A 60,948-nucleotide genomic window follows, 5' to 3' on the forward strand; every position below is an offset into this window, starting at 1 on the left:
TTGGCATAGTCAATGAAGCAGAAGTAGATGTTTTTCTGGAACTCTCTTGCTTTTTCGATGATCCAGCGAATGTTGGCAATTTGATCTCTGGCTCCTCTGCCTTTTCTAAATCCAATTTGAACACCTAGAAGTTCACAGTTCATTTGAAGCCTGGCTTGGAGATTTTTGAGCGTTATTTTGCTAGCATGTGAGATGAGTGCAGTTGTGTGGTATTTTGCACATTCTTTGGCATTGCCTTTCTTTGGGATTGGAATGAAAACTGACCTTTTCCAGTCCTGTGGCCACTGCTGAGTTTTCCAAATTTGCTGGCATATTGAATGCAACACTTTCACAGCATCACCTTTTAGGATTTGAAGTAGCTCATCTGGAATTCTATCACCTCCACTAGCTTTGTTCATAGTGATGTTTCCTAAGGCCCACTTGACTTCGCATTCCAGGATGTCTGACTCTAGGTGAGTGATCACACCATTGTGATTTTCTGATTTTTTTTGTATAGTTCTTCTGTGTATTCTTGCCACCTCTTCTTAATATCTTCTGCTTCTGTTAGGTCCATACCATTTCTGTCCTTTATTGTGCCCATCTTTGCATGAAATATTCCCTTGGTATCTCTAATTTTCTTAAAGAGATCTCTAGTCTTTCCCATTCTGTTGTTTTCTTCTATTTCTTTGCATTGATCCCTGAGGAAGGTTTTCTTATCTTTCCTTGCTATTCTTTGGAACTCTGCATTCAGATGGGTATATCTTTCCTTTTCTCCTTTGCCTTTCACTTCTGCTCTTTTCTCAGCTATTTGTAAGGCCTCCTCTGACAACCATTTTGCCTTCTTGCATTTCTTTTTCTTGGGGATGCTCTTGATCACTGCCTCCTGTACAATGTCATGAACCTCCATCCATAGTTCTTCACTCTGTCTATCAGATCTAATCCCTTTAATCTATTTGTCACTTCCCCTGTATAATCATAAGGGATTTGATTTAGGTCATACCTGAATGGTCTGGTGGTTTTCCCTACTTTTTTCAATTTAAGTCTGAGATTGGCAGTAAGGAGTTCATGATCTGAGCCACAATCAGCTCCTGGTCTTGTTTTTGCTAACTGTATAGAGCTTCTCCATCTTTGACTGCAAAGAATATAATCAGTCTGATTTCAGTATTGACCATCTGGTGATGTTTATGTGTAGAGTCTTCTCTTGTGTTGTTGGAAGAGGGTGTTTGCTATGACCAGTGCATTCTCTTGGCAAAACTCTTATTAGCCTTTGCCCTGCTTCATTCTGTACTCCAAGGCCAAATTTGCCTGTTACTCCAGGTATCTCTTGACTTCCTACTTTTGCATTCCAGTCCCCTATATTGAAAAGGACATCTGTTTTGGATGTTAGCTCTAGAAGGTCTTGTAGGTCTTTATTGAACCATTCAACTTCAGCTTTTTCATCATTACTGGTTAGGGGCATTAAGAGTATTTTAACAATAAGTGGTGTGGAGCAATGTTGCCTATAAGGGGGCAGGGTCCTGGTTATAGGAATTAGTAAGTGGCTTAAGAACAAATTGATAAAAGGCAACAGACCAAATATTCCATAAAAGTGGAGTGGAGTTTTGATCTGGGGAGTATGTTTGTAACTTTGGGAAAAGGGTGTCAACAATTTGGGCCCAAATGTCCTGTGGAGCTAACTCCCAAAGTGGCAACCATTACCCCCAGAAGCCCAACTGCCCTTGAAGGAATGCCACCAACAGATGGACTTCTAGCAGGCATTGTGTGCCTGTCACCCACTCTAGCAGGTTCACTGAGAGATGCTGTTGTTGCACATGTTGTAGGAAACATGGAAGATGAAAGCGTGAATATCTAGAGGGATTGGATATTATACGGCATTTCTCTCCCAAAGGCCACCTATTTTCTGCTTGTCCCTCCAGAAGATTGTAGAGGCAACACTGAGGGCCTGAATGAGGCTCAGGAAAAGAGCATGAAACAGGAGGGAGGTGGGCAGGGCACAACTTTTGAAAGAATGAGATGGCCAAAGGGCATAATATAAACATTAAATCAAATGGATCCAAGATGACAAGTCAAATTCAACTAAACCTTGATCCTCAATCTGCAAGCTAAAGGACACACCCAGAGGCCCCACACAGTTCCAAGGCACTATTAAAAGACCAAGGAGTGGGTGGTTCCCCAATTGTTGGAATGACCCTCCCACTCGTTAGCATATGAAGTCACCCAGATGGGGGGTTGGGGGGAATAACCACACCACATCCTCTGGCTGCTGCACTTGCCCTCTGCAATGGCCCACACCCTGTTGGCTGTGCTTCTCTCTAAATCCGAACAAATCCACCTCTTACCTATTGCTGTGTCTCTCACCGAATTTTTTGCAATGAGACATCAAGAGCCTGAGCTTCATTAGGTCCTAAAACCAGGCACTGTGGGTTTTGGCCAGGCTCAAGTCCCAGTTGTGTTAGGGGAAGCACACTGATTGAAACCGCCCACCCTGGCCAGGCACCATAGTAACCATTTGCATGAGTTGTTTTATGGCAGGAGATCCTGATAAGGAATACGGAACTAATAGGCCACCACCAGCCGGAAGAGTCCGGGAAAGATCGGAAGAGTTCGGGAAAGATCGAGAGGAGACACTACCTGTCCGTCCACTTCCCAGAATCCCTCTTGCTAGCATCCATCTTGGCTGAGCGATGCGTGCGCCACCAGGAAAGACTCTGAATTAGAATGATTGGCCAAAGACCACCCGGAAACTAATCCCATCACCATAAAACCCAAGACTGCGAGCCACGCGGCAGAGCAGTTCTCCTGGGTTCCCTTACCCTCCTGCTCTCCACCCGGGTGCCCTTTCCCAATAAAATCTCTTGCTTTGTCAGCATGTGTCTCCTCGGACAATTCATTTCCGAGTGTTAGACAAGAGCCCAGTTTCGGGCCCTGGAAGGGGTCCCCCTTCCTGCAACAGTTGGATATGACTGAGTGACTAAGCATAGTACAGAGTCCCGACCACGTGGGTTTGAGCCCCAATCTTAGGTAAACGGTTTCAAGCATGACTTTCAGAAATGGAAAGATGATGACCTGCCCAATACTTTGTAAGCAATAGCACAAATGGAGAGAGGAGCTGAGGATGGGAGGGAAAAACAGTGGGAAAAACGTGCCGAGGAATCCCCCTCATAACCTGCCAGAAAATCTGCTAAATACCTGACCTGTGCTCACAGTTTTCATTGGCCTGATCCTTGGCACAAAGGAGATTAAGGACAAAAGAACCCCCACCTGCTTGGGCAATAGCTACTAAGGCACAGCAGATAGTAGAGCCTTCAGGACATCCCGGGGCACCCACTGCCCCTCACCTGTTTGTAGGGGGTTTGAGGAAACAAGAAATGAGAGGTTGTAAAGGATTTAAGATTTTGTTAGCCATATATCCTTCCAGCCATAGGAGCAAGGACTTCCTACCCCAATAGGAGGTCTTCTGGAATCTGAGATTGAGCCGCGTGAGCTTTCTGCCAAGTTTGCTTTTGCTGTTCCGGTTTCCAGCACGCTGGGCGTCTTGTGACTTCCCCTGCTCTGGGTTTTCTTCACGTTCAGTTTCCACTGTGAGAGCTTTTGCGGAGTTGTACTTCTGCTGTGCTTGCGAGGGCCAAGCCGAGGTTGTTTCAGCCAAGTTAAATCCGAGAAATGGCACTGTAGATGTCAGGGGAATTTGTAATTTTCTCGGTTCTGTCTCATTGCAACAAAAATTTGAATGGATGGATGGACCAGTGTTACAGCCCTGTGAAATTTCCTCAGACAGACCAGTGTTACGGCTCTGTGTTACAGCTCAGTTTTATTATGAAAAACAAAGGATAGCACACCCTTGAGGAGTGAAGGCAGCCAATCCAAAAGATGGAGAGAAGAGAGGCCCCCTGCTCAATTTTGGCTCCTCTTTTTATCTGTTTTATCTCCTCCCCCTGAGCCTGCCCTATGTAAATTGGGCTAGCCAGGAGGGCTGTTTGTTTTATCTGAGGTCCTCACTCCAGGCCTCGGACCTTCCTTTGTTCTATTTTTGTGGGCTTTTCCCTTCTTTGTCTTTTAGCCACCACCATTCTGGACTCCTATTTCCTATTCTAACTACCTAACAGTAATAGCTGAGTTGAGGTGTTTCATCATGAAATTGCCTAGTAAAAGCAATTTTTCGGAGCACAGAGTAGAAACCCAGAGACAGAAATGAATAATCCAGATCGTAGTACAAATATACAGACAATACACAGTATGGAAGGATGTCAATCACCCCCACAGCAATGATCTTCCCATCAAGCCAGAACTGCTGGTGCAAGGAGCCATAACCACAGTCTGGTCCATTAGGGGAACTCTCTTTCTCCAAAGGAGAGCCGCTCTTGTACTCTATTGTATTGTCTTCAAAATCAGCATTCTTACAAGGCTTCCATATGGTGACAATGTGTGGGGAGGGATGTCTATGAAACATCGTTTGTGCTCCTCAAATCATGCTTGTAATGGTGGGAATACTGAGAGATCTGTTGAAATTTGAGCAATTGAGAACTGAAGGCAGAGTTAGCTAAATTGGTTAGCTCAAGGAGAGGATGAGTGACTGACTATTGCTTGCACGTTGCTGCCATCTGTTGGTTTTAAGACACATTGCCGACACCTACACACCTGAACAAACAGCTGCATCTTTTTAAAAAATTAATTTTAATTGGAGGCTAGTTACTTTCCAATATTGTAGTGGTTTTTGCCATACATCGACATGAATCAGCTATGGGTGTACATGTGTCTCCCATCCTGAACCCCCCTCCCACCTCCCTTCTCATCCCATCCCTCAGGGATGCACCCCCAGTGCACCGGCTTTGAGTGCCCTCTTTCATGCATCAAACTTGGACTGATGATCTACTTCATATATGGTAATAACATGTTTCAATGCTATTCTCTCAAATCATCCCACCCTCGCCTTCTCCCACAGAGTTCAAAAATCTGTTCTTTATATCTGTGTCTCTTTTACTGTCTCTCATATGGGGTCATCGTTACCATCTTTCTAAATTCTTATATATATGTGTTAATTAAAGTAGTACGTCAAGGCTGTATATTGTCACCCAACTTATTTAACTTATATGAAGAGTACATCATGAGAAACACTGTGCTGGATGAAGCACAAGCTAGAATCAAGATTGCCGGGAGAAATATCAATAACCTCAGATATGCAGATGACACCACACTTATGGCAGAAAGCAAAGAACTAAAGAGCCTCTTGATGAAAGTGAAGGAGAAGAGTGAAAAAGTTGGCTTAAAGCTCAACATTAAAAAAACTGAGATCATGGCATTGGGTCCCATCACTTCATGGCAAATAGATGGGGAAACAGTGGAAACAGTGACAGACTTTATTTTGGGGGGTTCCAAAATCACTCCAGATGATGACTGCAGCCATGAAATTAAAAGGTGCTTACTCCTTGAAAGGAAGGTTATGACCAACCTAGACAGCATATTTAACAGCAGAGACATTACTTTGCAAACAAAGGTCTGTCAAGTCAAGGCTATGGTTTTTCCAGTAGTCATGTATGGATGTTGGACTATAAAGAAAGAGTTGGACTATAAAGAATGCTGAGCGCTGAAGAATTTATGCTTTTGAACTGTGGTGTTGGAGAAGACTCTAGAGAGTCCCTTGGACTGCAAGGAGATCCAACCAGTCCATCCTAAAGGAGAGCAGTCCTGAGTGTTCATTGGAAGGACTGATGTTGAAGCTGAAACTCCAATACTTTGGCCACCTGATGCGAAGAGTTGACTTATTGGAAGAGACCCTGATGCTGGGAAAGATTGAGGGCAGGAGGAGGGGACAACAGAGGATGCGATGGTTCGATGGCATCACTGACTCATCACCTCAAATATGGGTTTGGGTGGACTCCGGGAGTTGGTGACGGACAGGAAGGCCTGGCGTGCTGCAGTTCATGGGGTTGCAAAGAGTCGGACACGACTGAGCAACTGAACTGAACTGAACTGAATACAAATTGTGCATCTTGAAATGACTTTGGAACATCCACTCGTACCAGAGCGTGGAAAGTCTTAATAGTTTGTATGATGGCTTCTCAGACCTGTGTTTACTAAGATGTGTTTTTCATTTGCTACAGCCCACATATTTTCTCCTCCTTTATACACTTATCTATCTTTATCAGTTGTAATGGGTCCTGCTTTCTGTTTCTGTACATTGTTTCTCTTGCTGTTCTTTCTTGTATGTCTTCTAAAGCCAATGGCCAGAACACATTTCTTGCCATCTCTAAGCCTTAGTTCCTCCAACTGTAAAATGTAGGATAATACTAGCTCCTACAGCGAGTCATGATGAAGATGAAATTGCGTACTCTTTGTAAAATGTTTGGCACAGTGACTGACATACAGGAAGTATTCTATAAACATTATTGTTCATAATGACAAGTCTTCACTTTTGAGATTGTACCCAAGTACTGCATTTTGGACTCATTTGTTGACTATGAGGGCTACTCCATTTCTCCTAAGGGATTCTCACCCACAGTAGTAGATAGATTTCAGTCATCTGAAGTAAATTTGCCTGTTCCAGTCCATTTTAGTTCATTGATTCCTAAAATGTAAATTTCACTCTTGCCATCTCCTGTTTGACCACTTCCAATTTACCTTGATTCATGGACCTAACATTCCAGGTTCCTAGGCAATATTGTTCTTTACAGCATCAGACTTTATTTCCATCACTGGTCACTCCCACAACTGGGTGTTGTTTTTGCTTTGGTTCCATTTCTTCATTGTTGCTGGAGTTATTTCTCCACTCTTCTCCAGTAGCATGTTGGGCACCTACCCACCTGGGGAGTTCATCTTTCAGTGTCATATTTTTTGCCTTTTCATAGTGTTCATGGGGTTCTCTAGGCAAGCATACTGAAGTGGTTTGCCATTCCCTTCTCCAGTGGACCACGTTTCATCAGAAGTCTCCACCATAGCTGACTTCAAAGGATGTGTTTGCTGCAGTCAGTGATTTGGGTAGACATAGATGTTTATATTGTCTTTTTGGGGAGCTATGCCCCTGTAGATAGTACACAGTGTCTAGTGGGGTTCCTTGGGCTATAGAGTAGGTCCTTACTGATGATCTGATCTTGTAAAATCAGTGTGGCTATATTAATCCCAACCTTCTGATTTATTCCTTTTCCCCATGTTTTACCTTTGGAAACACACAGTGGGTTCTCTAATGATTTGAGTCTGTTCTGTTTTCTCAATGAGTTCCTGTGTATCAATTTATAGCATCATTTGATAAGTGATAGCATAGGATATTTGCTTTCCTATGACTGCTCGCTTCCTATGATCCTGGCTAAGTCCACTTATGTTGCTGCAAATAGCATTCTTTCCTTCTTTTTTACGGCTGAGTAAAACTCCCTTGTATATGAGTACAACATCATCTTTGTCCATTTATCTGTCAATGGACATTACGGTTCCTTCCATGTCTTGGGTCTTATAAGTAGTGCTGAAATTAACATCAGGTGCACATGTCTTTTTTTTTTTTTTTATTTTTTTTATTTTTATTAGTTGGAGGCCAACCACTTCACAACATAGCAGTGGGTTTTGTCATACACTGACATGAATCAGCCATGGAGTTACATGTATTCCCCATCCCGATCCCCCCTCCCACCTCCCTCTCCACCCGATTCCTCTGGGTCTTCCCAGTGCACCAGGCCCGAGCACTTGTCTCATGCATCCCACCTGGGCTGGTGATCTGTTTCACTATAGATAATGTTCATGCTGTTCTTTCGAAACATCCCACCCTCGCCTTCTCCCACAGAGTCCAAAAGTCTGTTCTTTACATCTGCGTCTCTTTTTCTGTTTTGCATATAGGGTTATCATTACCATCTTTCTAAATTCCATATATATGTGTTAGTATGCTGTAATGTTCTTTATCTTTCTGGCTTACTTCACTCTGTATAATGGGCTCCAGTTTCATCCATCTCATTAGAACTGATTCAAATGAATTCTTTTTAACGGCTGAGTAATATTCCATGGTGCATATGTACCACAGCTTCCTTATCCATTCGTCTGCTGATGGGCATCTAGGTTGCTTCCATGTCCTGGCTATTATAACAGTACTGCGATGAACATTGTGCACATGTCTTTTTGAAGTGGAGTTTTCTCAGGAAATAAGCCCAAGGGTGGGAGTGTCTGATCATAGGCAATCTCTTTCTTTAGTTTTTTTAACAGACTTCCATAATGTTCTTAAGCATGGCTGTTAACCAATCTACATTCTTAGAGAAGGGATAGGAGGGTTTCTTTTTCTCTGGGCCTTCTCCAGCTTTTCTGACTTGCCAAATTGTTGATGATGACCATTCTGGTGGCAGAAAGATGATATTTAGTTGAAGCGTATTCTTTTTCTTCCTATTTTTATTTTATATTGGAAGAGAGCCAAATACCATGTTTTGACAGAATCAGGTAAACGAAAAGGAACTCAGCCATATACACATATCCGTTCTCCCCCAAACTCCCTACTCATCCAAGCTGCCACATAACATTGAGCCAGAGCTTCCTGTGCTATAACTAGGACCTGGTTGGTCATTCATTTTAAATAGACCCGAGTGGACTTGTCGATCGCCAGCTCTCTAACTTTCCCTTCCACCTATTATTCCCTGTGGCAACAGGAAGGTCAGTCTGTAATTCGGTGAGTCTGTTAGTGTTTGCTGAGTGTGTTCATTTCTAAGTTTCTTTTCTAGACTGCACTTAAAAGTCATACCACACGATATTTACCTTTCTCTGTCTGGCTTCTCTCACTATGACAATGTCTATCTACGTCAGTCTGTGTGCTGCAAGTGGCATTTATTCCTATTTTGTAAGGGCTGAGGAATGCTCCCTTTTATATATGTAGCCCATCTTCTCAGTCATTCTAGGTCAATGCACATCGTGGTTGCTTGCATGTCATGGCTGTCATAAGCAGAGCCGCAGTGAGCGGGCATCACCTCTGTCTTTCTCAGCTATTGTTTCCTCCTGTTGAAGCTTAAATGGCAGGATTGCCCGATCAGCAGCTCGCTCTATCTGTAGGATTTTAAGGAACCCCTATGCTGTTCTCCACGATGTCTGTGACCAACATATATTCCGAACAGAGGCAAAGGAGCTTTCCGTGTTCTGCAGGCTCTGTCTGTCTTTCACTGTATGCAAACTGTTGGATGATGACCATCAGGTCGGCTGCAAGGTGTTAATTCCTAACAGTTTTGATTTCAGTTCCTCTAATGAAGAGACACATGGAGCATTGTTTTATGTGCCGTTTTTTTTGTTTTGTTTTGTTTTTGTTTTTGTTTTTCCCGGACAGTGGTACTGGAGTCTGTGTAAAATTTAACTTTGAGATCTGCTTCTGAAAAGCCTGCCCTATTTGGAAATGTTATTCGGTTACCTAACACGGGTCATTTCTTGACGGCCGAAGTCATTTCCTACCTCACAGACCTTTGAAGTTGCATTCAACAGGGGTTTTGAAGTTGTAGTTACCAACAATGTCCACAAGGAGGCAGCACTTATCATTCCCAGTTGTGACGGCCGGGACACCAGGGCCTTAGGGAAAGTCGTGCTCCCCGTCACCCTTCACCCTCCCCTGCTCCCACTCCCCAGAAATCCCGAGCCCTGGATTTTGCCCTGCTCTGGATGCTGTATTGTGTAAGTGAGGTGACTCTTTAGCAGGAAGCTGGCAGAAGGAAACCCACCACGGGGAGACGTGGAGACCCTCCGACTCCGGAAGGCTCTTCCAGTTCCTAGGGACCACCATACTTTGCACTGGAGATGGTTTAGCTCTGCAGGGCCGGCGCCATCTGGAAATTGTGGTTTTATCCGGAAGGGGCACACCCGACAGGTCCAGCTGGGGCTCACTGGCTGGCACATCGTTCTCAGCTCCCTCGGCACCAGGATGGTGCAGCCCTGGGACAAAAGGCTGCTCGGGCTCCAGGGATGGGACTGCAGCCCGGGGCCCTGAGGCCTGAGGTCAATACAGAAGGCCTTCCATTTGACTTGCAGCATAGTCTGTGTTTTGTGTTAGAACATAGTTGATTTCCCATATTGTTTGTGTTGTAAGGAAACAGCAACTTGATTCCGGGAAACATGAAAGTGTATCTAGCCTTTGGCAAACAATTGTCACATCTAGGTTATTACAAGAGTGTTCAGTAGGGTTCCCTGTGTTATTCTGTAGGTCCTGTTGAGGATCTATTTTTATATCTATATTTGAACGTGTCTTTGATCATTCCAAGCTCCTGTTTCATTCTTCTCACTGATATTTCCACTTATGGAACACAGTGTGATTTGGCAAATTCTCTAAGACTTCGTGAGTATCAGTTAAGAGATTCCTCCTATTTGGGATACCGTATGAGATTCATCTTCCTCTCTGATTTACTTAGCTTACTGGGATCCTTGCTGGGTCCTTCCATGTTGCTGCAGATAGCATTCCTTCCTTCTATTCTGTGGCTGAGTAACATTCACTTGTATATAAATATTACCTCATTTTTGTGCATTGATCTGTTGATGGATGTTATTTTTGATTCTATGTCTTGGTTCCTGTAAGCTGTGCTGCAATGAACATTGGGGTGCGTGTGTATTTTTCAAGTAGAGGTTTCTCTGGAAATAGGCCAAGGGTAGGAGTGCCCGACGTAGCCAATTTTTCTTTCAGTGTGGAGGGAACATCTAAGCTTCTGTTTACAGTGGTAGGTAACCCGCTTCTTAGTACACTCCCAGGGTAAGGCACTGGAGGGCTCTGTGTTCTGAAGGCCCTCTCCAGCATTCCTGGCTTGCTGACTTGTTGATGATGACCATTCTGTCTGCCGGGTGGTAATACTCAGGTGCAGTGATCTTGTTTTTGTTTCAGTTCTTATTTTATATGGGAAGAGACCCAATTAAAATGTGTTAGAATCTCAAGGACAGCAAAGGGACTCAGCCACTAGTATACACATGTCTATCCTCCCCACACTTGCCTCACATTCAGGTCACCACAGAACATAGAGCAGAGTTCCCCTAGCGATACACTAGGGCCTTGTTGGTCAGTTTTAAATATAGCCGTGTGGACTGTCAGTCCCCTGCTCCATAGTTTCCCCTTCCACCAGATATTCCCCCATGGCAAGCACTGGTGCATTCTGTAAATCTGTGAGTCTGAGTGTTTTCTACATTGTGTTCATTGCTAAGATTCTTTTTATCGATTACACTTATAAGTGATGCCCCAGGATATTTTGCTTTCTCTGTCTGACTTTTCTCACACAGATAATCTCTAGATCCATCAGAGGTGCTGCAAGTGGCATTTATTCTTTGTAATGGCTGAGGAGCGTCTCCCAGTGTCCATGTACCACATCGTCTCGGTCCATTCATCTGGGGAGAGACATCACGGTTGCTTGCATGTCCTGGCTATTGTAAGCAATGCTGCAGTGATCGATTGGGTGTCTGTGTCTTTCTCAACTGTGGTTTTCCTGATGTAGCTAAAAGGCGTGACTGCCTGCTGGCCAACTCTCTGTGTCTTTCAGATTTTAAGGAACCTCTGTGTTCTCCAGGATGCCTGGGACTAATTTGCATTCCCAACAGAGGAAAGGAGGTTTGGTTTTCTCCGACTTTCATGGTTTGCGACATTTGGATGATGACCATCAGGCCTGCTGGGAAGTGTATGTCCTAGTAGTTTTCATTTCAGTTCCTCTAATAGAGAGCCACGATGAGCATCTTTTTATATGCCTGGTTTTTTTGCTTGTTTAACAGGGAGTGGTGGTAAAGAGTTTGTAAAATTAAGCTTTGGAGATTGGGTTCTGGAAAGCCTGCCCTCCTTGGAAATGTTATTCTGTTACCAAACCCAGGTCATTTCTGCAGTGCAGGAGTCCTTTAGAGCCCCACAGACTGTAGAGGAAGTTCGATTGAAGTTCGGTTCCACAGGGGATTTTAAGTTGTAGGTACCAAGGATGTCCACAAGGCGGCAGCACTTTCTCATTCCCAGCTGTGCCCAGAGGGCACCGGTGCAGTCAGTTCAGTTCAGCCGGTCAGTCCTGACCGACTCTGCGACCCCACGGACTGCAGCGCGCCAGGCCTCCCTGTCCATCACCAGCTCCTGGAGTTTACTCAAACTCATGTCCACTGAGTCGGTGTTGCCCTCCAACCATCTCATCCTCTGTCATCCCCTTTTCCTCCCGCCTTCAATCTTCCCCAGTATCAGGATCTTTTCAAATGAGTCAATTCTTTGCATCAGGTGGCCAAAGTATTGGAGTTTCAGCTTCAGCATCAGTCCTTTCAATGAATATTCAGGACTGATTTCCTTTAGGATGGACTGGTTGGATCTCCTTGCAGTCCAAGGGACTCTCAAGAGTCTTCTCCAACACCACAGTTCAAAAGCATCAATTCTCCGGCACTCAGTTTCCTTTATAGTCCAACTCTCACATCCATACATGACTACTGGGAAAACCATAGCTTTGACTAGATGGACCTTTGTTGGCAAAGTAACGTCTCTGCTTTTTAATATGCTGTCTAGGTTGGTCATAACTTTTCTTCCAAGGAACAAGTGTCTTTTAATTCCATGGCTGCAGTCACCATCTGCAGTGATTATGGAGCCCCCAAAAATAAAGTCTGTCCCTGTTTCCACTGTTTCCCCTTCTATTTGCCATGAAGTGATGGGACCAAATTCTATGATCTTAGTTTTCTGAATGTTGAGTTTTAAGCCAACTTTTTCACTCAACTCTTTCACTTTCATCAAGAGGCTCTTTAGTTCTTCGCTTTCTGCCATAAGGGCGGTGTCATCTGCATATCTGAGGTTATTGATATTTCTCCTGGCAATCTTGATTCCAGCTTGTGCTTCATCCAGCCCAGTGTTTCTCATAATGTACTCTGCATATAAGTTAAATAAGCAGGGTGACAATATACAGCCTTGATGCACTTCTTTCCCGATTTGGAACCAGTCTATTGTTCCATGTCCAGTTCTAACATTGCTTCTTGACCTGCATACAGGTTTCTCAGGAGGCAGGAGGCCTCCTGCCTGCCTCCTGAGGGCTCTAGGGCTTTAGCGAAAATCATGTGTCCTATTAACCTTCAGCCTCCCCAAACCGCTCCTCACAAAGCCCGAACCTGTGTTTTGTCCTGCTTTGAGTGTTGTGTTCTGTAAGCGAGGCCAATCTTTAGAAGGAAGTTGGCAGAAAGAACCCCACCCCTTGGAAACTTGGAGACACCCTGACTTTGGAAGGCTCTTCCAGTTCCCAGGGACCAGCATCTGTCTAGAATGCACTAGAGATGGCTTTAGTTCTGTAGGGCTGGCTCCGGTCTAGAAATCGTGGTTTTATGCAATAGAGACAAACACGACAGGTCTGGCTGGGGCTCATTGGCTGGCACATCCTTCTCAGCGCCTTCAGCCCCAGGATGGTGCAGCCCTGGGACCAAAGGCAGCTCAGGCTCCAGGGATGGGACCACAGCCCTGGTCACCGAGGCTGGAGGTGAATAAAGTTGGCCTTCCATTTAATGCACAAGATAGTGTGTATTTTCTAATATAGTGGATTTCCCAGGTGGTGTGAGTTGTGAAGAAACAACAGATTGATTCAGGTACCCCTGGGTGTGTATCTAGTCTTCTGTAGACAATTTGCATGTCTAGGTTAGTATGAGGATGTTCATTTGGGTTTCCTGTGCTATTCTGTAGGTCCTCCTTCAAGATCTATAGTTTATTTTTATATGTATGTGTCTATGATCATCCCAAGGTCCTATTAAATTCCTCTCCCTGATGTGTCCCCTTCGGGAACACCAAGTGGGTTGTTAAGTCTCTAAGCTGTGTGTGTTTTGAAACTGACATCCTGTGTGTCCATTTTGAGATTCCTCCTCTAAAAGATCCCAGATGTGATTCATCTTCCTCTGTCTGACTTACTTGGCTTCCCAGGGTCCTTGCTGGGTCCTTCCAAGTTGCTACAAATAACATTTTTTCCTTCTTTTCTGTGGCGGAGTGACATTCCCTTGAATATAGTATCAGCTCCTGTTTGTGCCCTGAGCCGTGGGTGGATGTTCCAGTTGCTTCCCTGTCTTGGCTCTTGGAAGTAGTGCTGCAGTAAAGTTTGGGGGGCCCTCTCCTTTTCAAGTAGAGGTTTGTGCTTGAAAGAGGCGGAGGGTGGGAGTGCCCTCTCAGAGCCCCTCTTTTTTTAGGTGTGGAAGAACCTCCAGGCTTTTAAATACAGTGGCTGGGAACCAGTTTTATTAATACCTTCCCAGGGTAGACATTGGAAGCTCCCTTTTCTGAAGGCCTTCAGCTTTCCTGTTTGCCGACTTGCTGATGATGCCCATTCTGTCAGCTGGGTGGTGATATTCAGTTGCAGTGTTTTTGTTTTTGTTTCAATTCTTATTTTACATGGGAAGAGACCCAGTTAAAATGTCCTGACAGGGACTTCCCTGGTGGTCTAGGGGTTAAGAGTCCACCTGGCAGTGCAGGGGACGTGAGTTCAATTCCTGGTCAGGGAACTAAGATCCCACATGCCTCATGGTAACTAAGCCTGCATGCTCTGAAGGTGCAAGTGGAGAGCCCGTGTCCCACAAACCAATGCAGCCAATAAATAAAAATAAATATTTAAAAATAAATAAATAAAATGTTGTGACAGAATCTCGGGACAGCAAAGGGACTCAGCCATTGGAATACACATATCTATTCTCCCCCACACTTGCCTGCCATTCAGGCCACCACCTAACATAGAACAGAGTTCCCCTTGCTATACGCTAGGGCATAGTTGGTCATTCATCTTAAATGTAGCTGTGTGGCCTTGCCGATTCCCAACTCCACAGCTGTCTTTTCTCCCCAACATTCCCCCGAGGCAAGCGCAAGTGCATTCTGTGATCCTGTGAGTCCATAGTGTTTGCTCAGCGTGTTCATTGCTAAGATTCTTTTTTCAATTGCACTTATAAGTGATGTCCCAGGATATTTAGCTTTCTCTCTCTGACTTTTCTCCCTCAGACAATCTCTAGATCCATCAGTGGTGCTGCAAGTCGCATGTATTCTGTTTGTGTAAAGGCTGAGGAGCATTCCCTTGTATCTATGTAGCGCACCTTGTCCGTCCACTCCTCCATGGATAGACATCACGGTCGCTTACGTGTCATGGCTATTGTACGCTATGCTGCAGTGAACCGTCTGGTGCCTGTCTTTCTCAGCTGTTGTTTCCTTGCATTGCAGCTTAAAAGGTGTGAATCCCTGTTGGGCAGCTTTCTGTGTCTTTCAGATTTTGAAAAACCTCTCTGCTGTTATCCACGATGCCTGTGACAGTTTGCGTTCTCAGCAGAGGCAAAGGAGGTTTTGGTCTTCTGAGGCCCTGTCTTCCATGTTTTGCAGACTCTGGATGATGACCATCAGGTCAACTGCGAGGTATTGCCTCCTAGTGATTTTGATTTCAGTTCATCTAATAAAAAGCCATGTTGAGCATCATTTTATGTGCTGGGTGTTTGGCGGGGAATGGTTTTAAAGAGTCTGTTAAATTGAACTTTGAAGATTGGGTCTTGAAAGCCTGCACTACTTGGAAAAGTTATGCTGTTACCGAACCCAGGCCATTTCTGCTGTGCAGGAGTCCTTTACCGCCCCACAGGCCTTCCGTTCAGTTCAGTTCAGTTCAGTCGCTCATTAGGAGTTTGAAATTCTCTGAGCAGGTGTTTTCAGGTTGTAGTTATGGCAAATGTCCACAAGGTAGCAGCACTTGCTCCTTCCGGCTGTGCCCAGCAGGCCCCAATGGCCTTGGTTAAAGTCGTATATCCCACTAACTTTTAACCTCCCCCAACCCCGCTTCTCACACACCCCTAGCCTGAATTTTGCCCTGCTCTAGGCTCTGTATTCTGTGAGTGAGGTCAGTCTTTAGGAGGAAGCTGGCAGAATGAACCACAGCACTGGGAGACTGAGAGACACTCTTGACTCTTGAAAGCTGTTCCAGTTTACAAGGAGCAGATTACTGAGGAAATCAAGAAGTAAATCAAAGTTTGCATGGACACAAATGACAATAAAAACACAACCACCCAAAGTATCAGTAAATGCAGTGGTAAGAGAGAGCTTCACACGAAAACAAGCCTACCTCAGGGAACAAGAGAAACAGCAAACAAACAGCTTGTTGTTCAGTCGCCTAGTTGTGTCTGACTCTTCGTGATTCCTTGAACTACAGCACACCAGCCTTCCTGTCCCTCACCACCTTTTGAAATTTCCCCATTTCCTGTCCACTGAATTTGTGATGCCTCCAACCATCTCATTTTCTCTCTCTTCTCTTGCTTTTGATTTCCCAGCATCAGGGTCTTTTCCAGTGCGTCAGCTATTCACATCAGGTGGCCAAAATATTAGAGCTTCGGCATCTGTCCTTCCAAAGGTTCAGTTCAGGTCAGTTCAGTGACTTAGTCCTGTCTGACTCTTTGCGACCCCATGGACTGCAGCATGCCAGGCTTCCCTGTCCATCACCAACTCCCGGACTTGCTCAAACTCATGTCCGTTGAGTCGGTGATGCCATCCAAACATCTCATCCTCTGTCGTCCCCTTCTCCTCCTGCCTTCAATCTTTCCCAGCATCAGGGTCTTTTCCAGTGAGTCAGTTCTTCGAATCTGGTGGCCAAAGTATTGAAGTTTCAGCTTCAGCATCAGTCCTTCCAATGAATGTTCAGGAATGATTTCCTTTCGGATGGACTGGTTGGATCTCTTTGCAGTCCAAGGGACTCTCAAGAGTCTTCTCCAACATCACAGTTCAAAAGCATCAATTCTTTGGTTCTCAGCTTTCTTTATAGTCCAACTCTCACATCCACACATGACTACTGGAAAAACCATAGTTTTGACTAGACGGATCTTTGTTGGCAAGGTAATGTCTCTGCTTTTTAATATGCTGTCTAGGTTGGTCATAGCTTTTCTTGCAAGGTGCAAGTGTCTATTAATTTCATGGCTGCAGTCACCATCTGCAGTGATTTTGGAGCCCCCAAAAATAAAGTCTGTCCCTGTTTCCATTGTTTCCCCATCTATTTGCCATGAAGTGATGGGACCAGACGCCATGATCTTAGTTTTCTGAATGTTGAGTTTTAAACCAACTTTTTCTTTCACTTTCATTAAGAGGCTTTTTAGTTCTTCTTTGCTTTCTGCCCTAAGGGTGGTGTCATCTGAGTATTTGAGGTTATTGATATTTCTCCCAGAAATCTTGATTCCAGCTTGTGTTTCATCCAGCCCAGCATTTCACATGATGTACTCTGCATATAAGGTAAATAAGCAGGGTGACAATATACAGCCTTGATGTACTCCTTTCCCAATTTGGAGCCAGTCCATTGTTCCATGTCCAATTCTAACTGTTGCTTCTTCATCTGCATATGGATTTCTCAGGAGGCTGGTCAGGTGGTCTGGTATTCCCATCTCTTGAAGAATTTTCCACAGTCTGTTGTGATCTACACAGTCAAAGGCTTTGGTGTAGTCAATAAAGCAGAAGTAGATGTTTTTCAAGAATTCTCTTGACTTTTTGATGATCCAGTGGATATTGGCAATTTGATTGCTGATGCCTCTGCCTTTTCTAAATCCAGCTTGAACGTCTAGAAGTTCATGGTTCATGTACTGTTGAGGCCTGGCTTGGAGAATTTTGAGCATTACTTTGCTGGCATGTGAGATGAGTGCAATTGTGCAGTAGTTTGAACATCCTTTGGCATCGCCTTTCTTTGGGATTGGAATGAAAACTGACCTTTTCCATTCCTGTGGCCACTGCTGAGTTTTCCAAATTTGCTGGCATATTGATGCAACACTTTAACAGCATCATCCTTTAGGATTTGAAGTAGCTCAACTGGAATTCTATCACCTCCACTAACTGTTCATAGTGATGTTTCCTAAGGCCCACTTGACTTCGCATTCTAGGATGTCTGGCTCTAGGTGAGTGATCACACCATTGTGGTTATCTGGGTCATGATGATTTTTTTGTTTGGTTCTTCTGTGTATTCTTGCCACCTCTTCTTAATATCTTCTGCTTCGTTAGGTCCATACCATTTCTGTCCTTTATTGCCCATTTTTGCATGAAATATTCCCTTGGTATCTCTAATTTTCTTAAAGAGATCTCTAGTCTTTCCCATTCTATTGTTTTCTTCTATTTCTTTGCATTGATCATTGAGGAAGACTTTCATATCTTTCCTTGGTATTCTTTGGAACTCTGCATTCAGATGGCTATACCTTTCCTTTTTTCCTTTGCCTTTAGCTTTTCTTCTTTTCTCAGCTATTTGTAAGGCCTCCTCAGACAACCATTTTGCCTTTTTACATTTCTTTTTCTTGGGAATGATCTTGATCATTGCCTCCTGTACAATGTCACGAACCTCTGTCCATAGTTCTTCAGGCACTCTGTCTATCAGATCCAATCCCTTGAATCTGTTTGTCACTCCCCCTGTATAATCGTGAGGGATTTGATTTAGGTCATACCTGAATGGTCTAGTGGCTTTCCCTACTTTCCTCAATTTAATTCCAATGATTATTCAGGGTTGATTTCCTTTTGGATTGACTGGTTTGATCTCCTTGCAGTCCAAGCAACTCTCAAGAGTCTTCTCCAGCACCACAGTTCAAAAGCATCAATTCTCTGATGCTCTGCCTTCTTTATTGTCCAGCTCTCACATTTGTATATGACTGCCAGAAGGACCACAGCCTTGACTAAAGGGACCTTTATCGACAAAGTGATGTCCTTGCCTTTTAACACACTGTCTCGTTTTGTCATAGCTTTCCTGCCAAGAAGCAATCATCTTCTAATTTCGTGTCGGCAGTCCCCTTCCCACCACCCACAGTAATTTTAGAGCCCATAGAGTCATTTCAGAGTGACAGAGGTAATCTGTCACTGCTTTAACCTTTTCACCTTCTATTTGCCATGAAGTGATGGGACCAGATGCCACGATCTTAGTTTTTTAATACTGAGTTTTTGCCCAGGTTTTTCTCTCTCCTCCTTCACCCTCTTCAAGAGGTTCTTTAGTTCCTCCTCCCATTCTGCCATTAGAGCGGTATCATCTGCATTTATGAGGTTGGTGATATTTCTCCTGGCAATCTTGATTCCAGCTTGTAACTCATCCAGCCTGGCATTTCACATAATGTGCTCTGCATATAAGTTAAATCAACAGGGAGATAGTAAACAGCCTTTTCGAACTTCTTTCTCGATCTTGAACCAGTCAATTGTTCCATCAGGGTTCTAACTGTTGCTTCTTGACCTGCATACAAGTTTCTCAGGAGACAGGTAAGATGGTCTGGTATTCCAATCTCTTTAAAAGCTTTCCACAGTTTGTTGTGATCTACAGTCAAAGGCTTTAGCATAGTCAATGAAACAGAGGTAGATGTTTTTCTGGAATTCTCTTGCTTTCTCTATGATCCAGCGAATGTTGGCAATTTGATCTCTGGTTCCTCTGTCTTTTCTAAACCCAGCTTGAACATCTGCAAGTTCTCGGTTCACGTAATACTGAAGCCCAGCTGCAGAATTTTGAGCATACCCTTACTAGCATGGGAGATGAGTGCATTGTCTGGTGGCTTGAACATTCTCTAGTACTGCCCTTCTTGGGGATCGGGATGAAGATCGACCTTTTCCAAACCTATGGCTACTGCTAGGCCTTTCAGATTTGCTGACATATTAAGTGCAGCAATTTAACTTCATCATCTTTTAGGATTTTAAATAGTTCTGCTGGAATTCCATCACCTCCACTAGCTTTATTGACAGCAGTGCTTCCTAAGGTCCACTTGACCTCACACTCCAGAATGTCTGGCTCTGAGTGACAGATTGCACCATTGTGGTTATCTGGGTCATTAATATCTTTATTGTATCGTTCTTCTGTGTATTCTTTCCATTTCTTCTTGATCTCCTCTGCTTCTATTAGGTCTTTATCATTTCTGTCCTTTATTGTGCCCATCTCTGGATGAAACACTCCTTTGATATTTCCAATTTTCTTGAAGAGATCTCTAGTCTTACCCTTTCTGTTGTTTTCCTCTATTTGTTTGCATTTTTCACTAAACAAAGCCTTCTTGGCTCTCCTTGCTATTCTCTGAAACTCTGCATTTAATGAGGTGTACCTTTCCCTTTCTGCCTTGCTTCTCACTTCTCTTCTTTCCTCCACCATTTGTAAGGCCTCCTCAGACAACCACTTGGCCTTCTTGCATTTCTTTTTCTTTGTGATGGTTTTGTTCGCTAACCTCCTATACAGTGTTACAGACCTCTGTGCATTGTTCTCCAGGCACTCTCACATTATGTCTAGAGAGGATCTATTTATAAGCATTTGTCTGTTTTTGTCTTCCTTTTTAAATTACAGTGTGAATTAAACGTACATATTAAAATTTGCCTCTTGAAACCCTGCCCTGTCTCGTACTCTCCTTTGATAAGGGCCTTCAGGCCAATTTTTCAGGGCAGGAGTCATTTACAGCCCTGCAGGCCTTGTAAGTTATAAGTTCCCACATTGCTAGGTTTAACCGTTCTTGTTATGAAAAATGAATGGTCACAAGGTGGCAGGATTTCTTCCTTCCCACCATCCTCTGGGTATTGTGGCACCAGAGCCTAGTGAACACCTCTTTGTGGCTCCTCAATGAGAGTTGATTGTGCTGGAAGAAACACCTAAGGGCAAGTATCTTTTTTTCCCTTAACTCTTCATACTTTGGATAAATCGCTTCTCCTGTGAAGGCTCTCCCTACAGGGTAGTGAATTTTGGTTAGCATGTGGATTAAACATACTTTTTGCATTCGTCATTAGCCAGTATGATGGCATAGAAGTTTGGCTTATTTAGGAGAGCTTTGTTATTGGTTTATTCTTGTTGGTTTTTAAATTCTATTTAAAAAGATGAATCTGAAAAAAAAAAAAAAGGAAAGATTCCTAAAGGATCAACAGTGCATACCTCCAGAAAACAGATATTCTTCATTTGAAGAAAAATATTAAAAGATAAATATTTTTGTTTAAACTATCTTAGATGCAAACATGTTTCAGTTTAACAACTAAGATTCCTTTTGCAGAAGAAATAATTATAAAGTATAATACCTTCAGCAGATGGAAATTGGCAGTTTCTTTAAGAGATGCAAAAATGTGAATTCTGGATATTACCTTTGGAGTATCTTTTTCTGTTGATTCTGTTAAAAATTTTTTTTTAAAAACATATCTTTCTTAGCCTGTAGACAGTAACAAAGAAATACCCATTTTTCACAGACAATGATTATATTCCTTAGCACAGTTACTCAGAGTAAATGCTTAATCTAGGTAGCATTGTGTTTCTCCAGTAATCACCCCTCTCCCAACTCTTCATCTAAGCCCATTTTATCAGGTTTGTGTACTGAGCTGTCCTGTGTCCCCCTTCATACCCTGTCATTCTCAGAAGTAGATCCAGGTGTTCTCTGCTTAAGTGATTTCCTAGCACCCTCCCACCATCTTCTCCCACAGTATTTCTTGCTCTATTAATCCCTGGATATGGCAAAAACCCTTTCACTTCACTGTGTATTTATTTACATATCTCAAGTGTTTTTGGTCATTTAACTTCTTTTTCTATCAATTTCTCAATGGCTAGTGTAAAATTTTTTTTAAACTGGAAACATCATTTTGTAAATGTGTGGAGTGAAATCAAGTAAAGGGTATTTCCAGCTCAGTTCCCCTTAAGTACTGTTTCCACCGGCAGAGGTTCAACTTCTTCAAGAAAAAACCATGTAGAGGACATCTTCAATAAGCTGCAGAAAGTGGTCTTGAGAGGTACACTCCAGAAGTTCACTTCTTCTTATCTTAGTCTCTTGATGAGAGAGAGAACTATCCAATGAAGTCTCTGCAATGACAGATTTCAGAAACATCAGGGGTTTTTCATTGATTGAATGGATCAGCAATATAAATGTGTGGCTCAAATCCATAAAAATGGTTAGAAATAGAGAATTTGTGGAAAAAAATAATAGACCTGGAATTAGAAGTCCTGTGTATGCGCGGTGCCAATTTCAATTCATAGATTTGCTCACTTAGAGAAATAATTGCATTTCACTGAGCAGGAATTTCTTATCTTATCATCCAAATTGATGACACTAATACAGGGTCACTCTGTAGACCACGGCTAGTGTGTGCGTGAGAGAGGCAAGTTTGCTCAGTCATGTCCGACTCTTTGCGACCCCATGGACTGTAGCCCACTAGGTTCCTCTATCCATGGGATTCTCCGGGCAAGAATACTGGAGTGGGTTGCCATCCCCTTCTCCACCAGACTGCTTGAGCACCACCCTAACCCATTTTATGGAAGATTCAATGGCATACATGTAGAGATTCAGCCCAGGTGACTCAAACTGTATTATTGTGACAGTGAATTCAACTGTATGTTTGATAAATGTCAGTGTGTTAGAGCAGTGTAATAATTTGTTTTTCTAAGGAATGACTATGTGCCAGGTGCATTATTTAAGTTTTTAAAAATCCTTTACACAGTCTTCAGTGATACTATCATTCTCTTCACTTTACAAATGAGGAAAAGATTTAGAGAGAATTAGCCAGTTTCTCTAAGCTGGTGACTACAAAGTCTATACCTTTTTCCCTCTGAAGTGAAATCGCTCAGTCATGTCCGACTTGTGTGACCCCATGGACTGTAGCCTACCAGGCTCCTTAGTCCATGGGATTTTCCAGACAAGAGTACTGGAGTTTTTGTCCTTTTATCCTCTTTGCCTAGAAGTCTTTATGACTCAGAAATTACATTTTCCTTTTTTTTTTTTTAACTCTTCTCTGTTAAAATCCTATCCACTTTTCAAAGATCAATTTATTATTTTTTTGTTTTGACTGTGTTGTGTGACCGTGTTGTGTGACTTTGGGGATCTTAGTTCCCCCAAAACCGAGCCCTCTGATGGGAAGCACAGGGAAAACACTAATGTAAATAATTGGGTTATTTTGTATAAAGATTTCCCTCTAGTTCCCAGCTCATTATAACCTCTCCCCATTAATATTCCTGCAGCATTTAGTATCTTTTCTGTCCACTTTCATAGATTTGTCCACTGAAAAAAAATGCAAGCAACCTAAAAGTTGAGGGTTACATTTTATTAGGTGAATACTTTTGAGACTTCAAGCCTGGAAGATAGCATCTCAAGTAACCTTGAGAGAACTGCTCTGGAGGAGGCAAGAGGAGGAGCCAGGTTACATGGAAGTTTTGCAACAAAGGGTAGGTAGTCTAAACATTGAAAGATTGTTGTTCATTGAAGAAAACCAGGTGACCCAAGTTAAGGAATCTAGCTAGCCCTTTTCTACATGTGGGAAGATGCAAGAGTCTGGGTTCACTGAAATCATTCCTTGGATATGCACCTCAGCCATCTGGGGACGGTGTCTTGTGTTTTTCAAATCCTGAGCTTCCTTGGGGCTCACTGTAGGGAGTGGCAGTAGTCTGATGGTTGCTAAATGTCAGGTATTCTTTGCCTTCCTGTGAACCGTCAGGACTCAAGGCTCACACTGAAGGGCTGTAATCATGGGTGACTGTGACATCCTTGTTTCTTGATATGGCAAGAAATATTCCACTTCTCAGGTTCAACAGTTTTTTATTTTTTCTTTTTGGAGTGTCTGTTATGTGCAAGACACTCTTCTAGGCTTTTGGGAACCATCAGTGAACAAAGCAGAAATCAGCCCTCATGGAGCTTAGATCCTGGCAGCAGAAAACTTTCTAAAATAAACACAACAGAGGAATTATAGCATATGTTAGAAGATGGTAAGTGCTGTGGACAAAAATAATGTGGAATCAGGGAGAATGAGAATGAAGGGCTTGGATGGTGTTTATTAGGGTCAGGACAAACCTCACTGAGAACATGACTTTTTTTTTTTTAATTGAAATTTAGCTAATTTACAATGTTGTTAATTTCTGCTGTACGGCAAATTTATTCACACACACACACATATATATGTACATTCTTTTTTAGAATGTTCTTTTCCATTTTGGTTCATCCTAGGATATTGAATAAAGCTCCCTGTCCTTCCTCACTGGCTCAGTGGTAAAGAATCTGCCTGCAATGCAGGAGATGCAGGTTCGGTCCCTGGGTCAGGAAGATCCCCTAGAGGAAAGCCTGGCAACACACTCCAGTATTCTTGCCTGGAAAATCCCCATGGAAAGAGGAGCCTGGTGGGCTACAGTTCACTGGGTTGCAAAGAGTCGGACATGACTGAAGCAGTTTAGCATGCACGCACATGCTATGTAGTAGTTCCTTGTTGTATATCCATTCTCTATATTAAAGCTTGTTGTTGTGGAGTCACTAACTTGTGTCCAACTCTTTGTGACTCCACAGACTGCAGCACTCCAGGCTTCCTTGTCCTGAGCTGATGTCATCATGAAGGAATTTAGTGTTTTTTAAGATATGAAGAGATACCGGGATTGGGATCATGAAATCAGTTCCTGAAAATACCTAACTATCTGAAGACCTGCTTCACTAGATTCCCTGGAGCACAGCGTGCCTCACTCCACCCTGAACCCCCTCAGGGGGTGTTGAAAGTCAGCAGGGGCAGCAGCGCAGTGTTCAACGTCTGTAGAAGTGAAGTGAAGTAAAAGTCGCTTAGTCAGTGTCTGACTCTCCGACCCCACGGACAATCAGTTCAGTTCAGACACTCAGTCCTGTCTGACTCTTTGTGACCCCATGGACTGCAGCACACCAGGCCTCCCTGTCCATCACCAACTCCTGGAGTTTGCTCAAACTCATGTCCATTGAGTCGGTGATGCCATCCAACCATCTCATCCTCTGCCATCCCCTTCTCCTCCTGCTTTCAATCTTGCCCAGTCAGGGTCTTTTCCAATGAGTCAATTCTTCACATCAGGTGGCCAAAGTGTTGGCGCTTCAGCTCCCTGGAATTCTCTATACAGTCCAGGGGATCTTCCCAACCCAGGGACGGAACCCAGGTCTCCTACATTGCAGGCAGATTCTTTACCAGCTAAGCTACCAGGGAAGCCCAGTCTCTGCAAAGGGAGATGGCAAATGCCCTGGTTGTTCAGTTATTGGCAATGCTCTTGGCAAGCGCCAATTTGTAGTTGAAGTGAAGTGAAAGTCGCTCAGTCATGTCCAACTCTTTGAGACCCCACTGACTATACAGTCCATGGAATTCTCCAGGCCAGAATACTGGAGTGGGTAGCCTTTCCCTTCTCCAGGGGATCTTCCCAACCCAGGGATTGAACCCAGGTCTCCTGCAATGCAGGTGGTTTCTTTACCAACTGAGCTATCAGGGAAGCCCAATTTGTAGTTGACATTGCTGCAATGGCATCATCTCATTCTTTTTTATGGATGAGTAATAATTCATTATATCTTCTTTTCATACTGTCCATGGGGTTCTCAAGGCAAGAATACTGAAGTTTGCCATTCCCTTCTCCAGTGGACCACATTTTGTCAGAACTCTCCACCATGACCTGTCTGTCTTGGGTGGCTCTACACACCATGGCTCATAGTCTCATTTTTTTAGACAAGGCTGTGGTCCATGTGGTTAGATTGGTTAGTTTTCTGTGACTGTGGTTTTCAGTCTGTCTGCCCTCTGATGGCGAAGGATAAGAGGCTTATGGAAGCTTCCTGATGGGAGAGACTGACAAAGGGGGAAAGTAGGTCTTGTTCTGATGGGCGGGGCCATGCTCAGTAAATCTTTAATCCAATTTTCTGTTGGTGGGTGGAGCTGTTCCCTCCCTGCTATTTGAAGTGAAGTGAAGTGAAGTCACTCAGTCCTGTCCGACTCTTTGGACCCCATGGACTGTAGCCTACCAGGCTTCTCCCATGGGATTTTCCAGGCAAGAGTACTGGAGTGGGTTGCCATTTTCTTCTCCAGAGGATCTTCCCCACCCAGGGATCGAACCCGGGTCTCCTGCATTGTAGGCAGACGCTTTACCGTCTGAGCCACCAGGGAAGTTGGTAATGAAGATAATGGTGACCTCCCTCAAAGGATCCCATGCATGGACTGCTACACTCAGTGCCCTCAACCCTGCAACAGGCCACCACCGATCCATGCCTCCACTGTGTACTCCCAGACACCCACAGGCAAGTCAAGTCTGGGACAGTCTCCTGTGGGGTCACTGCTATTTTCTCCTGGGTCCTGGTGCACAAGGTTCTGTTGTGCCCTCCAAGAGTCTATTTCCCAGTCCTGTGTAAGTTCTGGCAGCTCTATGGTGGGGTTAATGGTGACCTCCTCCAAGAGGGCTTATGCCATACCCAGGTGTGCTGCACCCAGAGCCCCTGTCCCTGTGACAGACGGAGAAACAGTGGAAACAGTGTCAGACTTTATTTTTCTGGGCTCTGAAATCACTGCAGATGGTGACTGCAGCCATGAAATTAAAAGATGCATACTCCTTGGAAGAAAAGTTATGACCAACCTAGACAGCATATTAGAAAGCAGAGACATTACTTTGCCAACAAAAGTCTGTCTAGTCAAGGCTATGGTTTTTCCAGTGGTCATGCATGGATGTGAGAGTTGGACTGTGAAGAAAGCTGAGCATCAAAGAATTGATGCTTTTGAACTGTTGGAGAAGTTGGAGAAGACTCTTGAGAGTCCCTTGTACTGCAAGGAGATCCGACCAGTCCATCCTAAAGGAAATCATTCCTGAATATTCATTGGAAGGACTGATGTTGAAGCTGAAACTCCAATACTTTGGCCACCTGATGTGAAGAGCTGACTCATTTGAAAAGACTCTGATGCTGGGAAAGATTGAAGGTGGGAGAAGGGGACGACAGAGGATGAGATGGTTGGATGGCATCACCAACTCAATGGGCATGAGTTTGAGTAAGTCCAGGAGTTGGTAATGGACAGGGAAGCCTGGCATGCTGCAGTCCATGGGGTCACAAAGAGTCGGACATGACTGAGTGACTGAATTGAACTGACATCTTCTTTATCCTCTTATCTGTCAATGGACATTACGTTTTGGCTGTTGTAAGTAATGCTGCTATGAACATTGGTGTGCATGTATCTTCTAGAACTATACTTTTGTCTGGATGTAAACCCTGAAATGGAATTGATGGATCATATGGTAATTTTATTTTTAGTTGAGAAAGTGACTTTCGATGGAAGGCTCAGAGGAGGCAAGGGTGTGAGTTTGATTAATTGTGGTGGGGGTGAAAAAGTATGAACAGAGGGCCCAGCCTGAGCTGGCCTGTTGTCACATATTCTTCACTGTTTGCCTTATTTCATCAATTAAATAGCTTTTGAGATCACGGAGATTTGCTGACAACATTTTTGCATTCCTTTCAATATCCTGCACAACATTTCAACAAAGACCATTTGGTAACTGTTGATTTATTGATTCTGCACACCAGTGATCTACCTTTGTGTTTAGAGTCATTTTGAAGCAGAGGATGGTGTATCCCATCATCTCTACCCCAACACATAACATTACTTTTCTGGAGTTTCCTTCTTTTTCAAAAGGTATCTCAGAGTGAACTGTGGAGACAAGGGAGGCGCAGTCAAGAAACAATAGTGAAGCCTGGGGGCAGGGTCCTGGTTCCCCCTCAAGGGGTTGTTGTTCTTTAGTCTTTAGTCCTTAAGTCATGCCAGACTCTTGGTCTGTAGTCCTCCAGGCTCCTCTGTCCTGGGAATTGCCCAGGCAAGAATACTGGTGTGGGTTGCTATTTCCTTCTCTAGAGAATCTTCCTGACCTAGGGCCTGAACCTGCATTTCCTGCATTGGCAGACACATTCTTTACCACTGAGCCACCAGGGAAGTCCCCCCACCCCCACCTCAAGTGGTATACAGAACATTAGTTTTAAGCCGTTCTGCAGATACTCAAACCCCTACTGGATAAAAGAAGGTAACTACATGCTGCCCAGAAATATGTCAACCCTAGACCAAAGGTCTACATGCTGATGATGCTGCCTCCCAAGTATCTCACCTCTAACCAGTCAGAAGAATGTCCGGGAGCTCTGTGAACCATTGCTATGAAACTCTTCACTACCCATTTCAGCTGGGAAACACACTTTTGAGGACATTGTCCTGCTGTGGCCCCCTTGCCTGGCAAAGCAATAAAGCTATTCTTTGCTACTTCCCCCAAACTCTGTCTCTGAGATTCAATTCGATACTGTGCACAGAGGCTGAATTTTGGCTACAGTAAACCCACAAAATACCCAGGCGAAAGGGCTCTATGGGCACGTTTGGTGGTTTAGTTGCTAAGTCGTGTCTGACTCTTGTGACCCCATGGACTGTAGCTTGTCAGGCTCCTCTGTCCATGGGATTCTCCAGGCAAGAATACTGGAGTGCATTGCCATTTCCTTCTCCAGGAGATCTTCCCGACCCAGGAATTGAACCTGGGTCTCCTGCATTGCAGGCAAATGATTTACCAACTGAGCTACAAGGAAAGCATTGTGTTCTAACTGATGGAGACATTCAACCCCAGAAAACAATCGAGGCCAGCCAACACCAGAAATGAGGTGTTCCCTGCAAGAGAACGAGGTGGGACAAAGAAAGAGCCGAGGAGCTCCCTTCCTTCCTGGCTGGTGTTGTGTCCACCACGAACAGATGTAGCACAGAATCGTGCTAAGGGGAGGGACTCACTGTGGTTTACCGCTGATTGATTGCTTGACCTTAGGTATGGTATTTAAGCTCTCTGAGCTAGTTTCCTTTCCTTAAAAAAAAAAAAAAAAAAAGCAACTGGGTTTATGATACCTTTCATGTAATGTTATAAGACTCCTGGGTTCATATAAGGTGTGTGGTGCACCTCAACTTTCTGGATTGAAAGTAACCTCTGAGAAATAATCTCTGGTTCACTTTTGGGAAAAAGAAATTATAGGCAGGTTATCTGATAGTGAAACAAGCAATGTGGTTTTGAGAAGCCGGCAAGAAGCTAGGTGGCCCCAGCTGAGATTTTCCCCAGGAAGGGTCTGGACGGAGCAGAGCCACCGTCACCAGCTGCCAGTGGGGTGGGGTCTGAGCCGCCAGTGTTTCTGTGCCACCCCTTTGGATGGTGGTCCTGGCAGGAACGTCTGCTTGGCTTAGGTTCTGTGCCTATTCTACCCACGTGGCTCAGAAGAGCCAGGGCTGGCCACACGGGCTTCCTAGGGCCATGTGATCTCACACTGTGATAGATCTCTCAGCCATGGAATGAGCGTTCCACCAGACAACAGTCCCCAGAGTAATGAACTTCTGTTACAGATGCAGCTGTTCTGTGGTTCTCTGGAAGCAAACTCTTTGCAACTCAGTGGAATAGCTATACATCTGGAAAGGAGCTTGTAGCCCCTCATTTGAAAATCTGGACAACCAAGGTCCCAAGACATGACTTATGCTAGATTAAAGAGCATTCAGGTTTAGGACTTTGGTCTCCTGATTGTTATTCCAGTTCTCCTCACTACTTTCTTTCCCATGTGTAAAATGGGCATGGGGATGATGCTTACTGCCTGGAGCACTCCTTTAAATGGTTTGGATTTCAGGTTAATTAAGCATCACTTTTTTTAAAAATCGCAGTATAGTTGCTTTACAACTGTGCTTTACTTTCTGCTGTACAATGAAGTGAATTAGCTATATGTATACATATATCCCCTTCCTTTAAAACCTCCCTCCCATCCCACCCCCTGCCCCACCCATCTAGGTCACCACAGAGTACTGAGCTGAGCTTCCTGTGCTAAGCAACAGGGTCCCACTTGCTATCTGGTTTACACATGTAGTATGTCACGGTTAGTCGCTCAGTCATGTCCAAGTCGTTGCAACCCCATGGGCTTCAGCCTGCCAGGCTCCTCCGTCCATGAAATTCTCCAGGCAAGAATACTGGAGTGGGTAGCCATTCCCTTCTTCAGGGGCTCTTCCTGACCCCAGGACTGAACCCAGGTCTCCCACTTTGTAGGCAAATTCTTTACTGCCTAAGCCACCAGGGAAGCCTGTATATACATCAATCCTAATCTCCCAATTTGTCCCACCCTCCCCTTCCTATCTGTGTTCCTGTGTCTGTTCTCTACATCTGTGTCTCTATTCCTGCTCTACAAATAGGTTCATTTGTACTATTCTTCTAGATTCCACATTTATGCATTAATATTCAATACTTGTTTTTCTTAGGGGAGCCGTCTGTCTCCAGTTTCTCCCCAGAGCTGTACTTCCTTTTATTTCTGTACTGTTTCACTAAACACCCACTATCTACGGTAAAAGTTTGGAGTCTGTGTTGGTGTTCCCTTCACACTTATTCTCACGTTCAGAATTGATAGAACTTGGTGATTATAGCCAACCTTATTAGTGTCTCACCTGTATACGTTTAGCATTCACTTTTTCTTTTCATGCTCACCCAACGCTGCCTTTTTGGCAGCACCAGGGACGTTTTGCCTGAGAGATTTCTCTGTTAGTGCTCACACAGCCCCCTTACAGGGCTAGCCAGATGTGCCATGTAGTTAAAAACCCCTGGGATCAGTCCTCAGCCAAAGCCTAATGGAAGTTGATGGATACATCTTGGGTAGAACAACTCTGAAGCATGCTCTATGCTGCTCTCCAGAGGTCTCCATGTGTCTGAGACCCAGTCGCCCACATGTGTAATCTACTCATTGTTGCTGTTCAGTCACTCAATCAAAGTCACTCACTCTTTGCCACCCCAGGGACTGCAGCACGCCAAGCTTCCCTGTCCTTCCCTATCTCCCGGAGTTTGCTCAAATTCATGTCCACTGAGTGGGTGATGCCATCCAACAATCTCATTAATGTAACTGAAATCACTCCCATCTCTTTTCCATCCCCCACTGATGTTTTCTTGGATAATCTCTCCAACAAACTTGCTGTCCTCAAATGCTTATCTCCACGTCTGCTTCTAGCTGTAGTCAACTACAACAGTGACTAATTAGATATTGGGATAAAAGGAAGAGTTGAGAATGGCTATAATATTTTCCATCATGGATGATTGGAGGTATCATGACTCATAAGTATAAGGAAGCTAATATGTATTTAATATTTTAGATACTAGATAATTGAAACTGTAGTGCTGGCAGAATCACCCACTTGGACTTGTTCAGTAGAGAGTTGAAAATATGGAATTTGAGACCAGGAGAGATGTAGACAGGAGCTAAGGATCTAGGAGTTATCACTGTACATTGCTGTTTAGTTGCCAAGTTGGGTCCTTCAGTGTATGCAGGTGGGTGCTAAATGCATGAAAATGGTTAAGATGGCCAAAATGCTCATGTACACAGGAAAGAACAGGGAAAATGGACATTGAATGCAAAGTGGCAGTCTCTAAAAACAAACGCTAAATAACATTCGTGTCCTCTCTCTCAAAACAGCTTAGCTAGGCAAGGAGTAATTTCTTTTTCTTTTTCTGGCTGTGTCACAAGGCTTATGGGATCTTAGTTCCCTGCCCAAGGATCAAACCCTGACCCTTGGCAGTTAGAGAGTGGAGTCTTAACCACTGGACTGCCAGGAAATTCTCAGTAATTTTGAAGTAGTATTTAAATCCACAGTGCCTGGGTAGTAAACTCAAGAAATGTAGAATTAAGTTTTATCCATGCTAAATAGTTATCACAAAGCAAAGATCAGACTTTGTACTTCTGTGCTCAATTTTTGTGTTTTTTGGCCCCACAGCTCTGGCATGTGGTAGCCTAGTTCCCCATCAGGGATCAGACCTACATCCCTGACATCGGAAGGCGGATTCTTAACCACTAGACTGCGGGGGAGGGCCTCCCTGATGGCTCAGACGGTAAAGAAACTGCTTGCAGTGCGGGAGACCTGGGTTCAATCCTTGGGTTGGGAAGATCCCCTGGAGAAGGGCATGGTAACCCACTCTAGTGTTCTTGCCTGGAGAATCCCCATGGACAGAGGAGCCTGGAGGGGTACAGGCCGTGGGGTTGCAAAGAGTCAGACACGAGTAAGCGACTAAGCACAGCACACAGACTGTGGGGGAGGTCTCTGTGTTCAATTCTGAAGACATTGTTTTTCAGTATCTCTTATCAGTTCGGTTCAGTTCAGTCGCTCAGTCGTGTCTGACTCTTTGCGACCCCATGAACTGCAGCACGCCAGGCCTCCCTGTCCCTCACCAGCTCCCAGAGCTTACTCAAACTCATGTCCATCGAGTTGGTGATGCCATCCAGCCATCTCATCCTCTGTCGTCCCCTTCTCCTCCTGCCCCCAATCCCTCCCAGCATCAGGGTCTTTTCCAAGGAGTCAACTCTTCGCATGAGGTGGGCAAAGTATTGGAGTTTCAGCTTCAGCATCAGTCCTTCCAATGAACACCCAGGACTGATCTCCTTCAGGATGGACTGGTTGGATCTCCTTGCAGTCCAAGGGACTCTCAAGAGTCTTCTCCAACACCACAGTTCACAAAAGCATCAATTTTTTGGCACTCAGCTTTCTTCACAGTCCAACTCTCACATCCATACATGACCACTGGAAAAACCATAGCTTTGACTAGACGAACCTTTGTTGGCAAAGTAATGTCTCTGCTTTTTAATATGCTATCTGGGTTGGTCGTAACTTTCCTTCCAAGGAGTAAGCATCTTTTAATTTTATGACTGCAATCACATCTGCAGTGATTTTGGAGCCCCCCAAAATAAAGTCTGCCACTGTTTCCACTGTTTCCCCATCTATTTGCCATGAGGTGATGGGACCAGATGCCATGATCTTAGTTTTCTGAATGTTGAGCTTTAAGTCAACATTTTCACTCTCCTCTTTCTCTTTCCTCAAGAGGCTTTTTAGTTCCTCTTCACTTTCTGCCATAAGGGTGGTGTCATCTGCATATCTGAGGTTATTGATATTTCTCCCGGCAATCCTGATTCCAGCTTGTGCTTCTTCCAGCCCAGCGTCTCTCATGATGTACTCTGCATATAAGTTAAATAAGCAGGGTGACAATGTACAGCCTTGACGGACTCCTTTTCCTATTTGGAACCAGTCTGTTATTCTATGTCCAGTTCTAACTGTTGCTTCCTGACCTGCATATAGGTTTCTCAAGAGACAGGTCAGGTGGTCTGGTATTCCCATCTCCTTCAGAATTTTCCATGGTTTATTGTGATCCACACAGTAAAAGGCTTTGGCATAGTCAATAAAGCAGAAATAGATGTTTTTCTGAAATTCTTTTGCTTTTTCGATGAGCCAGTCGATGTTGGCAATTTGATCTCTGGTTCCTCTGCCTTTTCTAAAACCAGCTTGAACATCTGGAAGTTCACGCTTCACTTGTTGTTGAAGCCTGGCTTGGAGAATTTTGAGCATTACTGTACAAGTGTGTGAGATGAGAGCAATTGTGTGGTAGTTTGAGCATTCTTTGGGATTACTTTTCTTTGGGATTGGAATGAAAACTGACCTTTTCCAGTCCTGTGGCCACTGCTGAGTTTTCCAGACTTGCCGGCATATTGAGTGCAGCACTTTCACAGCATCATCTTTCAGGATTTGAACTAGCTCAACTGGAATTCCATCACCTCCACTAGCTTTGTTCATAGTGATGCTTCCTAAAGCCCACTTGACTTCACATTTCAGGATGTCTGGCTCTAGGTGAGTGATCACACCATCCTGATTATCTGGGTCGTGAAGATCTTTTTTGTACAGATAAAAACCTATAATTTCACCCACCATCCCACACATTCTAATTTACTCTAACAGGGAGATATGTTAACTTGCTGAAGAGACAGAAGATAATGTGTTTCTACATATTGCCAGTTAGCTTATTTACTTAGAGCAGGATGCTGGGGATACCAAAGTCTGTGACCCCATCACTAATATGTTTTTTGATCTGAGGGAGAGATTATAAAGCAGTAAATGAGCCTAAAGGATTTAACCTCAGGGCTCCAGTTATCTGTCGTTGGTAAGACTTTGGAGGTGGTGTTTGACCTTTAGGATCTCATCCAAGAAGTGTAAATACTTGGAACCCTTCATATAGTTTAAGGATAAAGTGAGATAATGCCCAGAAAGTGCTGAGATTCCTCAGCCTAGCACAGTCAGGAACTGATGAAGCTATACTTTCTGTAGCGTGCTTTAAGGAAACAACAGTTGTGTTTATTTGTTCTGCCTTTCAAGTACTAGATCAGATCGCAAATTCCGCACACTTCCATACGCGTAAAACGTCCCGCATTCCCCAGTGCCACAAAGCACTAAGCTCTTTACGACAGTGTACGACGCCGGGCCTGACAGGCGCGCACCACGCGGGCCAATCGTGCGGCGTCCGACCGATGACGTAGGCCGCGCTCGTGCATGCGCAGGGCGGGAAGACCTTGGGGAGGTGGCGGAGACGCTTAGCGGAGGTGAAATCCTTGGCAGAAAGGAAAGTGTAGCGGCAAGATGCAGAGCTGGAGTCGTGTGTACTGTTCCTTGGTCAAGGTGAGGGCCGACTGGGTGGGGTCGTGCTGAATCAGGCCCAGAGAGGCCCACTGACGGCCTAAGTGTGGGTGTGGGAGAGACCGGCGGCCAGGCCGGGACCACCTGCGACTCCACCCCTGAACCCGCTTAGCAGGGGCGGCGGCTTGGTGGCGGAAGCCTGGGCCGTGGAGAGGCTCCGCCGGTTGTGTGACGGCCAGCAGTCACACACAGTCCCCTCCCAAGCCTGGGCCTGGAGCCTGGGGGTCCCGCGTAGGCCCTTCCACCTTGGCGGAGAAAGTAGGAGTCACCCTTGCCCGTTATGGTTGACTTTTTCCTAGTTCTAATTTCGGTCCTAGTGGCCTTTTGCAGTAGACAGTAATCTTGGGCCACCGCTTGAAGGACTCAGACTGAGCACTAACTCTTGGCCCCAGGAATTCCTCAAAGGTCCCTTAAGGGTTTGCAGCTTTAAGCGAGCGTGCATTGACTTCCCTCTTAAGAGTTTGTATTTTTAATCGTAGCAGGTTATCAAGATAGCCTTCCGTTTTCATCAACGTACCGAATACAGCCAAATTGTGTATATTTGGGTTTGTGACTGAATACAGTATTGACGGAGACCTTAAAAATGATACAGAAGTTAGACTCCTTTGTTTCAAGATGAGTAGCCTATGTTTTGCGAAGTTAATGTAACAAGCTAGAAGTCCTACGTTTAGTGAGAGAGCTGGGACTAAAACTCAACCCTAATCTCTACTCTGCTGTTCTTTGGTTCACTGTCCTGACCTCAGATGCGAGCCTTGCCTTGAAGTAGACAACGTTCCTAGATCAATGTGTAGGATTTTTCACTGCCTACTTTGATAGGAGCTGTTTGCAATTTTTCCTTTGTGCCTCACTGTTCTTAGGAAAATAGTAGCCATCCGTGTTTAGAGATTGTTATGGAGATTATGATGCAGTTTGTAACACTAGTAGCTCTTCTATCTGAGTACATTACTTGGTGCACTGTCCTAAGATATCTTGTCTAATTTTCTGTCCCTTTTGTTTGGTTCAGGTACATTTTCATAGATTGTACATGATAGTTTTGATTTTAGGAAACAATAATTACATGTAAAAGGATTGTCATAATGTAGATTATTCAAGTACTTAAGCTGGAACTTTAGTTAATGACATTAAAATGATCTCTGGCGCCAAAAGTTAGCCATGCTTTCTGAAAATTTAATAAAACGTAAGCATCATTTAATAACATGTTTTAGTTAGGTAAAGAAATGAAATGGTATGTTGAACATTTATAATAAAAAGTGTGGCAAGCTGATTGTTTTTACAAAAGAGCAGAAATTGTTGTGTAACCTCCCTGTGACAGAGGAAGATACATTAGCAATCATTGCTCGATACATTTGCCTTGTCATTAATTTCATGGATCTTTAGTAGTACTATGTTTTGAATTCATATTTTACACAATAGGATCATTTTCTTTTTCAGAAAGGCCATTTCAATCGAATATCTCATGGTCTGCAAGGAGTTTCTGTAGTGCCTCTAAGAACTTACGCAGATCAACCAAGTAAGTACTTAGTGAAACAGGTTTTGCTCATATTTCCTGTATATTTAAATGTAAAAGCTTAAATGTAAAAGCAAGTGAATGTTAAGGGTAACTAATACTAAAGTAATTAGCCATAGAATTCATTTGTTCAAATGTTTGTTCACTTAAATGTTCTGTTGAACACCTAGTGTGTTCCAGATGGTGAAGAAGAAAAAGCCTTGTTCTTATAGAACTTGTCGTCTGATGGTAAAATACAAACAGTATACAAGAAACAGGGAAATAATTTGGGAAGTGATTGAAAATGAAATCTGGTAACTGGGGGTAAGGAGACTATTTCAGGTAGTGTATCAGGCCTTTTCTGTGCAAGGGCCTGAGTAAAGTGAGGGTGTGAGAAGGTTATTTCAGGCAGAGGGAACCAGCAATGAGCAGGGTCTGAGGGAAGAATTCAGTTGTGCGGTTTAAGGGATTGTGAGAAGGTTAGTGTGGCTAGAGTAGAGACCCGAGGAGTGTCGAATCAGAGAGGTAGGCAGAGAGCAGATCATGGGGGGTCTCTGTAAGCCAGGCCAGGATTTTACTCCAAGTGTGAATGGAAACCTCTGAAGGGTGTTGGGCAGGGGGACTGATTTTCTCTGTATCCATTTTAAAGTTATGTACTTCCACTGCAGGGTGCATGGGTTCAGTCTCTGGGCTAGGAGCTAGGAGCCCACATATTGCACCAAAAAAATAAAAAGTTAATTCTTTCCTTTGGTAAGACTGAGCGTATTAGTTACTTAACACTATTTAGAATGATGGGACATCTCTTTCTGTGCTGAATGGAAATCTTAATGGGCTTATCAAAAGCACATTTTAAAGATTAGATTAGAAGAATGTACCCTGAAAGGAAGCTATGGATTAGGAATACTTTCTTCTTTTATACTTTTCTGTATTTTTGAAGTTTCTGTAAAGGATATGTACTTTTTTTTAAAAAAAATATTTAAAACAAGGAAGTATTTAAAAAGTATTTTAAAAATCCAAGGAAGTTCTTAGATTTATAATAAGATACTTTGGCTTCCCAGTACCAAGACTATTGATTATTTGAAATCATGTTTTGACAGTTTTTGAAATTTCTCATATAATCATAAGTAAAGTTGCATGGTGATGTCTTTGTTATAGAAACCATTACCTGGGGGGACTGTGACCATTGGTCTTCCTGCATTCTGTGAAATAATTTTATCCTGTATCCTTAAACTGTTGTCAGACTACTGTCATTTTGTTTATTTATTTATTATTTTTCATTTTGTATATTTAATTCTTAGGAGACAGGGTAGGAGGAGGATTCTGGTCACTAATGACCAATAGTGGGTGGTTTACCCTTGCTTTGAACAGATCAAAAAATCCTTTAAAAAGTACGAATTTGGTGGAGGAGAAAGTTCAACCCATTATATCCCCTTTCCCTTTCAGTTTCACTGAGATATAGTTGGTATACACTCTTTCTTTCGTTAAATGGAAATTCTTAATTCAGCAGGAGATTTTCATTCCCAAAGCATGCAAGTAAAGACTTTTTATGGCTTACTCTGCACCTTTGGTGTTACATATTCAACAAAGATTCATTTAGTACCTTCTATCTGCTAGGCAATCCCTGAACAGGAACTTAAATTGTAATGTTACAGACATAACTGAGCATTCATGTTGAGTAGATTATAAATCCCTTAGTATTCGTGTAGATACTGTGTATAAAGTCTTTGGTTGGATGAAGTAACAAGCATTTTATATACATATTTATATTTGTCTGAGTTATTTATTTAATGGCTGACCTTTCTTCAAGAGTGCACACTCTTTAAGGCAAGGACTGAATGTGACTGCTTATCACCAAAGATAGACAGTTGGTACTCGGTTCTTATTTACTGAATAAACCCTGGGATCATGTCTGTTTTAGTTACGCTCCATCACAAGCATCCAATATGGTGCCTGGTACACAGTAAGTTTCCGACAACAACAGTGATATTAACTGATGCATTCAGTGCTTACTCTGTCTCAAGCAGTCTTTAATCCTTGTGGCTGTCCCACCAGTTAACGTACTGCTGTTTTCTCCATTTATGAAATCGAGGAGCTGAGTTTAGAGAGCTGAGCTAGGAAATCTATCATTTCCAAGCTGTGTAGCTGGGAAAATTCTTTTGACTCTAGAACTTACACACTGTTAATCACTGATCTACTTCAACTGTCTCCTTAGATGAGTATTGGTTGACCAGCTTGAGTGGTTCGAGCTTATAATGATACAGTCCCCGTTATAGCATCTCAGTGATGTTTGAATATGGGTCAAGTTCATCAGGTTGTGTTATTGTTGGTAATGACCCATTTCATGACAAATACTTACAGCACTTAGTCACGTTTGTTACATTCATCTCCTCATTTACTCATTCATTATTTCAACAGATACGAGGTCTCTACTATGTCCTAGTTATTGTACTAGTTGCTGGGATACACTAGTGGATAAGACAGACAAGATACAGCTTTATAGTTTGCAGGGGGAAGATAAACATCCTACAAATTATTATAATTGTGATGAAGACTCCATTGATGGAGCATATAGCTATATATAATAGCTATATATGGATTGAGACTGGTCACAATTATTTTCCTAAGGAAATTAACGTTGGTATCTGATAAGCGTTGTGGGGGCATGTGTGGAAGGAGGTGTTACAGGTAGAAGAAATGGCATGTGGGAATGTTTTGATGTGAGAATGAGCATAGTGCACTTGAGGAGATTGAAAGGGCCAGTGTGGCTGAAATATGTTGATAGTTGAGAGTTGATGTTTCCGGGTTACAAAAGACACTCTGTTTTAAGGGCAGTTGTAGGTCACTGAAGTGTTCTAAGCAGGGGCATGATATAATCAGATTTGTTTTTAAAGCTCATTCTGGTTGCACATTTGGAATTTTTATACTTATTTTATACTTTCTTAATTTCATTAGACTGTAAGAACTAGGGCTCTGTCATTTATTGGTAGCCCAATAGCTTAGAATAGTGTCTGTAATGTGAAATTTATGCTGTCAGCATTTATTTTCTAGGTAGGTGGAGCAGAATGTATGTGGGTAGACCAACGCACATCTGGGTGTAAGCTACCAGAAATTCGTTATTGCTGAAGCTTAAACCGCACGATACTGGTGGATGAGCAGAATGTGATGGGAGATGAGGCTGGAGAAAGTTACTGAAGAGATTTAGAAGTGTACTTAGGAACTTGAACTTTATCTAACAAGAAATAGGGAAACCAATGAGAAGCGAAAGAATAAGGTCTGAGTTGGGTTTTGTCAGCACTCAATACCGAGGTAGTTGTGCAGGGTATTGTGGAGGGTGGGGATGAGACTGGAGGCTGCAAGACCAAAGATGGGAGATGGATCTGAGAAGAGAAGAAACATTTGTTGCATGCCCAGTAGGTACCTGGCATCCTCCCAGGGTCTTGACATATCTTATCTCAGGCCTTTCAACCTGGGATGTAGGCATTACTGTCACTATTATGCCTATGTTGCATCAAAGCCCAGGGAGATTAAGTAATTTGCCCAAGAATTTAAGAGATGGTGGAGCTTATATTTGAACTCAGATTTGTTTTACTTCCCCATTCTTTCTTCTTTTACTGTGTTTCTCTTTCCTCATGGACTAGGAGGTTGTAGGGTTATGATCAGAAAGTAAAATATTAAAATTCAAGAGTTTCTTTGAATCCGAGCAGTTTTGGGTGATGAAGGTATAGAATGTGACTGTGGAAATGGGCTGAAGAGTAAGGTTATTGATAATTTTAAAACATGGGACTTCCCCAGAGGTCCAGTGGGTAAGACTCCATCTTCTAGTGCGGGTGACACAGATTCAGTCCCTGATCCAGGAGCTGAGGTCCCACGTGCTGTGGGGTATGACCAAAAACTAAAAAATAGATACATTAAAAAAAAGTTTCTCTCCCCCAACACACACCAAAATATGATAAACCTTATCATGTAGCTCTTATAGTCATTTAATGAATTTGGCAATTAATGATTACTGCCTTATGATATTTGTTCCTGTTCCTTAAAAAACAATTATTAATTGTTTTCTACGATTGATTTCTCTACGTTTTGATATGTGCCTGTTTTCCCTAACTATACTGAGAGATTTCTGAAGATAGTGATGATTTCCTCATAGGGTAGGCATTCATGAAATTTGATTTCATTCTGATAATGAAGAATTTTTTGTCATTTTGGTTGGAATTCCTGATTGCCCTGAAGATTATGGGACCATCTGAGTGGTTTGGAAGGCGTAATGGTACCTTCAGAATGGTAGACTTCAGAATCTAAACAACTTGGCATAAATGCTGGCTGGATCACTTACTAGTTGTGCAACCTTACGCAGGTTATTTAGTTCCCCTCAGCTTTATTTTCTCCCCTGTTAAATGGCAGTAATAGTTATGTAACAGATGTCCTTATCCTTAAATAAGACAACCAGAAGCATTTAGCTCACTGCCTGGCAGGTAGTAAGTTATCCAAATGGTGAATAATATTGCAGACCAACTCTTTAATACATGTTTTATCGATAATTTGTTGATGATTATAATTGGTTTGTAACCCGACACCTTTATTTTAGTGGTAGCCTTGATTACATAGTATCGTTAGTTTTTTCCTAATGGTGTAATAAGCAATATTTTGTAACTTTTAGAGCACTTTTCCCTGCCTTTTCTTTACATTCATTTTATGGTATTGACTAAGTTGGCCACCTCTTATTGTACCCAGTATTTTTTTTTTTTTAAGTATATTATCTATGGTGAAACAGATCACCAGCCCAGGTGGGATGCATGAGACAAGTGCTCGGGCCTGGTGCACTGGGAAGACCCAGAGGAATCGGGTGGAGAGGGAGGTGGGAGAGGGGATCGGGATGGGGAATACGTGTAAATCTATTGCTGGTTCGTGTCAATGTATGACAAAACCCACTGAAATGTTGTGAAGTAATTAGCCTCCAACTAAAAAAAAAAAAAAAAAAATCAGCCTGATAGCTTCCTCTTGGTATTTCATTGCCACCTGAAATGCAAATTACTATCCAGCTGTCTTTTGCTGTTTTGGCTTAGTCATCTTTTTCTTAGGCTATCAATTTGTATTTCCTTTTCTGTTTTTCTTTCTCACTTTTAAAGTCTTATGCTAGTTTTAAATTTTTCTGTCAAATGCTCTCTAAATTAATGTATTTTGTTTAACTGCTTTTCCATATCCTAATTTTTAAAACTATGTATAGGAACCAAATTGAGAAATACTTTTTGACAAGGAGATGCTGAGTCAGAATCATGTGTTGTAACCCTTCACTTGCAAGCAGCCGTTGCTAAAGGTGAATGCTAGCTGGCTTGTTTTTCTAGTATCTTATTTTGAGAAATTGCAAATATTTAGAAAAGCTGGAAAAATTTTACAGTGAATACTCATGGATTCTTCACATTTTTTTGTACTTACATTATCACATGTCTGTTCATTCATATACATATCCATTCATTCATCTTACTTTTCTGATGCGTTTCAAAGTAAGCTGCAGACATTGGTATGCTTTCCCTAAATAATGGCTTATTTTTAAAACTTTGCCCTGAATCACACCCATATGATGACGTGCTGCAGTCCATGGGGTCACAAAGAGTGGGATACAACTGAGTGACTGAACTGAATGCCCTCCTGTACTTCAGCTGACAGATCTTTAAATGAAGACTTTTCTTCTTTCCCTTCATCTTTGTGCTTCCTAGCATGTTAGTGGAGAAGGCAATGGCACCCCACTCCAGGACTCTTGCCTGGAGAGCCACCATGGACGGAGGAGCCTGGTGGGCTGCAGTCCATGGGGTCACAAAGAGTTGGACACTACTGAGCGACTTCACTTTCCCTTTTCACTTTCATTGGAGAAGGAAATGGCAACCCACTCCAGTGTTCTTGCCTGGAGAATCCCAGGGACAGGGGAGCCTGGTGGGCTGCCGTTTGTGGGATTTCACAGCGTCGGACACGACTGAAGCGACTTAGCAGCAGCAGCAGCATGTTAGTGGGATTCTCATGTAATGGAACATCTAGTATCTTCAGTGTAAGCTGAACTGTTTCTTGGTATTTTCTGTAGCTTTGAAAAAGACCTAAGATCACATAGTAAATTGGGAAATAAAACACAAGTTTTTGACTTTTTGTATTTAAGTTTATTCAATAAACCTGTATATTATAATTAAAAATATGTTAAAAATTTAGTAAGAAATCAAGTTTTTTAGCTTGTATTTAAATTACTGTGAAATTAAAAATTAGACCCAAACTAAGGGGTGTTGGTTAGGTCCTCATTTGGTTCAAGATTTGAAAATAGAAATGTATTTTATAGAAATTTCTATTTGAAAATCAAAATATATTTTATTATATACTTAATTCTGAACATGAATGAGTGAACTAAGCAGTATGGCCAAAAAGCACAAATGGATCAGGAGAATCGATACAATACTTTTTATCATGTGTTGGTCTAGCTATATTTTTTTCATGTATGAGTAACCCAAATTATTACGAAGGATAATCAGTACTTTAATTTATTCATTGGGGTGATTCTTAGATTTTGTGGATAACTGGGTTGGATAACCTATTACTTGTCCTCCAACATAGCTTCTGTGATTCTGTTGAGGCCAGCAAAAGTCTTTTAAAGGATACTCTACCTCCATCCCCTAAGGGGTATGTGTTTTGTGGGGAAGGGGATGATAAAAAATGAAAATTGTTGTCTTTGTAGATCAGAATGTAGCTATTATATAGCAAACACTATATACATTTGGGTACTGTGCTGAGCTATTTGCATATGTTATTTGTTCTGTAGTACAGCCTTGTGAGGTAGATATTTTTTTGTGTGCTCCTTATTTTGCAGATGAGAAAACTGAAGGTGAAGCAGATTAAATTACTCACCTAAGGTTAGATAGCTAGTAATTATGCAGCTTGATTATTGCTCTTGGAGGTAGTTGAAATTAAGGAACGGAGTAATAGTAAATAGTAGACCACTGGAAGGAGAAACAAAAAGCCTAATTTTGTCTCTGCCACATGGCTGCTAGATGACCTTGGGCAAATTTAATTGACCTGTCTGAAACTAGTGTTTTTTACCTATATTTTTTATATAATACACACACACACATATATATGCCATCCTTTTCTTTCTCCTACAAAGTTCTGAGAAAAACATATGTGAAAGTGTGTTAAAACTGCTAAGTTTTAGAGTCACTGAGATTGTAAGGACAGTGGATGGGGGAGAAGGGAGACTGTCTCTAACTCTTAATGGTTATTGTTGCTTTATTTGATGTTGTATTGAGAAGACTGGGAATAATTGGAACTTATTTTTACATTTGTTTCATAATTATTATACTCCTAAGACTACTGATCAAAGTTAATTTTCAGCTTCTTATCTTTATATGATAAATGTCCAGAATAGTTCCTTGAGTGTTCTGTTGAACCTATTAAACTGTACAAAATTTATCATTATTCAAATAGTTCAGAACATATTTGCCAAGTGTTATAGGGAAGCAGAATTTTCCCCTTGTTATTTTAGAAGTTAAGTACCTGAAAAGGATATAATTGGTTTTAAATTTATTGAAAGAACTAAGGTATTATACGAAATTATCTTATTTAATCCAAACATCAGTCATTTACAGCAGTGTTATTGTTCCTATATGACAGAAAAATGAAGTCACTTAGTCACACAGCTAATAAATGATAAGAGCTGAGATTTGAAGCCAGGTATGACAGATTGCAAAGCTCAGGCTCTTTCCTTCATACAGCTTTGTCACTAAATGTCTGTCCATTATTATTCAATAAAACTATAGGATTTAGCAAAGTCAGTGGGTACAGAACTCAGTTATATTTTGATATGCCATAATGAATAAATAGAAAACAAAATTTAAAAATCTGTGTCATTTTCAGTATGTCAGAGAATGTCGGGTGCCTCGGAATGAATAGTACTATGTAGAAAATGCTGGTTATTTGCACTTTTTTGGAGTATAAAATTTAAGATTTTTTTTTAACTGTAGTTCTTTTGATCAGTAATAAGCAATTTATTGTTTTGTATCAATTTGCTTTGATTGTAGTCGATGCCGATGTGACAGTAATTGGCTCTGGTCCTGGAGGGTATGTTGCTGCTATTAAAGCTGCCCAGTTAGGCTTCAAGGTAAGGTTTAAGCTCAGATTAGGCATTAATTTTCTTTTCATTTGGTAAGGGTTGAGCACATTCACAAAATACTTTGCAGGTAATTAATAATGATAAATAATTTCCTAATTCTATAAATTATATTTAGGTCTGAGACTAATGAAGAGAGAGGATTTATTTGGTTGTAGTATTTTCATGAAATGGAAAGTGAAGTCACTATCCCCTCCCCACCACACGCCAACCCCCACCCCATACTTTTCGTTTTGTTCTGGCTTCTAGTCACACTTTGGGAATCCCAAGTGGTGCTAGTGGTAAAGAAGCTGTGTGCCAGTGCAGGAGACTTAAGAGATGCAGGTTCGATCCCTGGGTTGGAAGGATCCCCTGGAGGAGGGCATGGCAACAGCTCCAGTGTTCTTGCCTGGAAAATCCCATGGACAGAGGATCCCGACAGGCTACAGTCTATAGGGTCCCACAGAGTTGGATATTACCAAAGCGACTTAGCATGCACACGCACACACTTTGGAAGAGTAATGGAGCTAAATAAAAACATGATTTGGTTTTTAAACAAATACCTTTCAGAATGATTCACTTTTGGGTTAGTATTATGCAGATAGTAAATTTCAAAAGAGCATATATTTCATCCTCACAAACACTTCAGTAGCGTGTTTTGTAGAAGAATTAAGACATACATTTGGAATTTTAGTGAACTGAAACATTGCAGGTTATATGCAATAAATTATGTTTTCTTTGCTTATAGACAGTCTGTGTTGAGAAAAATGAGACACTTGGTGGAACATGCTTGAATGTTGGTTGTATCCCTTCTAAGGTGAGCATGTGTTTTGTACAGTGCAGAAATTTTTTTCATTAGCCGCCAACTAGAAGGATATGTTGAGATTAGAATGTTAAACTAATACAGTTATTAAAAAATAGCCCAGAGATGATAAAAACACATATTTTCCTTTGTTAAAATTTAGGTTACTGTCATCAGTCTGCCATACATTCCTGAAATAACTTCCTTGTCTCGGAATGCCCGGTCTTTGAGCTAGGATCTGATTCCATTTTTTTGGCTTTCCTCTACAGCGAGACAATTAATAGGCAGTAAATTCTTCTTTTAAGCCCTTTATGTATGAAAAATGACTGCCTTTTAAACCTGCCATTCTGAAGTTGTATACTTAATTCTTTGCTTTTAAAGAAAGTAATTTTTTCATTCTTGTTTGTTGAACGTTTAAGTTGTTACTGTCTTTCTTACATTAAATATGTAAGAACAGAAACTGAATTGGTGTAGTCCTATGTGCTATTTCATGTAGACAATGTCATTTTGTAAGTGGTTTTTGCATGTATATAGTTTGTGAAATTTGATAATTTAGTCTTTTTATTTCCTTTAGGCTTTATTGAATAACTCTCACTTTTACCATTTGGCCCATGGAAAAGATTTCGCATCTAGGGGAATTGAAAGTATGTATACCTTTCATATTTAGCAATATCAACACTTGGCTCTTCTGGCTAAGAACTTGTGTCTAATGACAGTGTAATATATGGTTAGTGAGGGAAGAGTAAGATGTTAACAATGAGATTTATTTAAGAAAAGGCTTAAATCCATATTTCTACTATGACATCTTCTGTTCCTTTGCTAATGTGTGTGAGTGTGTGTGTGAGAGAGTGTGTGTGTATGAAGACTCCGTTTTCGTTTCCTTAAAACTTAGAGATTACTAAGAGGTCACTAGGAGGGTGCTGGATTCTTTAGTGCAGTGGGCAAATAGTGGTGAAGGAAGGAAGGTCTACTTAAGTTGTTGGTAGTCAAAAGAGATGCAAGGAGAAGGGGAAGGACGTGGCATAGTGGAAATGGACATTTCATAATGTTTTGATTTGGTATGTCCTATCTCCTGTCATTCTTTTTGGACTGTTTTCATTTTGTCCTTTTTCTCCAATTATTGTCGTTTACAGATACACCCAGGAGAATAGTCCTAGGAAAGGTCAAAACACACCTTGTCCTGGGGGGAGGCTAATTTGATTTTTATTTCTTTGTAGTAGTAGGTTTCTGAAAGCTTGGGCTGTAGTGTACGCAGACAGGTATAGGAGTGATGTATGTACATTAAAGCAAATATTTTAAACTAGGTGAAAAGTAGAATCAAAGTTTACTTTCCGTACCTACTAAGGAAAGAAGAGACAGGGTTAATCAGAGATGTGCATTACAGGCAAAGCTTCATGTTCTAGCACTGACCTTATCTCTTATCTCTTATCCTAGCACTGATCACATCTCTTAGGGCCTTTGTTTCCTCCTCTCTAATATATGTATTGGTTGCCTGAGCTGATTTCTGACATAACTCTTCTTGCTTCTGAAGTTCTTTTGGAATTTGAGTTTATTTTCTTATTTTGTTGCTTCAGAGTTTTCTTGTGTGATTAAATGAGTAAAATCTAGTTGATTAAACTTTTATATTAAACTATATTTGAAGTTTTCAAATGTGATTTTTTTTTTTTTCAAATGTGATTTTTTTACTAGCTTTTGTTTCATGAAATTTAGCATTTTCTTCGGTTTACAATTTCCAGTGATGTTTTATGTTGTCATTTTTACTTAAATCTCTTCCAGACTTATAATTGTCATAAGGTGTTTAAAGAATATATTGTCATAGTGGGGTGTAATGGTTTATTTTGGACTTAATTTTTCCTGAAGGTAGACTTTTTATATTGCATGATGTGTTCTGTTATTGTCAAAGGATGCTGTTGGCTTTTTGTCAGCTATGATCATTGTATCAGTTATTAGATTAAAAAATTTTAATACAGCCTTTTTATACAGTTTTGTATGCATTAGGCTGAAATTTTTCAAACCTTGATTAGTGAAAAATATCACGTTGCTTTAGGAATTTAGCTATGGACTAAAGATTTTTTTAACAAATTACAGTGTCTGAAGTTCGTTTGAATTTAGAGAAGATGATGGAGCAGAAGAGTAATGCAGTAAAAGCTTTAACGGGTGGAATTGCCCACTTATTCAAACAGAATAAGGTTAGTGCGTTTTATGTTCAGATTTTTGCATTATTTTATATACATGATAAATATTGCGTTATGCTGACAGTGATGCTGTTAGAAATTGGCTGCTGGAGGATATTTAATTTAAAGCAGTATGTTAGCCTAAAATAGATTTCCCCAATGGATGTAACAAAATTTTTGCTGCTCCATATGTAGTGTTACCAAGTAAGGAGGTGTTTTGTATTGGATAAATTATTTAATAGTTTTTTCTTACAAATCATATTTGTTTACCCAAAAAATTATTTTTAAACTTTGTGAATTTTTAAACATTATTTTATAAAGGTTGTTCATGTAAATGGATATGGAAAGATAACTGGGAAAAATCAGGTCACCGCCACGAAAGCCGATGGCAGCACTCAAGTTATCGATACAAAGAACATTCTTATAGCCACAGGTTCAGAAGTCACTCCTTTTCCTGGAATTACGGTATTTACATGTTTTACAACTGCACAACCTTTCTGCTTAAATATATTTTATGTTCTTTATGAACTTCAAATGAGAGATACCTGACTGAAGTACGATATGTCGACAATCATTCAGCTTTGGGAATTTGCCTGTCTTTATTCTGCAGTGATCTTGACCAGAAATGGAACACTTTATATTATGATATACTTGAATTCAATATGAGGTTAACATTGACCATTCTATTTTGAGATGCTACATGATAAACTTTTAAGTGGGCCATTTTTAATGGGTTTTGATAAAAATTAAGTCTACGGATAAAAGTCATAAATAGCTCAAAGCAAATAAATGACTTAGTATTTTTAGTGATTATACTGAGTAAGATCACAGTTTATAAATCAGTAGGTTTTTTCAAGTAATTTTGATTGTCTCTTTTTTTAAATTACAGATTGATGAAGATACAGTAGTATCATCTACAGGTGCTTTGTCTTTAAAAAAAGTTCCAGAAAAATTGGTTGTCATTGGTGCAGGAGTAATAGGTGTAGAATTGGTGAGTGATGTTTTTTCTGTCCCTTACTACTTCCGTGGAGTTGGAAAGGACTTAGGGTTCCTCTGATTGTTTGTGTAACGTCACAGGCAGATTAGTTGAGTTTTGTTTAAATAGTATCTAGTGATAGTTTTCAAGATAATCTGTTTGAGTAACCATTACTCATTACAACATTCTGTTTTGTTTTGAAATCTGCTTCCCTGTGTCTTCCAGCTTTCCTATTCCCTAGAATTGGACTGATTTTTAAAGATCTACCAGCCCTTCAGATACTTAAATCTTCCAGCCCTTCAGCAGCCCTTCAGCATTCTGAGTGAATTGCATTTCAGATAAAGACATGACTGACATGATGTGGTTTTTCCTTGCATCTCCATCCTCATTTTGATCCCTCTAACTCAAGTTTTAGAAATGGCAAATTACTTGACGTTCTCTGGATACTGTGCTGTCTCACACCTTTTGCCTACTATCTTCTTCTCCCTTCTTGTCCATCTGGCAACTTTCATGTTTGTCCAGTGACCTCTTCCCTCTGTTTTAGGAGTCTTTTCCCAGGGCCATTTTACCTCTCCTTCTAAAATCACAAATCCAGACATTTTATTCTCTGACCATAAACTCTTTTCCTGTTACTCAGAGAGCCTATGTAGCTGAAGAATAGCTGAGTTTATCATGTTTTCTAGTCCCTAGGTTCCTGGTTTTTGCTCTGTGCCCTTAGCCCATCTTGACTGCTTTCCCAAGCACCTTAGATTCCACACTGCGTCACTAATGACTTCCTTACAAGTGTTCTTGAGTCCCTTGCCTCACCGTTCTGTCACATTTGCTTCTCTGAGAACACCTGTGTGCATTCACACATGCTGAGGTACCTTTGTAGTCAAAGACATAGACTTGGTACACAAACATAAGCCTTTTTTGATCCTCTGTCCTCCTTAAATTCCTGATTTCCCTCTCACCTCTCCACAACCAGATTTCTTGGAAGAGATACCCACACTCTGTTTCATCAGCTCTCACTTCGCTGTTCATCCATAGCTTCTTGTGTCACATTGCTCTTGACAGGGCATGTACGGATTTATTGCTCAATCCAGTGGACTATTCTTCACTGGTTTTTTGGTAGCAAGCAGCATTGTTGATTTTCTTGCCTTTGAAGCTTTTCCCTTACCCTCTCTGATCAAATAGCTCTCTGGATTTTCCATCTACCCTTTGGACTGACTTTTCTTTCTTCCCGTTCTCAGCCTTCCCTTTAATTGTTACTATTACCCTAGATTCTGTCTCAAGGTTCTCTCCCAGATTCTTTTTGTCTTTTAGAGAATATTCTGTTCATTCTTAACCTCAGTTACCTGAAGACTCATAAATATGTGCAGTTAATCCTTCCTCCTTGCCTCTGAGCTTTAGTATGCTATATGCTAATGTTTACAATATCTATTTTCAGGTCTCACAGGCACCCAGTGCATGTGTGACTGAACCTGTCTTTCCCTCCTTCACTTAGTGAAATACAAAACAAAACCTGTTTACTTTCTAACATTTCCCACCTCAGTGAGTGGTACTGCCGTCCATCTAGAGGCCTAAACAAGACGTTCGGGAACTGTAAGTGACCTCTCCCGTATTTTTGTGCCCCATATTGAGTCAGTCCGTGGGTTCTAATGTCATACTACCAGTTAGGTAACTCATGAATATATCCTCTGTTAGGATAAGTACAAACTCTTAAGTATTGTTTGGTGCTGGCTTGTCTCCAGCCTCATTTCTAAGCCCTCTCCCTCTCAAACTGTGTTCAGGATATATTGAAATAGCAGTTCCTGAACAAACTGCATTTTGTATTTGATCTGTAGTCAGGCCTTCCTCCTGTTTGGAACATTTCATCCCTCTGTGAGTTTCTGTACCTTCTGAGCCCTTCCTTGCCTACCGTGGATGTCCTTAGGTACTCTCGCTGAGTGTTCCATTGCACCCTGTCCTTGTTCTAGCATTTATCTTACTTTCTTGATACTACTTGTTCACTGTCTCTCTCCCATTAAATCATAAGCTCCATGAGGCTAGAGATGCCGGCTGTTTCATTTACTGTGTGTCTTTAGCATCTAACATACTGGTTGATATATAATAAGTACTCATATATTAGCTTTTGTTATTATTGCTTAATAAACTTTTGTTGGTATAATAAATATCTTTCAAATGTCAGCTTAGAAGTTACCTTTTTAGTGGAGACTTCTATTTAAGAAAACTCTGGTCCTTCCTTCTTTGAGTCTAGTATAATGTGTCTACATGTTTTCATCATCTGCTGATAATAGTATATATTGCATTTATTTATTTATGTCTTTCTTTTTAATATGATCATAAGCTCCTGAAAGGCAGAGACTGAGTTTTAATCATATTTAAATCTCCATTGCTTTTCTTAATGACTCTTACTTAGGTTTTTTACATAACAGATCCATTATTTCATCATCATCCTTTTGAACCAGTCCAGTCTGTCATTTTTAAATGATGTTCCAAACTAAGCAAAATAGTCTGGGTTTTGGAGAGAATGTCTTTTAGTCTTCTGATATTCATAATATACTTCTTTGTGTAACCCTTTAAGATCAGTTTTTTGTTATTTGTTCGTTTGTTTTTAGCACATATTGAGCTTGTGGTCAGATGAAAACCTCACATTTTTTGCTTGAGCAATTCTGGATTTTCTTAAAACGTAAATAAAGGACTTTGAACCTTATCCTTGCTTTTAATTTAATATTGTTCACTTGCACCCAGTATTTCCAGCCTAGTTCTTTGTCTTGATTCTGTCATTTTTACACTTTACTGCTGTTTCTTGCTTTGTCTTGTTCATAAGTTGGGGAAGTATGTTAACTAAGGCGTGTGGCCCATCATCTGATCTTATCTGAAATTGGTTAATCAAGCATTCTCTAGTGTTATTCAGGTTTTCAATGCAAAGTATTAAAAACCATCTGATACTGCAGTCTTCTTTTTAGTTTTAAAAAGCTTTTAATTTAAATTTTATTTTTATTTTTGGCCACACCACACAGCATGTGGATCTTAAGATACCTGATCAGGGATCAGACTTATGCTCCCTTCCATGGAAGAGCAAGAATCTTGGATGACTGCCAGGGAGGTCCCTGATACTGCAGTCTTTTACCAGTTATGAACATAACTGATTACCTTTCTGATGGCAAAATATACTGCATTAACCAGCCCAGAAGAACTTTCAGAAATAAAATTTGGGTAGCTTATATGACCTGTTTGAAACACTTATGGTAGTCTATAATGGTTGTCAAACTGGCTATTTAAAAATCTCTACTTCCTAGTATTTAACAGGGATTGACCTCTGTTCCACATTTCAGAATCTATTCTTTTTCAGTTTTTATTTATTTTTGTTTAAAAAGTTTTTTATATTGGGGTATAGTTGATTAACAGTGTTGTGTTATTTTCAGATGTATCTTTTCTTTTTCAAGTTCTTTTTCCATTTAGGTTGTTACATAATATTGAGCAGAGTTCCCTGTGCTATATAGACCATCCTTGTTGGCTATCTGTTTTGTTTTGTTTAAAAACATTTTTTTAATTAGTTAATTTATTTTCATTGGAAGATAATCACTTTACAATATTGTGATGGTTTTTGCCATACATCAACATGAATTGGCCACAGGTGTGTATGTGTGCTGGCCCAGCACCCCGGCTGCCCCGCCCCGCCCCGCCCCACTGGGTTGTCCCAGAGCACTGGCTTTCAGTGCCCCGCTTCATGCATCGATCTTGCACTGGTCTTCTGTTTCACGTATGGTAATGTACATATTTCAGTGCTATTCTCTCAAATTATCCCACCCTCACCTGCCTCTTGAGAAACCTGTATGCAGGTCAGGAAGCAACAGTTAGAACTGGACATGGAACAACAGACTGGTTCCAAATAGGAGAAGGAGTCCGTCAAGGCTGTATATTGTCACCCTGCTTATTTAACTTATATGCAGAGTACATCATGAGAAATGCTGGGCTGGAGGAAGCACAAGCTGGAATCAAGATTGCCGGGAGAAATATCAATAACCTCAGATATGCAGATGACACCACCCTTAACGGCAGAAAGTGAAGAGGAACTAAAGAGCTTCTTGAAAGTGAAAGAGGAGAGTGAAAAAGTTGGCTTAAAGCTCAACATTCAGAAAACTAAGATCATGGCATCTGGTCCCATCACTTCAGGGCAGATGGAAACTGTGGAAACAGTGACAGGTTTTATTTTTGGGGGGCTCCAAATCACTGCAGATGTTGACTGCAACCGTGAAATGAAAAGACGCTTGCTCCTTGGAAGGAAAGTTGTGACCAGTCTGGACAGTATGTTAAAAAGCAGAGACATTACTTTGCCAACAAAGGTCCGTCTAGTCAAGGCTATGGTTTTTCCAGTAGTCATGTATGGATGTGAGAGTTGGACTACAAAGAAAGCTGAGCGCCAAAGAATTGATGCTTTTGAACTGTGGTGTTGGAGAAGACTCTTGAGAGTCCCTTGGACTGCAAGGAGATCCAACCAGTCCATCCTAAAGGAGATCAGTCCTGGGTGTTCATTGGAGGGACTGATGTTGAAGCTGAAACTCCAGTACTTTGGCCACCTGATGCGAAGAGCTGACTCATTTGAAAAGACCCTGATGCTGGGAGGGATTGGGAGCAGGAGGAGAAGGGGACGACAGAGGATGAGGTGGTTGGATGGCATCACCGACTCAATGGACATGGGTTTGGGTGGACTCCGGGAGTTGGTGATGGACAGGGAGGCCTGGCGTGCTGCAGTTCATGGGGTCACAAAGAGTCGGACACGACTGAGCGACTGAACTGACTGACTGACACCTCTCACTGAGTTCAGAAAGTCTGTTCTTTATATCTGTGTCTCCTATGTTGCCCTGCGTGTAGGATCATTGGTACTGTCTTTCTAAATTCCATATGTATGCATTCATACACAGTATTTGTCTTTCTCTTTCTGACTGATTCACTGGCTATCCATTATAAATACAGCAGTGTGTGTCTATCAGTCCCAAACTTCATAAGTACCCCTCTTGCCCACCTTTCCACTCTGCTAACGTAATCAAACCCCACTGGCCTTCAAAGCCAGATTCTCTGGGAACTCCTCCCCATTCCCATCCCCCAGCCTGGAAAGGCCGACATGGGGCTCAGAACTTGCTCCTGTGGGATAACTTCCATGGTATAATTGTTCTCAGATTTGTGAGTTGCCCACCCAACTGGTTTGTGATTTGATTTTATCGCAGTTGTGCATTTTCTACTGTTCCTTGTGGTTTCTTCTTTATTTTGGATGTAGGGTGTCATTTTGGAAGGTTCCAGAGTTTGTTTTTTTCCTGTCAGTGGTTGTTCAGCAGTTAGATGTGTTTTTGTACGGAGTGAACTTATATCCTACTCCACCATTTTGAGCTAATCTCAAGTAATGTTCTTTTTTAGAATCTATTCTTTCCCACCTCTGACAGTGCTCTTAGGCTAATTAAGTTCCCAAAGTTCACAGACTGTTACCCAAACTCTGTTACCCAAACTCTGTGATCTAATTTATTTGATTTGGGAATTAATTCATTCAAAACAATTAGTTGTTCTTATTTTGGACTTCACTTCTTTTTTAATGATATTTCTTCTCTTCAGGCCACATTGAAAATTGTTCTCACTGATGGATAAAACAAACAAACAAAAAGGAATCATATAGCTTTACTTCCTTTTAATCAGCATAATAATAGCCCAAGGCAATGATTCTGTTTCCTCCATCTCTGCACTTCTGCATTAGATTGTTTGCAAGCTTCAAGTCATTTAAACATCTTGACACAATGTTTTAGGTGTCTGTTACTATATTAAAATAATTCTTACATGTCATTTTAAAAATTTAGGTTTATGGAGAACTTACTGTGTCTACATACATATCTCTCTACTTTCTCGTAAAGATTATTCATATGACTTATTTTTTACAGTTCATTTTCTTTCTTCCATTAGAGTTTACTATAGTGCTTTCGAATCAGACAGATTTAAAATTGAATTTTAGCTTTGTCTGTTAATGACTTTATGTCTTTGTTAAATTCATTACCCTCTCTGAACTAATTGATCCATTATAAAAATGAGGATAAGAATAATTGCCTTATAAGATTTTGTTGAGATTTAATATGGTTAATACATTTAAGGCACCATAGTGCCTTGCATTTAATAAGCTCTAAATGTAGATATTACCAGAGTTTTCCTACCTGAGGATTGTGAAATCAGCTTTCCTAAAGAATAGGGCACTTGTCTAGCTATGCTTGCTGTTCTCTCAAGATGCTGCTGCTTATCATTTCTACTCTTAACTGTTTCTTACTATTCTGATTTAGCTTCAGAGGAGTGATTGATTTTTTTGTAGTGAGATATAACATATATCATGTAGTTCACCCATTTAAAGTGTACAATTCAGTGATTTCTAGTGTATTTACAAAGTTATGCATCTGTCATCAGTATCTTAATTCCAGAACATTTTCATTACCCCAGAAAGAAGTGAAAGTTGCTCAGTCGTTTCCGATTTATCATGATCCCATGGACTGTAGTCCGCCAGCCTTCTCTGTCCATGGGATTCTCCAGGCAAGAATACTGGAGTGGGTTGCCATTCCCTTCTCCAGGGGATCTTCCCGACCCAGGGATTGAACCTGGGTCTCCCGCACTGCAGAGAGATCCTTTACGTCTGAGCCACCAGTCATTGTGTATTTCTCCGTTTTCCCAGTCCTTGGAAAACACTAATCTGCTTCTTATGTCTATGGATTTGCCTATTCTGAACATATCATAGAAATGGAATTCGTGCAATATATGGCATTTTGTGTCTGGCTTATTTCAGTTAGCATAATGTTCTCATTTTCAGGTATACTTTATTTCACTTTATGGCCAAATAATTTTCCGTTCAATGAATTTTAAAAATGTGCTGTATCCATTCTTTAGTTCATGAACATTTGGGTTGTTTCCACTTAAGGACTAACATGAATAATGCTGCTATGAACATTTTTGTACAAGTTTTTGTGTGAACATCTGTTTTCATTTCTCTTGAGTATATACCTAGGAGTAATTCTGAGTTTAACCTTTCAAGGAACTCTGTTCTCCAAAAGGGCTGCATCATTTTATAACTCCCTCCCCAAGCACTGTAAGTTTCAGTTCCATTTGCTCTCCAGTAGCTGGTGTTGTTGGCTTTTTTGATTTGAGCCTTTCTAATGGGTGTGCAGTAGTATCTCATTGTGGTTTTAATTTGCATCTTCTAGTGTTGCAGTGTTGAGCATATTTTTATGTGCTTTTTGCCATCTCTATGTCCTTGAAGTGCCTGTTTAAATGTTTTGTATGTTTTTTCTTGGCTCCATTTGTTTTGTTACTGAGTTTTGAGAGTTCTTTATAGAATCTTTATCGAATAGTTTTTTTGTAAACATTTCTTTATCAAATAGTTTTGCAAATTTTTTTTATCAAGTAGTTGTTTTGCAAACACTTCTTCCTAGCCTGTGGTTTCTCTTTTTTGTGTTCATGATACTGTCTTGTGAAGAGAAGTTTTTAATTTTGATAAAGTCTAATTTACTTTTTTTCTTTTATGGATTGTACTTTGGTGTTATAGCTAAGAAATCTTTGCCTACCTCAGTGTCACAGTGATTCTCTCCTGTTTTCTTCTAAAAGTTTTACAGTCTTGGATTTTACATTTAGGTGCATAATTTCGAGTTATTTTTTGTGTATGTTTGTTATTGAATTTTTAGTGTCATTGTACTCAGCTCTCACCCCAAAAATTCATGAAATTTAAAAAATAAATACATGAACTTAATTTAGTTGCTAAATTCTTAAAGTGAATTTTAAATTATTAGGTGATTTTAATGTAAGTTCTTGCAAAGGATATATTCATAGCTTTTCATAGTTTATTTAATGCTGTGAAATTATCTTCATATTGCCAATTTGATGTACAAGTATTCACAAGTTATAATTGTTAAAATGTTGTTAAAATGCCAGCATTTTAAATTATAATTTGAATGAAAAAAGTAAACATTTATCTTGAGACAATAAAATATGAAGCTAGATTAATACTTTGCAAGCATCAGTCATTAGCAAAGAGGTTACTTCTTTCCCCTCAAAGCCTTCCTTTTCAGTCTGTCCTCTTTCTGAAGCAGCTACCACTATGTTTCATTCCTTCTCCAAGTCTTTGTGCAGTTGTCGCTCCCCATGAGGGCTTCCCCTTGACCACATTTTTTAAAAATTGCAGTCCTTCTTCATTGCAGTAGTCCTGGTTCTACTTTCGCTTTTTCTCTTTACACTTTACTATCCTCTGCATAAATTTGACTTATTTGTTTTTTCTGTCAGAATTTAAGGTCTCTTAAGGCAGCGTTTTGTTCACTGATGTATACCTACCATCTAAAATGGTGCCTAGCATGTAGTAGGTGTTCAGTAAATGCTGAATGAATAAATATATGAAGTTTTACATGTTTGTCACAATGTTAATTTTAAACCTCAGAGTTTCTAATAGGAACATAGTAACCTAGGAAAATACCTTACAATAAACTGTTTAAGATGATTTTTTAAACATTTCCTATCAAAGCCTTTATTTTCATGAATATTGTTTTTTTATTTGTGTGATTATTGTTTGCAGGGCTCAGTTTGGCAAAGGCTTGGTGCAGACGTGACAGCAGTTGAGTTTTTGGGTCATGTTGGTGGTGTTGGAATTGATATGGAAATCTCTAAAAACTTTCAACGTATCCTTCAAAAACAAGGATTTAAATTTAAATTAAACACAAAAGTTACTGGTGCTACTAAGAAATCAGATGGAAAAATTGATGTTTCGTAAGTATGCTACATTTGTTTTTGATATGGTATCCTTCTGTGTGTTTCTTTAAGAAAAACATTTAGCTTTAAGAATCCAGTTTTTTATATCTTAGTACCACTTTATTGTGTAGTGTAGCTCAGTATTGCTTATCCAGTCAGCCCTCTGAAGTTCATGATTGCATTGATGATAGAAAAATTAACCCAGTGTTCTCATTTGTAATGTACTTTTTCATAGTATACATTCAGAACAATTTAAACTCTCAACATTCAGTAAAATCATTATTTTTAGACAGATGCATGGGGAAATCAGTAAGATTATTGATTAAATTGCTTACTGTGTGCCTGGTATTCTACTGTTTTCAACACTGAAGTAACTTGCCTAATGTCTCATAGCTTGTGGCAGAAGCACTACTTGAGCTTGGATCTATATTCTTAAACCATGTCAATACAGCCTTTTGTTGTGAGGTTCAAATGATAGACCTCTAGAGGATATGTACATTTTTCATTGCCTGACCCTGTTTATGTATTATTTATGATTAAAATAAACTGTCAGAAGTGTCATTTATACTTAAGTAACGTCTGATCTTAAGTTTCCAGTATCTGCCAGCTATTCATGTAGATATGTTTTACAATTACATGCTGCTTATTACCTAGTATTGAGGCTGCTTCTGGTGGTAAAGCTGAAGTTATCACTTGTGATGTACTGCTGGTTTGCATCGGCCGACGACCCTTTACTCAGAATTTGGGACTAGAAGAGCTTGGAATTGAGCTGGATCCTAGAGGTAGAATTCCAGTGAATACCAGATTCCAAACTAAAATTCCAAAGTAAGTTGCATACCTACCTGCATTTTCAATAATTTTAAATAAACACTTGTCATGCTTTAAAAATGCATTGGCTTTGGGGAAGAATAGTAAAATTATAACCTGTAAAAGAAAAATAATTGAATTTTTCATTTTACCCAAAGCGTAGAACTTGAACCTGGAAGAGCTCTATTTGATTTATTTTTCGGTGACTTGCTAACTGGAAACTCATAGTTTTTGACTCTGGCATGACCGAAGATGAGTGTCTGTGCTTTCAGAAGCTCACTGTTTCTTCTGACCTCTGTGGCAGCATCTATGCGATCGGTGATGTCGTTGCTGGTCCCATGCTGGCTCACAAAGCGGAGGACGAAGGCATCATCTGTGTTGAGGGGATGGCTGGTGGCGCTGTGCACATTGACTACAACTGTGTGCCGTCGGTGATTTACACACACCCGGAAGTTGCTTGGGTTGGCAAATCAGAAGAGCAGTTGAAAGAAGAGGTAATTCTGAATGAGGGTGGTTTTACTCTAATGTGTGATTTGACTTAATGACAGTGGTGGTTAAGAACCCTTTCATTATTGCATTAATGCATTTTAATAACTATGTAGAACATTACAGGTAAGTTTGAATAATTCTTTACTTTATTAGTATCAGAAAGGAGAGAGTATTTGCTTGCCTGTATTTAAAAATGAGTAATTCTAGAGGTCTTATATTTGGCTTTGAAGTATATCCAGGTGGAATGACACTTGAATTTGCTTGTGTTTGTTTCCAAAATATTTTTTCTGTGATAAACCTTTTGGTCTTTCCTTCTATATGCTGTGTGAAGAACTGCCTTCTTGAGATTTAGTTCTGATAAATGGTAGATGATTTCAGCAAATGGAAATGAATTTTTTGAGAATTTATGTAAGCTCTCAATTTCTGTCTCTCACAGGGTATTGAATACAAAGTTGGGAAATTCCCCTTTGCTGCTAACAGCAGAGCTAAGACAAACGCTGACACAGATGGCATGGTGAAGATTCTCGGGCAGAAATCGACAGACAGAGTCCTGGGGGCACATATTCTAGGACCCGTGAGTACTATAAAGCCGGAAGTCCCATTAGGGTTTCTGGAAAGCATTGCTACTTAGTATATTAATTTAAAACCACCTAGTGGTTACATTTTGAGGTTATTATTTACTAGCAGAAGTTTGAACATAGCTTCTTTGTGCCTTGTTTCTAGCACTGGGTCTTGCCTGTCACATCATCTGTATTCCCTGCGCAACTAAGATATCCTTTTAAAACACACCCCAGAAAAAAATAAAATAAAACACACCCCAGGCCGTTTGCCTGCTTAAACTCTCTGGTGGTGCTTTCCACTGCAGACCTAGACCCAAGGCTCCACTGAAGTTTGGTCCCAACTGTCTTTCTGACATCATCTCTTTCCACTCATTCTCTTTGCTCGTTAATTCCCTGTCTCATGGGCCTTCTCTCAGTTTTTTTCTTTCTTTGTATTTTTTTGATAGGTAAGAAGTGGATTTATTTAGAGAGAAACATACTCCACAAAGTGTGGACCATCTCAGAAAGTGAGAGCACCTTCTCAAAATTTCTTAATAGGCCAAAACTTGTTCCCATTTTAAAGCCTTCCTGCTTATAGACCATTTGTTTAGAATCCTATGTCTCCAGATCTTTGTATGACTGGCTTATTTAGCTTGGTTCAAATGTTACCTTCTAAGAAAAGCCTTTTCTACCACTGCATTTGAAGTATGCCCTCCCCTAGGTTTCAGATGTATCAGTGATGATAATAGAACATTTGAGTGCTTACTCTGTAACAGTTTTTCCTAAATACATGCATTAACTTGGGTTTTCAGGACTCTGTGCAGTAGCTGTTGTTCATCCCTTTTTTGAGGCGAGTAAATGGAATGAAGCACAGAGTCAGTGAGTAATTGAGGTAGTAAGTGGTAGGATTTGAATCCAGGCCACTTCTCTTCAGAGCCCAAGCTCTTCTGTGCTACTTTTTTCTGTTAGGATTTTTCCAGCTGGAGGCAGTTAACTATCCTAATCTGTCCTATTAGATGGTAGTTGTTTTGCCATAGAAACAGAATTACTTCTTGATTTATTATTTTAAAGGGTGCTGGTGAAATGATAAATGAAGCTGCACTTGCACTGGAATACGGAGCATCCTGTGAAGATATAGCTAGAGTCTGTCATGCACATCCGGTAACAACACACACAATTAATGGCTACCTAAATTTTCTTCTGACTCACAAATACTTGGTTTTTAATTCTAAATTTCTTCCCTTTCAGACCTTATCAGAAGCTTTTAGAGAAGCAAACTTGGCTGCATCATTTGGCAAATCAATCAACTTTTAAATGAGAAGATTATATTTTTCTGAAGTTTCCTGGGGACTTTTGTAGAGGTCACATTTCTGAACAGGAAATGGCTCACAGCTGCAAAAATTTCTAGGACTGAATTATGAAACTTTTGGAAGGTATTTAATAGGTTTGGACAGAATTGAATAATCTCTTATCTATATTTTAAATAAATTTAATAGTTTTCACTGCATTAATATCTGCAGAAAAAAGCTACTTATAGTAGCTTCCTGGAAAATTTTCTTCAACCCATATTTTCTTTTTTTTTTTTCAACCCATATTTTCATGCTATTTATGAAGGGTTCAGCGTCACTGAATTTATGTTAAGTGGCTTCTATCTCTGATACAGGACTGACTTACATGGATGCAGCTGGAGTATGATGTGTGAACAGCTCTGTTTGAACCAAGGTGATCAGGTTATTTGAAACTTGGTTTTCACATTGGAAACAGTCATTAGAATAAGTTGGAAACATGTATAAACTGATGTAAATAAAAAACGATGATCTCAGTTATTTTAATCCCCATTGTCTTGGTGGTTAGAGGTAAAATTTGTGTTTAGATTTTTAAGGTTCTGTTGAGGTCTAAAGTATAGTTATACAGTTAACCAAAGTAAGGCAGTGTATATACAAAATCAAGTATCAGATGGAGAAACAATGTATTACAGTGGAAAATGAAGACACGGAAATAAACATGTCTTAAATATTCATTTACTGGTTATTCTGAGTGGATATCAAGATGGTCCTAGTTTTTTTGACTACCTCTAGTGTATATTCTTCTTTGTTACTCTTTATTACTGCTTTTATAGACCAGGATGTATCTTTTCTTTCCACATTGTAGGATAATACTAAGGTATTTAAAAGGTCATTATCCTTTCATCTGTTTTAGCAATACCTACTAAATGTTTAGCATTTATTTTTGGAGAAAGAACATAAGGGAATCTTTAATCGACTTTCTTTTCCTAAGTGGATTTCCAGTTTATCCTGTCTGGGTAAAATTGACTTTTTCTTTAAAGAGTGCTATAAAGTAATAGTTATTGATAAATATTTAAAATGACTGTTTCTTAAAACACTTAAATAAGTGTTAAATACTAAAGAGACTTTTGCATGTTATAAGTCATTTCACATTTATTCATCAAATTGCAGTGCACTTGATGTCAATTTAAAGGACACCTATATTAAGGAAAGTTTGGAGAATATAGTTTATTAGCAGAAGGCTATGCAGAATAAGATACCAGTTGATCAGAGATTAAAGGAAAATGTTTAATAACCTTCAGGTTTTAATTTATTTACATATAGGTCACATTTTCCTTTTTTTTCACATGTCCAGTGGTCTTGACTTGTATTATGGTCACTGTAAATCAATACATTCTAAAGACTGGATTCTGTTACCTCTGGAAAATACTGAATTTTTTAGTGAGCAGTTAACTTGATTGAA

At 40.9% G+C, this 60,948-nt stretch overlaps 1 protein-coding gene and 1 non-coding gene across 2 annotated transcripts; one reads left to right on the forward strand and one right to left on the reverse strand.

The window, feature by feature from the left end:
* Positions 1 to 25,636: 25,636 nt before the first annotated feature.
* On the reverse strand, positions 25,637 to 25,708 carry TRNAC-ACA. Its single transcript has one exon. It is a non-coding gene; the product is annotated as a tRNA-Cys (tRNA).
* Positions 25,709 to 33,890: 8,182 nt separating this feature from the next.
* On the forward strand, positions 33,891 to 60,220 carry DLD (dihydrolipoamide dehydrogenase). Its single transcript, XM_043463057.1, has 14 exons — positions 33,891 to 34,048; positions 35,498 to 35,576; positions 43,604 to 43,683; positions 44,420 to 44,488; positions 45,048 to 45,117; positions 46,562 to 46,662; positions 46,969 to 47,112; positions 47,537 to 47,638; positions 56,193 to 56,383; positions 57,020 to 57,190; positions 57,477 to 57,666; positions 58,098 to 58,235; positions 59,272 to 59,361; positions 59,449 to 60,220. The coding sequence occupies exons 1-14, from the start codon at positions 34,010 to 34,012 to the stop codon at positions 59,512 to 59,514; spliced, it is 1,530 nt and encodes a 509-aa protein (XP_043318992.1). The 5' UTR covers positions 33,891 to 34,009; the 3' UTR covers positions 59,515 to 60,220.
* The last annotated feature ends 728 nt before the right edge of the window (positions 60,221 to 60,948 follow it).

This window comes from Cervus canadensis, chromosome 3 (genome assembly GCF_019320065.1).
Source record: "Cervus canadensis isolate Bull #8, Minnesota chromosome 3, ASM1932006v1, whole genome shotgun sequence".
Taxonomy (NCBI): Eukaryota; Metazoa; Chordata; class Mammalia; order Artiodactyla; family Cervidae; genus Cervus; species Cervus canadensis.

Excerpts from the sequence above, each read along its gene's own strand:
- DLD (XM_043463057.1), top strand. The coding sequence starts at position 34,010 with ATGCAGAGCTGGAGTCGTGTGTACTGTTCCTTGGTCAAG. Across the intron at positions 34,049-35,497 it reads TGTACTGTTCCTTGGTCAAG|AAAGGCCATTTCAATCGAAT; the intron begins GTGAGGGCCGAC and ends TTTCTTTTTCAG. Across the intron at positions 35,577-43,603 it reads AACTTACGCAGATCAACCAA|TCGATGCCGATGTGACAGTA; the intron begins GTAAGTACTTAG and ends CTTTGATTGTAG.